This window comes from Capra hircus, chromosome 21, assembly GCF_001704415.2.
Source record: "Capra hircus breed San Clemente chromosome 21, ASM170441v1, whole genome shotgun sequence".
NCBI lineage: Eukaryota > Metazoa > Chordata > Mammalia > Artiodactyla > Bovidae > Capra > Capra hircus.
In genome coordinates this window covers 67,062,215-67,132,193 of record NC_030828.1, presented here as the reverse complement: position 1 = coordinate 67,132,193, position 69,979 = coordinate 67,062,215, and the positions used below count along the sequence as shown (strand labels likewise).

Sequence of the window (69,979 nt, the reverse complement as noted above, 5' to 3'; positions counted from 1 at the left end):
CACCGTATACGCTGGGCAGGGAGCCCCAGGGCTCCAGATATGCGTGTACCTGCCGCCTTTGGACCTGAGAACTGTCCTACATCCGGAGCTTGCGAGGGACCGTGATTTTTCCACGGACGAGCCAGTTAGCATCAGCCTTCTGCTTGCCGGCTCCGGAAGCTGTTACTGTCTAAAATGCCACCTCATCGCGCACACGACCCTCTCCTGGCCATCACTACGGGCCCCACCGCACCCTGACAGCCGCCGTGGCCAGCTCTTCATCTCAGCAATCGTGTCCATCCTGGCTCTGATGGTGAACCCGGGGCAGCCTCTCCTGCCAAGCGCGGTCTGCAGACGACAGCCGTCCCCAGGCTCTAACAGGTGCCAAAGCCCGTCCAGTTCACTGCCTGACACACAGCCTTCTCCAGGACACCGGGTCTGGTGGAAGCTCTCCAGCCTCACCTTGCAGCCCATCCCGCAGGGCCTTCAGCTCCCCTCCCTCAGTCCTCTGCCAAGGAGGCCCCGGCGTCTCCACCTCCTTACTGAAGGCCGCTGTCACAGGCTTCATGCCGCCGTCCCAGCGGTGAATATTGACTGTGTCCTTGCCAGGCACTGAACTGGAGTCCCGGTTCAGTGACTCCGTGTAAGTCACTCATTTCTATCCATCTGTATATGTCCCCTGCCCCACCCCTGACAGTCTCATTACCCTCAAGCTCCGTTCCCAGAGTCCTCTTCCTGCAGTTCGGGTGCCTCGGCCCCTTTGGTCAAGAAGCAATTTGCTCCCAGAGACGATGTTTCCCTGCTGGGCTGCTTTCAGAGCTGACCCTGTTTATCTGGGTTTCCCTGGTGGCTCAGACGGTAAAGAACCTGCCTCCAGTGCAGGAGACACAGGTTCAATCCGTGGGTCGGGAAGATCCCCTGGAGAAGGGCATGGTGACCCGCTCCAGTGTTCTTGTCTGGAGGATTCCGTGGGCAGAGGAGCCTGGCTACAGCCCATGGGGTCACACAGAGTGGAACACGTCTACGCGTGCGTGCATGTGTACACTAGGTTTGTCCAGTTGATCCGCTTGGAGGTAACGAGGCACGACAGGGAGCAGCCTGTGACCTCCTTTTCCTTAGAGTATTTGCTCTAGAAGTCTTGTCATTGTACACCCTTTCTCTGCCCCCTTGAAATGTCTGAAGCTTAGTCACGTTGAGGAAGACACTCAGGTTATCTTGGCCACCGGGTGCCAGGGCAGGGGGTGGGCGGCCATCCAGGCTCGGCTCCCGGGGACCAGGGAACCACCCGTGGGAGGATGAGCTGCCCCCAGGGGAGCCTGCAAACATTGCATTGGCCAGGATTCGTTCCTGAGCAATTTCACCTACTGGTTTTACCGTTCTTCACATCTTTGGTAGACCATTGTACTCAGGACTGTCCCCAGGGGATGGTCAGTGGTGAGGTGAAGTTCTCCCAGCAGGGCTGGAGGGGAGAGGGAGAGGTCTGCGGTAAGGATATGCTGATTCCTGGGTGGTGGTGAATGGCTGGCTGTTGGTCTGGGATAAGAAAGGGGCGAGACTGGAAGACTGGTGATGAGGAGGTCTAGGGAAGAAGCATATGAGTGTGAGGGCGCTGGGCGCAAAGCAGGTAGATCTTTGTGCCACCCGAGCCCACCCGAGACCCCTCCCCTCTTTAAAGGAAGTACTTGACCACGTGGTAGACCAGATGGCTTGTCCAGTAGACGACAGGGGCCTCCTTCCTCAGCCACACCAGGGTTTACACAGGGGGCCATGACCAGGGACAATGGGGGCCAGGCTGGAGGCTGGGTGGGGGCTTCCTCTCCCTGAGACTCAGCTCACTGATGACCCCTCCAAAGGCCACCCTGTCATCATAAGAGCTGTTGGCCCTCAGTGTGACACCGTCCCTACGGAAGACAAGCCCCTCATTTGGCCAGTTGATTACATGAGACCTCTTTGAAGCAGGAGACAGAGAAATGCTTCCTCAACAGGGCAATGCCTACTCTGGATATAGACTTTCTCTGTGCCCACAGTTGCTCTGCCAGGTTACCTGATGTCTGATTGGTCTTTTGTAGCATCACCTCTGAGCCAGAAGAGCTGTGACAGCGGGCTCTGACTGCAGGCTCCTCTGTTCTGACGCAGATCATGTCGCTGAAGCAGCCGGGCAGAGAGATCGGATTCCCTTCAGCTAAGACGCGGGCTGGGGACGTCACCCTGCGGGGCTGAGGCTCTGTCCCCCAGCGTGCGGGGTACGCCCTGAACCGATGGCCCATATATACTACATCCAAGTAGCTAGAGGCACTGTGGGGAGGCAGGAACAGCCGCTCTCATCACTCCCGGAAACCAAGGGGGGCACTTTTTCTTCTGGTCCCCGAACGTTTAGTCCCACTACATTGTGCTTCCCTGGTGGTGCAGAGGTTGAAGCGCCTGCCTGCAATGCGGGAGACCTGGGTTCAATCCCTGGGTTGGGAAGATCCCCTGGAGAAGGAGATGGCAACCCACTCCAGTATTCTAGCCTGGAGAGTCCCATGGACAGAGGAGCTTGGTGGGCTACAGTCCACGGGTCGCAAAGAGTCGGACACGACTGAGCGACTTCACCTTCACCTTCACCTTCCTTCACGTTGTTATCCAGGGGATGAAGTCTTGCCCCAGGAACAGTGTTCCTCTGACCTTAAACCTGTGAACCCCATCTGGTCACGCTGAGCTCTGTACTCTGATGGACCAGCAAAGAAAGGAGTTACTTTCCTGGTGGGGGTAGTTGGCCCTGGTTGTCCTGAGACGTGACGGTGCTGCTGTTCAGTGACGACAGAGAGGAGCATGTCTGAACCCAGGGCTTTCTCTGCGGCGTCTCTGGGTGCTTATATCCTAAGGGAAAATGGAGAATGGCTGACTGTAGCAACCACCTTTTGACAAGAGAAAGGCGACGCCGACTCCTCAAGTCTGACAGTCCTGGTCACCCTACCAAGCGAGCGACCTGAGCCAATAGAAATGAACGTTGAGGGAGAGGAAAATCCCGCGAGAGGAGGAGGAGGAAGACGACTCTCAGCTGCATCTCTAGTCCAGTTGCTCCAGTGACTCGGCCTCACCCCTGATTTTTGTGCAGTTAGGCCCTTCTGGAGATTGAAAGAAACTGAAGAAACTGACTTCAAATGTGCCGTGAGAGGGTCTGAGTGGTGCAAGAGGCGGACCGTACGTAGCTGACACCTCGGATGCCCTGTGTCCCACACCATCAGCCCCCTCTGTACAGAAATCCAAGTCTATGCCCCAATCAGTAACACTGAAGAAGCTGAAATTGAACGATTCAATGAAGACCTACAAGACCTTTTAGAACTAACACCAAAAAAGATGTCCTTTTCATTATAGAGGACTGGAATGCAAAAGTAGGAAGGCAAGAAACACCTGGAGTAACAGGCAAATTTAGCCTTGGAATGCAGAATGAAGCAGGGCAAAGACAAATAGAGTTTTGCCAAGAAAATGCACTGGTCATAGCAAACACCCTCTTCCAACAGCACAAGAGAAGACTCTACACATGGACATCACCAGATGGTCAACACCGAAATCAGACTGATTATATTCTTTGCAGCCAAAGATGGAGAAGCTCTATACAGTCAGCAAAAACAAGACCAGGAGCTGACTGTGGCTCAGATAATGAACTCCTTATTGCCAAATTCAGACTTAAATTGAACAAAGTAGGGAAAACCGCTAGACCATTCAGGTATGACCTCAATCAAATCCCTTATGATTATACAGTGGAAGTGAGAAATAGATTTAAGGGTCTAAATCTGTTAGATAGAGTGCATGATGAACTATGGAATGAGGTTCGTGACATTGTACAGGAGACAGGGATCAAGACCATCCCCATGGAAAAGAAATGCAAAAAAGCAAAATGGCTGTCTGAGGCGGCCTTACGAATAGCTGTGAAAAGAAGAGAGGTGAGAAGCAAAGGAGAAAAGGAAAGACATAAGCATCTGAATGCAGAGTTCCAGAGAATAGCAAGAAGAGATAAGAAAGCCTTCCTCAGCGATCAATGCAAAGAAATTGAGGAAAACAACAGAATGGGAAAGACTGGACATCTCTTCAAGAAAATTAGAGATACCAAGGGAACATTTCATGCAAAGCTGGGCTCGATAAAGGACAGAAATGATATGGACCTAACAGAAGCAGAAGATATTAAGAAGAGGTGGCAAGAATACATGGAAGAACTGTACAAAAAAGATCTTCACGACCCGGATAATCACAATGGTGTGATCACTCATCTAGAGCCAGACATCCTGGAATGTGAAGTCAAGTGGGCCTTAGAAAGCATCACTACGAACAAAGCTAGTGGAGGTGATGGAATTCCAGTTGAGCTATTTCAAATCCTGAAAGATGATGCTGTGAAAGTGCTGCACTCAATATGCCAGCAAATTTGGAAAACTCAGCAGTGGCCACAGGACTGGAAAAGGTCCGTTTTCATTCCAATCCCAAAGAAAGGCAATGCCAAAGAATGTTCAAACTATCACACAATTGCACTCATCTCACATGCTAGTAAAGTAATGCTCAAAATTCTCCCAGCCAGTCTTCAGCAATACGTAAACCATGAACTTCCTGATGTTCAAGCTGGTTTTAGAAAAGGGAGAGGAACTAGAGATCAAATTGCCAACATCCACTGGATCACGGAAAAAGCAAGAGAGTTCCAGAAAAATATCTATTTCTGCTTTATTGACTATGCCAAAGCCTTTGACTGTGTGGATCACAATAAACTGTGGAAAATTCTTCAAGAGATGGGAATACCAGACCACCTGACCTGCCCCTTGAGAAATCTGTATGCAGGTCAGGAAGCAACAGTTAGAACTGGACATGGAACAACAGACTGGTTCCAAATAGGAAAAGGAGTATGTCAAGGCTATATATTGTCACCCTGCTTATTTAACTTCTATGCAGAGTACATCATGAGAAACGCTGGACTGGAAGGAACACAAGCTGGAAACAAGATTGCTGGGAGAAATATCAATAACCTCAGATATGCAGATGACACCACCCTTATGGCAGAAAGTGAAGAGGAACTAAAAAGCCTCTTGATGAAAGTGAAAGAGAAGAGTGAAAAAGTTGGCTTAAAGCTCAACATTCAGAAAATGAAGATCATGGTGTCTGGTCCCATCACTTCATGGGAAATAGATGGGGAAACAGTGGAAACAGTGTCAGACTTTATATTTGGGGGCTCCAAAATCACTGCAGATGGTGACTGCAGCCATGAAATTAAAATACGCTTACTCCTTGGAAGAAAAGTTATGACCAACCTAGATAGCATATTCAAAAGCAGAGATATTACTTTGCCGACTAAGGTCCGTCTAGTCAAGGCTATGGTTTTTCCAGTAGTCATGTATGGATGTGAGAGCTGGACTGTGAAAAAGGCTGAGCACTGAAGAATTGATGCTTTTGAACTATGGTGTTGGAGAAGACTCTTGAGAGTCCCTTGGACTGCAAGGAGATCCAACCAGTCCATTCTGAAGATCAGCCCTGGGATTTCTTTGGAAGGAATGATGCTAAAGCTGAAACCCCAGTACTCTGGCCACCTCATGCGAAGAGTTGACTCATTGGAAAAGACTCTGCTGCTGGGAAGGATGGGGGCAGGAGAAGGGGACGACCGAGGATGAGATGGCTGGATGGCATCACTGACTCGATGGACGTGAGTTTGAGTGAACTCCGGGATTTGGTGATGGACAGGGAGGCCTGGCGTGCTGGGATTCATGGGGTTGAAAAGAATCAGACACGACTGAGCAACTGAACTGAACTGAATTGAATCAATCTGTTAAGTTCACTGATTACAAAATAAATGTCTGTACAAAACTCCTTAGATTAACACTTTTTGCCCAGGACCTTATAAGATAATTTTTATAGGGAAAGGTCTGATTCACAATATTGGCTAAAACCATGAAAAGCCTAGTAACAAGTTTGAACAGAATTGTTTAAGACCTATATGACAGCAACTCAGTAGAGAACGCTTTAAACTAAAAATCAAGGAGGAGGACCAGAATTCACAGGTAGAGTGAAAGGGGCTGCCTGCGGTGGTGAGGGTGGCAGCGGCGGAGACCTGACTTTTTAATTATGAGCTTAGAACTGTTCTTTGATTTTTTTGAACAATAGTTGCCTTGCTGTCCTGGTGAAAATATAAATTCAAACTTAAAAATTTCACAGGACACAACAAATTTGGTGAGGAGTTACAAGATAATTTTGAAACCTTGGAATACATTTTTAAAAATATTCAAATGTCCTTGAGAAATTTTGTGCTAAGTTACAGTCACACCAATGGTGGGTGCATGTCTTAATTCCCAACAATTTTTTCATGTAACCCTGGGAGTGAGTGTCATCTAAGGAGTGAGGCACCTAGGGCACCAATTTTATGTGCAGGCTTGGTATTTGCGTGATCCTGAGATGAGCACCTCTTTAAAGTTTGTGTCCTGGTGCTTCACTGTTTGATCCTGGTCCTACCCGTGATTGTGTCCCTGGGCAACTGCAAAGATTACTGCCACCATGAAGACTTGAAAGAAGCAGGAATGGGAATGCCTATTACGTTCCCACACACCTGACTAGCCAGCTTAGCCTGCGCAGATGTTGGATGGATCTGGGAGAAGGACTCTGAACTGTGAGAAAAGGAATCAGGTGGTGACTCCACTTGTATCTGCTGTCCCAGATGTAGCAGGTTTACTGGGGCAAATCACAACGGCCCTGGCACTAGGCATGTGACTATTAGACTCGTCATTGTCTTCTTCTCCGTACTAATTATCAGAAACAGTTTGCTTTTACCTGGCAGGACCAGCAGTATACCTTAACAATCTTGCCTCTAAACTATGTAAATTCTCCTGCTCTCTGCCACAGTATATTCCACAGAGATCTCTACTATCTTTCTTATTATTTGTAACGGGTGCTTTTTTAAAAGCTGAGGAAAACTTTTAATTTGCATATGAGTCACCTAGGAATTCTTCCTTTATGAATTCTAATCCAGAAAGTCTAAGGCAGGCATTCTGCATTTCTAAAAATGTTCAGGGGAATGCCATGTTGCCAATCTTTTGTCTACTCTGATAGTATCAAGGTCTTAACACACTGACTTTTCAAAATACAGTCACACAAAAACACAAAAATTTTCTGTTTTAATCTATGCTTAGCTTACTTTTTGCAGAAAGAAATTCTTTTTTACATTGTGGTAATATATGCATAACATAAAACTTCCTGTTTTAACCGATTTTAAGTATACAGTTTAGTAGCACTGAGTACATTTATGCTGTTATGCAACCATCACCACCAACTATCTTGAGAATTTTTTTGCTCTTGCAAAACTGAAACTCAGTTCCCATTAAATAATAACTCCCCATTCCCTCCTCATCCTAGCCCCTCACAACCACCATTGTATTTTTCATCTCTATGAATTGATCTTATTCAACTGATCATTACAACTGGTCGACCCATTGATGACATCATGCTGATTAGATCTGATAAACAGGAAATAGGAAGTACTTCAGATACATTAATAAGATACATGTGAACTATAGGATGGGTGATAACCCCTCCCCCACCAAAAAAATTTAGGGGCCTGTGATTTTAAATTTCTGGGAGTTATTTGGTATGGAGATTTTAAAAACATCCCCTCTAAGATGAAAGGGAAATTGCTGCATGTTTTACCAGCTACCATGAAAAAAGGGCTTCCCTTGTGGCTCAGCTAGTAAAGAATCTGCCTGCAATGTGGACCACTGGGTTTGATCCCTGGGCTGGCAAGATCCCCTGGAGAAGGGAAAGGCCACCCAGTCCAGTATTCTGGCCTAGAGAATTCCATGGACTGTATAGTCCATGCTGTTGCAAAGAGTTGGACACGACTGAATGACGTTCACTTTCATGAAAAAAAAAGAGGCAAATTCTTGGTAGGTCTTTTTAGACTTTGGAAGCAACACATCTTGGTGTGCTTGTGAGATGACCCATCTGCAGAGTTCCCTGTTGGTAGACAGTTTCAAGAAGAGACCAGAGCCCACACTCGGAGTTCAGCCTGGGGTGGCCTGTCCCTACCTCCCCTGGGTGCTCGCCACGATCAGTGGGTCCATCCCACCCGCATTTCATCCCAAAGGGCCTTCCCTCTGGCTCCAACCGCTGATGTCCAGGCCTCTCCAGCTGGACCCCAGACTCCGCCCACTGTCATCCGTCCTCCGGCCGCCCCAACCCCCAGCTCTCTGGAATGAGTTCACCAAGGTTCCCCTTTGCCTCCCAGGGACTCTGCCCTTCTGCAAATCCTGGGCCAGGATGGGGGTGTGGAGGAGAGCTGGGCCAGCTGTGATCACAGCTGGGCCCTTCGAGGTCAGTTCCAGGAATACAAGAGCCAGTTCCCGCTGGGCCCAACACACAGAGCTGAAATGTCGCCATCCCCCTCTTCTGTAAAGGACTGTGGGGGAAGTCAGACAGGTTCGTGATCACCACCTCCAGGTGAGGAGACTGAAGGGTGGAGTGAGGGGCCTTGGCCCACAGCAGACCCTCCCAAAGGTCACGCTCACAGTGAGTGGTGGGCAGGAGGCGCTGGAGGACAGAGTCTGCCAGACCCCAAGAGGCTGAGAAAGCCTTTCCCAAGAGAAATCACTCCACAGTCACTTTTGAAATCAGCTTTATATTAAGCTATGAAAACCAAGAGTTTGTTCTTAAAAAAACATACAAAAGCATACTATCAAAAAATAATAATAACCTCAAACCTGCAAACTTCTACAAATGTACAAAGGCCTTCGTGAACCATTTACACGGGCCAATTTCTGGCCACAGTACCTGGAAAGTGGGGAACAAGTCCAAGAGAGCCGGCTACAAACCCAGTCACAGAGGGGCGTTCCCGCAGGCACAGGCGGGGTGGGTCACGCCTGCGTCTCAACTGCCCCAGGCCGAGGAGGGTGAGTGAACCTTTGCTTTCCTGGGGAGGATAAGGCACTCCACAGGGCAGGCGATGGGTGAAGGCTGTGATGGGCAAAATAATGTCCACCCCATAAAGATGCTCACATCCTAATCCCCGGGCCTCTGACTATGTTAGTTTCCACAGCAGAGGAATTAAGGCTGTCAGGTGGAATTAATAATCAGCTGACCTTAACATCAGAAGAGGATCCTGGAGTGCCTGGGTAGGTCAAAGGTCATTGTCTGGTGGGTTAAAGGTCACCACCAGGGGCGAGTAGCAGGGCAGTGCTGAGACGCAAAAGGGATTTGACAGGCCGGTGCTGGTTTTGGAAATGGAAGGGGCCCACGAGCCAAGAAACTTGGGAGGCTGGCCTCTAAAAACGAAAAAGCAAGGAACTTCCCCGCCAGAGTTTCCAGAGGAACCGCCTGGCTCAGCCCACCAGACCCACGTCAGATTGCTGACCTCCACAACTGAAAACAAGTTCTCGTTTTAGGCTCCCAAGCTGTGGAAGTTTGTTAGATTGGCAACAGGGAACTGAACCAGAGGCCAAGGGGTCAGAGGTCAAGATGGTCCTGCCCTGACCTCAGCCTGACTTCCCGGGAGGACCCACAGATGCATCCCTGGGTCGGCCCCTTGTCGGGGGAGGCAGAGCCCGAGAAAACCCAGCAGGTCCTGGCCATCCCAGGCCCATCCTCAGGGGACACCGAGGGGAATGAGAGGGGTGGGGGCTTGGACACTGGCTTTGCCCCACTTGCCCTGTCCTCCCACAGGCCATTTTCGAGTCCCCCCCACCTTCCCAGACAGGAGCTCATCTTCCCCTTTCTCCTCCAGCTCTTCCTTCTGCTCTACTCAGGCTGAGGCCGGCTTGACGCAGCCCTGGACCAGAGCAGGCAGGAGGGGTGAGGCTCGGGCCCGCTCAGGAGCTGGGGAGGCCGGAGACCCAGCCTGAGCAGGGTGGTCCTCAGGCAGGTGTGGCAGGACCTCGCGGACAGGCGGTGATCCCGGAGCTGGGTCCCCGAGCCACACACCCTCCTGACCCCTCCTTCAGGGCATGCAAGCTCCACTCTCATCCACAGAGCTTCCCCCCACGGCTCCTGCCCCACAGGAGGGGGGTCAACACATCATGGCTTGTCCAGTTCCAGCGGCCCAGGGGCCCACACCTCGGCCAGGCCTGGGCAGAAGCAGCAGCAGAAGTCAGGACTCCCAGAGGGGCCGCCTGGGGCTGTGATGCTGGTGCTGGTCTGACGGCCCCCAAACGGAGTGGTATCCCATGCTCGCCAGGCGCTCCTAAGGAGGTCAGGCCACAGAAAAAGCTAACCAATCTTTATAAGCGAAAATAGAGCCTTGGAGGGCTCGTGTGCCCCCGTGTTGATGTCTAGAATGCTCCGGATGCTCTTGGCGTCACTGCTGGACAGATTCCCTTTGATGGCCAGGATGGCACTCAGGTGGCTCTTGCTGGTAAAGACAGGGTCCCGTCAGTCTGGCCCGCTCACCAACAACCCTGCTCACACCCCTTCCCAGTTCCCCAGACTCCTGGCTGGAGCCACAGGGCCCAGCAGCCAACCCCCCTGCCCACGAGTGTGCCCTGCTCTGCTTAACCCACTGCGCTTGGGCGGCACGGGCCACAGTGGTGCCAGACGGTGCCAAGCTCCTGCCCGGTCCGGCCTTTGCACTGGCTGTTCCTCCCAGAATGCTCGTCCCCAGGCCCTTGAGGTAACCAGCTCCTTCTCACCCCTTAGCACTTAGCTAACATGTCACCTCCCGTCAAGAAGCCACCTGACAGTGCAGGAGACATGGGTTCCACCCCTGATCTGGGAAGATCCCAAATACCACCAAGCAGCTAAGCCCATGGACCACAGCTACTGAGCCTGTGCTCAAGAGCCCTCAAGCCCTCAAGCCCGCGCTCCACAATGAGAGAAGTTACTACCATGAGAAGCCCGGGCACTGCAACTCGAGAGCAGTCCCCACTTGCCGCAACTAGAGAAAAGCTCACACAGCATTAAAGACCCAGCACAGCCAAAAGTAAACAGTAAAATTTAGAACAAGTCACCTCCCCAGAGAGGATTTTCCAGCTCTAAAGTCAGCACCTCCCGCCACTCACAACCTTGGTTAAACAATCTTTAAAACTTGCAAATAGTACTCCTTCGCTGGATGACCTCATCATTGCTAACCCTCATCTGACTGTCTGTCAGAAGGCCTGGTGTGCCTTGTACCTCCTTGCATCCTGGTGCCTAAACAGAGCCGGTAGCTAATAGGAGACCACTTGATAACTGCTGGCAGGCTGGGTGGATACAAGGATCTGTGAATGGACAGATGATAGGGGGGCAGGTGGATGACTAGATGGGTGGATGGATGGGTAGATGGAAGGACGGACAGATGGGTAGATGAGTGCGTGACCAGATGGCTGGATAGCTAGATGGGCGGCCAGATGGGTAAGCAGGGGCCTGTATGATGGGTAGATGGACGGGTGAGTCTGTAACTGGATGGGTGGCTGAACAGGTGGACCAGATCAGCCAGCAGCTGGACCAGGCTATGCTGGGACAGGCCGACCACACCAGAGGCCTCAACCCACAGAGACTGCTGCCCTGGCTCACCAGATCCTCAGGCAGTCAGGGATTGAGCCTCCACTCTAGAACAGAGGCCCCAGGACACAGGTCAAGCCTCGGAGGACCCCTAGGCTGACCGGCGGACCCCAGCTTCACTACGGACGTGCCACGGCCTCCAGCAGGTCCCTGGTCCCTCTGGTCTCGGATCCCCCTCTGAAGGAAAGGCTCATGCGGTGTGGAGCCGGATGCCTGGCTTTGTTATTTTGGCTCTACGACTGACCAGCCACGTTACCCTGGACACATTCCTCACACCCCCCAGGTCCCATCTGGACGACGGAGGTGAAGAATGTCAGCCCCAGCAGGCAGCAGCGAGGACCGAGTGAACAGCCGCTGTAAAGATCTGGGCACAGTTGCCAGTATCTATCTGCGCTCTGTCCACCCTCAGGGAGTCACTCTGCACCGCCCCCCCCCCAAGGCTCCAACCGCAGCGGGGAACCACGGGACCAGGCTGCCTTCCCCGGGTCCTAGAGGCCCCGGTTCTCACCTGAAGTCAGGGTACAAGGTGGCGTACGTGGCCACCTCGATCTTGATGGCACTGGGGTCTTGCAGGCGAATGATCTCGGCAAGCGTGGGGAGGGCGTGGTGCAGCCAGGTGGCCCGGGAGCCCTGCGGGCACAGGCTTGTTGAGAGAGGCTGGCCCTGCCCGGAAGCGCACCCGGGGGCCCAGAGAGGCTCAGGTCAGACCTCATCAGGTTTGGAGAGGCCCAGAGGGGCGGTCCTAGCCCGTGAAGAGCTTGGAGCAGGAGGGCAGCCCACCGCAATGGGAGGATGGAGGGTGGGTGGGGCTTACGCTCTGGGTGCAGAACTGCTGGATGTCCTGGGCGTTGGCCTGGACGAGCCCCGCCAGCTGCTGCTGCTGCTCTGCTGTCTTGAGGACCAGGCGCCGCTTACAGAGGCGGGTGATGTACTCCTTCACCAGGTGCAGGTGGACCGCCTCCAGCAGCTCCTGGGTGGGCGAGCGGGCAGGGCCATGGGAACCCACCACCTCCCTGAAGGCCAGGTCCAGGGAGGGGCGGATGCCAGAGCAAAAAAGCGCATCCGGGTGTGCCCACACACACGCCTGCCTGCGTGTCCTCCCACCGGCAGCCCAGCACCCCCTCACCTCTCGGAAGCAGTCCTGCAGCTCTGAGAACTCAGGCATCCTCTCGGCCACGGCGGAGACGATTTCCTCCAGGATCTGCTGGGGGGCAGCCCAGCGGGTCTGCGTGAACTTCTTGAACAGCGGCTACAAGAGAGGGTCAGGCTGTGTGGCCACACCCGGCAGAGGAAGGGCCTGCCCAGTAGACACGCACGCACAGACACACACGGGGCCGGGACAGGGGTCGGGTTATATTAAAGATTCCTCGGGCGCTCCAGCAGGAAGTAGAGGCCGGGTTTGCGTCCCCTTCTCCAAGGCTGACCAGCCAGGACTGCCATCTGCCTGCCCTGAGGCCTTCTCCACCATCTCCCTCCTTAAATAAATAAATTCCTGCATAAACACAGCCCTGTGCTTGGCTGGGCCTATGATGATGATGACCCTGCCGAGCGAGTCATCCAGGGTCACCGCCTGGCCACCCACAGCCACAGGGCACTGGGGTGAAGGGGGGCTCCCCCGGATGGCAGGCAGGAGTCCTGCCTCCCCTAGGACCCCCGCCTCCTCCTGGGGTACAGGCACTAAGGGTCTCTGGGGATGCCCTGGCCCCCGCAGATGTGGCGGGAGCCGCCAGAGGCTCTGAGTGTCCTGGCTGGGAGGCAGGGTAGGGCAGGAGGGCCTGGGGGCGTCAGGGGAAACTACAGGCAAGCTTGAGGACTAGGTGGAGTCCAAACAGGGAGGGGCTCTGAGGCTTCTTGTTCGCACCCCAGGGCAATCCCGAGGCTGAAGGAGGGGGTGACTTCAACATCACGGGGGCCACCAGCCTCCTTGTATCTGCCCAATGCTGAGACTTCCTCCAGCCAGGTCTTCATTTCTGCTGCCCAATGCCCCACCCCACCCTCCCAGGCCCTCCCTCAGCCCCCCAGCACTAGACTCAGCACGTGCTGCTGACCACCCCCTAGGCCCTCCCCCAGTGAACCCAGCACTAGACTCAGCATGTGCCGCGGAGCAGGAGGCTGGACTACCTTCAGGTCCCCAAACAGGCTCTGGAGCAGAGTATCAAAGCCATGGCTTTTTAGCTCATACAGGGGCCTCAGCAGGGAGCTCCGGAGGTCTGGCCTTGTCTGCCACCTCTGCTCCACAGACGTTCTGCAAGCACAGGAGGCAGGGAGGTCACACCAGCCCCGCCCAGCCTGCAGCCCTAAATCCAGAGAGCCCGGGAGCCCCAGGCGAATCTCCCTAAATCATGGCTCTAGAACCCTCCCTGGCTCCTCTGTCCCAGCAGAAGCAAGACCAAGGCACTCCATCCAGGCTCCCTAGGCGGGACCCAGCCTTCCCACCTAACACCCGCCTAACACCACATCCTGTTCTAACTGAGGACAAGTGGCTCAGCCTCTCCATAGTCAGGGTGCTCATGGTTCAATGGACACAGTCACTATATCTGCTTAACAAGGTTGCTGACAGCATAAATGAAACCCTTTGCGAGAGCGCCTGACCCGCCAGCACTAGACAAATGCTTGCTGTTGCCCTGTAAGCCCGGGCATTTCCTCTCCACCCTGCTCATTTTAATTCAGCATCGCTGCTTAGGCTGCTCCTCCGCCCTCCCCCATCCCACGCACCTGCCCCCGGCCCGTCCCTCTGCACCCCCACCCCCTCCCGGCCCCCCCACCCCGCCCCGCCCCCGCCCCCGCCCCCGACCAACGCAGGCAGGCAGCCGCAGTCACTCCCCCCACTGCCCAGGGCCCTTACCGGAAAGGGAGGCAGTTGTTGATGTTAGCGATGACATTGGCCCTGTAATTTCGCAGCTGTCTGCATCGCTCCAGAAAGTCATCAAAGGCGCGCTGGTAGCTGGTGGAAGGGAAAGGGCACACGTAGGAGCAGCACAAACACTGGGACAAGGGCAGCCTCGCAGCCGCCCGGCCAGCCTCCCGCTCCACACGCGGGCCCCCGCGGCACACGCATCCAGGAACGGGCTTCACACCCTCAGCCCGGCGCGGCCAGGGCCCCTGCAGAGCTCCTGGAGAGGGCGCTGCAGAGCCCCAGGCCCCTCTAGAGCTGCAGGCAGAAGGGGGGAGGCGGTTACCCAAGAGAACTCGGGGCACGGACCGGGGGCATCACCTGAAGGGGGGCCAGGGCCTCAGTCCCTTGCGGGGCATCTTTGCAGTTGGAGGCTGCTCTTCCGGGGCTTTGCTGAGCGGGGTCGGGGGCGGGTGAGGGTCAGATGACCTGAGGCTCTCAGCGCCCAGGTGGGTGGTACAAGGGGGACAAGGACTCCTGCTCATAATAACAGACACCCTAGTGGCCGGGAGGGGGCGCTGGTCTAGCTAACATCCCCACCTGGGGCCCAAGGGAGGGACTGGAACTCTGAGAGAGGGGGCGGCAGGGACCCCTCAGCCCCCAGCCCTGCTCTGGGCATGTATGCTCATCACCCACCTCCTGAGGAACCTGGCCAGCTCTTCCAACAGCAAGGGCTTTATCTGCGTGCCCAGGTCCAGGGTGATGCTCTCGGCCTTGTCCTGGCCCTGGGAAATGATCTGCAGGGGTTGGGGGGGGCGGTGAAACTGAGCAGAAGCCTGCCTGCTCTAGGGCTGGGGCAGGGGTGGGCGCTGGTAAGACATGGAGCAAGGGGGTGTGTGCTCAGTGGCAGGCGCGTCTGCCCACAGGGATGAGGCCAGTGCGGGCAGGGCAGCGGGCGCTACCTGGATGATGTCAATGGCCAGCTCACTGTGGCAGCGGCCGTCCAGCCTCTGTGGGGCCTCATCCTTGGTCCAGCGCTCCGACTCCAGCTCCAGAGCTCGGGCTGTCAGTTCCCTTATGCTGGCCTGGAGCGGAGGAAGGGCCCTCTCAGGGTAGGGCGAAGCCCACGGGGGCGTCCTTGCCAGGCTCCCTGCTCGCCCCCCTCAGCCCCGCCCGGCACTGGCCCTGGACTCACCACCTCGTTGGAGAGGAACGTGGCCTCTAGCTGCCGGATCTGGGTCTGGGGCAGGAGGGTCCCCAGTCTGACTCCCTGCAGCTCGGGCGACAGCTTGGGGCTGTTGAGGATGTCGCTGTGGGCAGAGGGGCTGGGGTGAGGAAAACCAGAGCTGTCCCCCTGTCCTGGCCAGAGCCCTGCACAGCTCAGTTGCCTTCCCTCCAGTGCCTCCCAGCCCTGCCTCTCCATCTCAGGTAGACCCAGGCCCCGAACCCCGGATCACCCTGCCTCCGTTCACTCTCTCCCCGCGTCCACTCTTACTCCAGGTTATGCTCCCGAAACCCATCAGCCTCGAGCCACCCGGCCAGAGGCACCCCACGGCCCAGCCCCCATCTCCTGCCTGGCACACCGAAGGACCCTCCTCCCGGGCTCCCTGCCTTGCCTCCAGCAGTCCCCCCTCCCCCTGCGGAGGCAGAACCACATTTCCGGTCTGATCGCCCTGCTCCGAGGGCTCCCCCTCCCCTTCTCACCCTCTGTCTCCTTCCCACCATCCCCCACCGTGCTCCCACTGCATCCCACCAGCCCTGCCCTGCCTTCCCCTCAGACAGGCTCTGCTGCCCCCAGAGGGCGGCCAGTCCCAGCAGGAAGGGCTGTCTGCCCTTCCCTGACCTCACCCTGGATGGAGGCATATCCACCCATCCTTGTGGCGCTTCCACTGGGTCCCAGAGCCCCCTGGAGACTGCCCAGCCCTGGCACTTCCTTAGGGCCTTTGTCTGCCCGGAGGCTCAAGAATAGCCCTTTCTGCCACCCGCACCCCCCACCCCCACCCCCAGCCTGGATGCGCTGCGTCCCTTTGCTCCCCAGACTTCTGGCCACACAAGCCTCCTCGGAGCCACCCTGGTCTCCCCCTCTCAGGACTCAGCGTCCCGCTGCACTGACCCCACGGGGCCCCAGGTTAAAGCCCCAGAGGTCACGGGGACAGGAAGGTGGAGAGGAAGAGGGGACAGGCCCAGCACTTCCTGGTGAGTCAGGACCAACAAGAAGGAACCCGCTCGGCTGGCGGGACTCTCTGGCATCCCCTGCCCCGGGCCAGCTTCCCTGCCCTCCTTGACTCCTTACTCACCACCCCAACCTGGTCCTCATCGGGCCCCTGCTGGAGGCTGACCCACCAGCACCAACCGAGACCACTAACGTCCCTGAGAGCCTCAGACATCGCTTACAGGGTCTACACCTCCAGGCTTCCTGCAGGCTTTATGCTACAAGCGGGGCCAGCCCCGAGCCGATCCACACTGCAGGTTGTCTCTCCCCACCCAGGTTGATCAAATGAGGGACATGCTTGTTGCAGGAAAATAAGGGAAAAAAACAGGTGTCGTGCTGTTTTTTTCCTCCAGTTCTTGACCTGTTCCTGATCTGCCATCTGTAACTAAGTTTCTTTACCAAAAGATTAAACCTCATTTGAGAATTACATGCTGCACCTATAGTCCCCTCAAAACATTCTGTATCTGGGGCTCAACTTCACAGCACCCTCTCTGCAAACCACCTCTCCGAGTTTTTCTCTCCTCTGCATTATAGAAAGAACGTCTCACTACAGTCCACAAAAAACAATGGACCCAACAGCTGGGCCAGCAGACTGCCAGACCCAAATTACCGGGCTACCCAACGCCAGCCTGATGACTATTTTTGAAACAGCTGAGGAGAAGCACGCAGGATCCTTATGCCTCTGTTCATCTCCAATCACACACTGCGAGCCCCCAGCTATAGGATCCCCTAGGTTCCTCATGGAGGCAGGGACACAGTTCTGGAGGCAGGAGCCTGCTGTGTTCTTGCCTCTGTCTCCGGATTTTCTTATGCAGCTTCGGTGGGCAGAGAAAGCCAAGACACTGGCAGCAACATGCTCAGGGATGCATGGGGTCTGGGTGTACCAGGGGATGCCCGGATCTGAATCCAGTTGGTACCGGGGATTCTCCACGGCACCAACAGGCACCGTCCAAACTGGGAGCTCCAGGCCTCGGTGGCCAGAACTCAGCTCTGCCACTGGGGGACACCCTGCACAGTGAGGATTCTCCCAACAGGCCCAGTGCCCCCTATCCTGCCTGGGAGTGCTCCCTCAGCCTGCTTTGAACCACACTGCTCCCAGAAGGCCTACCAGCGCAGCCTTGGGCCATGCAGGGCTGCTCCCTTTGCTGGGAACACCACCCCGCCTCTCCCTCTCCCGGCCTGTCCTCGCTTCCCTCTGCCTCACTCCCTTACTTCTGTTAGACTGTCAGCGGCGACAGAGCAGGGCCAATGCCTTCTGTGGCAGGTAGAATCCTGCACCTCCTCCTCCGAGCTGGCTTCCTGGGCTGACCCAGGCCAGGTCAGGGCCCCCGCTCCTGGCCACAGCCCTTCCTGACTCTTGATCACATGCAGCTTCACCCCCTAACCCAGACTGGAATCTCAGGAAAGAAAGATGAGGTCCTTGCCCCCATTCTCTGTGCCTCAGTTTCCCCAACTGTGGGATGCAGCTAAGGCCAGAGAGACTAAGGATTCCCGGGGCAAAGCAGGCCCACCGGAGGCCCTGCCCCTTTGATTCCAGGCCCGCCTGGGCCGTTTTCCCATTGGACTCCCTCACTTGGTGACACCCAGGCCCTGCCCGCCTGGGGAACGCCTGCCCGGCACCCCGCGCCCGTGCTCACTTGGGGTAGAGGTTCTGCACCCAGAGCAGCAGCATGGAGGTGTCTCTCGGGCACAGCTCGAACTGCGTCAGGGCCGCCAGCTGGGCCGCGAATTCCGCGTGGTAGCTCTCGGCGTAGGCGGCCACCACGCGGAAGTCGGCGGGGGAGAGCGGCTTGAGGCGCTCCACCACGGCCTCCAGGTCCTCCTTCATGGTGCGGCCCATGTGCAGGAAGGCGCGCTCGACCTCCGTGCGGCCCTCGGCGTCCGCGGCCGGCCGCCGGCTCAGGCGCTCCGCGGCCGCCTGCGCCACGCCGTCCCGCCACAGCTGCAGCCAGCCTCGGGGCCGCGTGGCCGCCAGCCCCGGGCACCCCGGGGGCCCCGCCGCCGCCGCCGCGCGGTCCCGGCGCTCCTGCTCGGCCAGCACGGCCAGCGCCTGGCGCAGCCGCTCGGGCGCCGCTTCCAGCGGCCGGCGCAGCAGCCCTAGCACCTGGTCGCGCAGCAGCGCGTACAGCGCCTCCACCTTGCTCTGGCGCCGCACCAGCTCCTCCTGGCTCGCGAGGCCCGCCGCCGCGGCCTCCTGCAGCTCCAGCTCCAGCGCCAGCAGCGGCCCCGCCGCCTCCAGCTGCCCGCGCTCCAGGTCGGCCTTGAGCTCCTCCACTGCGGCCAGAACACAGCGTTAGCGCGGCCCGGGGTTCTGAGACCCGCCTTCCGCCCCGGTCACCTCCCAGGGGCCGAGACCCCCAAAACATGCGGGGTGTCCCAGCCCGGGCAGGGGACACCAGGCTCAGATCCTGAGATCAGGGGGCAGCAGATGAAAGCAGGGAGGGGAGGCCCTTCGACGCCCACGTGCCCTGCCCCCTCTGTCCCGGCTGAGCGGGGCCTCCACTCCAATGAGCCTCCATCCTGCCCAGACCCTGCCTGCCTGGGGAGGAGGCTCCCGCGTACCTGTGGGCAGCTGGGCAGGCGGCCGGGGACTGGACTCAGACTCGCTCTCAGTCTCTGCTAAGCTGGGCTGACCTTTCTTCTTCCTCCCTTTGGTGAAGACGCTGAACATGGTGGCCAGGCCTTTCGACTTCTTCTTCTTCTTGCCGGCCTCTTCCTCATCCCTGTCCGCGGCCACCTCAACCTCCAGGGATGGCACTAGGTCCTCGGAGGAGGCCTCCGACATGGAGGCCTCAGACTCTGCCTCTGAGGTAGAGGGCAACTTCTGGGCACTTCTGGGGAAGTCAGGGGCCCCGTACACAGTCTGCTGGCCTGGGAGTCCTTGGAAGAAGGTCAGCATCTTCAGCATCACCCCGACTCAGGCCTGCAGGTTGACCAGCGGAGGTAATGAGAGGGTCAGTGGTTGCGGGGGACTGGCCCCTGGCTCCCCAGCCCAAGCGTGCGGCCAGGTTGATCTGTTTTCACCTGTATGACCGCCAGGGCTCTGGCTGTCTCCTGGCCTAGATGGGTACCAGCAACTCAACCTTCCCCCTGGACGCCACTTCCGCAGAACCCGCAGGCCCTCCCTGAAGCTCCAGACAGAAGGGGACTTCGTTTTGGCAAATCCTTCCTTGTCAGCCCATCCTCTGGGCAGGGAGGGAGACCACAGGCTCACTGGGACTCTGGGGGAGGGGGCAGAGCTCGGCTGCTGGCCCATTGTACAGAGCGAGAACCAAGGTCCAGAACAGTCACAGGGCGCTAGAGGCTGGGCAGAGGCAGGAATCCCGCCCCAGCCCCATCCTCCGATCTGCTCAGTTCTCCTCTTGACTCGTGTGGCTTGGGGTCCCAGAGGAACGTGGTGAGCAGAAACAGGGCTGCTCCCGCTGGGACCATGAGGCAGGCAGGGCCAGACACTGATTATGACCTTGGGGCTCAGGTCTACAGAAACCACAGTGCCCCCTCAAGCCCTTTCCCAGGTTGGAGGGACAAGCGGCCCAAGGAGGCGCAGGCCTGTCTGAGGTCACACAGCAGCCCAGACAGGAAACTCGAGCTTCACAGCTCCATCGCACCCTGCCTGCTCCCCAACTGGGGTGATGACACCACCACAGAAGCTTCCATTTCCTGGGCCCTTCCTGAGTGCCCATCCCATCACTTCCCCTCTTGCCTTCCAGGAGGGGTGCTATTTTCCTCATCTCAAGTAACTAGCTCAGAGAGGCTTAATACGCCCCCATGGTCAACAGCCTGGAACTCAGCTCACCAGGCACTGGGCACCGCCACCATCCCGAGAGGCAGCACCCGCCCCGGCGCCTTGATTGTCGGGGAAGCCAGGCCCGGACCGGTGGAGGGGAACGCGGCTGACCCTAAGGAAGGGAGTGGGGCAGGGCTGGGAAAGGGGAGCAGAGGGGAACGGGCCTCCTTGGTATGCGGTGACCCATAACAGGGCCTGCCCCACCACCCAAGAGTAAATACACCAAGTCGTGACTCATACAGCACGGCTTCAACTTGCCCCTGCAGCAGCCCTGCAAGTCAGACAGGGTGATCCACCCCTGCAGAAAGGGGAACTGAGGCAGCAGGAGGTGGGGTAGGGGGTGGGATTAGGCCCGTCAGACTTTCCACATCCCCTGCTGCCTTCCCACCAGCCCAGCCATCTTCGCCCATCCTCCCAGGAACGCTTCCCAAAGCCCCAAGCTTGACCAGAGCCACTCAGTGGCCAGGAAGCCGGGCTTTCTCTCCTCCCACAGCCTCACCAGATACCGGGGGCAGAGTCCTACACTGCTGGGTCTCAGCTGCCAGCCGGTGCCATTTGGACTGCGAGTTCCCCTCCAGAACCAAGCTGAGGGTCCTCTGGGGAGCCCCAAAGCCAGGGTCCCCAGGTGCAAGGCCACTGGGCACTTCTGCCCTGCCCATCCCTTCCCCCAGCATCCCTCCCAGTCCATGTCGCTTTCATGCCAGGCACCCACAGGAGCTGGTCCGGCTGGTTGGCAGGGGCCACTCAGCCTCACCCTGGGCCCAGGCCCCACCTCTCCCCGCACACACAGCCCCTCCCCCCACTGCCAGGGGAGGAGGAGGGCCCTCCTGGGTGGCTGCAGACCCACCTGCCTCACTTCTGCCTCACTGCCCCGCCTCCTCCATCCCTAGGCCAGCCAGGCTCCTGCCAGCCTCCAGACCTGGTTCCTGCAGGTCCCTGCAGGGCATCACCACCTCCTCCTTGCCTCTGGGGCACAAAATCTCCTCCCGCGCCAAGGTCCGCAGCAGCCCCTTTGGCCCCCGCCCAGGCCTTCACTCTGAGGCCGCTGCTGCAGCAGAAAGAGAGACCACTGTGGGCTTGGCTGTACCATCCACTAGGGTGTAGACCAGACACCACCCTGCCTTCATAGACCTCAGTCTTCCCATCTGTGCAATGGGGAGGAGAAGCCCTCCTCACAGTGCTGCTGAAAGGAGGCTGTGAGGGGAGCACACAGCCGCATATGCTGGCCCCTGGCCAGGCCTCAGTAAGGGTCTGAGTCTTGTATCCCAGGGTCTGTCAGGCTAACCCTGGTGGCCACACACAGCATAAGAGGGCAGGAGAGGCATTCCTTTCAGCCGAGGCCAGTGGCTGGGCACACTCAGACAGGAAGGGGTATGCTCCGAGTCACACCGTGTGGCCACAGCCTGGGGCACCTCCCTGGTCCACCCAGCTCCCCCAGTTTCTATGCGGGCACACACACTCTCACTCTCCTCCCCCGGGTCAGGGCTGAGGTCCAGGCCAGCCTCCCTGGTCCCTGCACGTGAGGACATTCAAGCTCGGCAGGTGAAGTGACTCGGCCTCTGTCATACAGCCAGGCGCCCCCACCCCGCCCTGGGCTACCCCTGCCCCTCCTACTGCAAAGGAAGGGACACTAGGGCCCCTTCCCACAGCCCCCTCCTCCCGGCTTTCCCAGGACAGAGCCCTCCACCGGGAGCGTCTAACTCGACCCTCTGCACCCTGACGCAGCAGCTGAGCCCTAAGGCTTCAGTTTCCCTAGAAGGGCGGGCTGAGGAAGACCTGGGGTTCTCCGCGCGGGGTTCCCTCCATCGCGCCAGCCACTCCCTACCGGGATTGGGCCGGAGACGCGGGTCGCGTCGGGGCGGGTGGGCAGCCGCGCGGAGAGTTTGGGGCGGACGCACCGGACGCACCGCGAGCGCAGGTCACTTACTGTGTCCGGGCCGAGCCTGTCGCCTCAGAGCCGGGCGCCGCCTGAAATAGACGCAGGCTCCACCCCCGTCGGCCCGCCCCGCCCCGCCCGCCGTCCCCGCGGAAAACCCCCGGGCGGAGGCCAAAGCCCAGAGAGTGTGATGGGGGGCTGCCCGCGTCCCCGCGCCCGGGGCCGCGCGCGCACCCCCTGAGCGAGGCGAAGCCTGCCAAGCTGGGGTGTCCGGGAAGGGCTCACTCTCTCCCACCAGCCTGGGCGGGCTGTCGGGGCTGGCTGTCGCCAAGCCTGAGTGGGGCTCCAGACCCGCACCCCCCAGCGGACAGTATGGGTTCGGTGCTGACCCACTGTCCCACAACAGCTGCTGATTGGCTGACTGGAAGGGGCTCTGCACTCAGAACCACTTTCAAGCGTCACAGAGCCAGCACCTCGGGCAGCTCAGAGGACCTCCTAGCAACCCAGCTCACCCCCAACTGTGGGGAGTCCGCTTCCTCCCACGGGGTACTGGGGACTGTCCCACCTGACTCTGAGGCTGACCGCTCGGAGGATCACCCCTTCCAGAAAGAGTGTTCACACCCTGAGGGTCACTGTGGCCACACACATCCTTGGGGAGGAGGCTCCCTAAGGGACCGGGTGCTGGTCAGCCTTTGACAGAGCACCCGTGCTGGTGCCTGGCATACACTCTCATTGCCCAGGCTTCCTTAAAAAGGGGAAATGGCTCACAAAAGTGAGTGACTTGCCCGAGGTCACACAGGCAGTAAATGGGGGTCCGAACCCACAGCCAGGCCTGCAGGACTCCCACTGAAGCGCTTTCCCTTTCTGGGACCCAAGCTGGGTCAGACCATGCTCCTAAAGGCACCAGCTGGGGGTCCCAACAGCTCAGGCTTGAGTCTCACTCAGCCTGGCTTGGTCCTCACTTGGTGTGGCCTTGAGCAGGTCACATTGCTTTCTGGGCCTCAGTTTCCCATCTGAGGCCTGTTTCTCTGGGTCAGTCAAGGGGCCGGAGGGGAGCTGGGGAAGAGGACCTCTTCCTTGTTTCACATCCTAGAAATTCCTGCCCTCTGAAAAGGACTTTGCAGCTCAGGAATTTCCCGTCTGGGCACTGGCTTCCTTTTTGCTCCTTAACAGAGCTTCTGCTCCTCCCTCCCTTTTGTGTGCCCCCCTCCCCCCTCCCCTCTGGTTCCCTGCTCCCCCTGGAAACTGGGCACAAAGCTCTGCAGCCTGGGAGGCACGGCCAAGTGGGCAAGGCAGGGGGGAGATGGGAGTGCCCCTTGGAGCTGAGAACTTCCTCTTCCTCCTTGGGAAAGGCGGCCGGGGCCCAGTTTGGGGCTTGGACATCGATTCTGTCTCTGGACAGTGTAGGAGGGGGTTGGGGGAGGTTGTTGTGGGAAGAGGTGGCTTCAGGAGGCTGGAGTAAGCCAGACTCTAGCCCCTTCTCGCCTGTGGCCTCAGGGGCGACATTTTTTAGATCTGAAACAACAGTCACAGGGGGTCATTCCAGCTGCTCCCAGTGCGTCGAGTGGAAGACTGAAGGACTGCCCCCAACCACAGCAAGTCCATCCAGCCGGAGAGGGTAATGAGGCCACGACCCAAGGGGTCCTGGCCCACTGCCTCCGTGGCTGTCTGCCGTGGCCTCATTGGGCAATCCCCAGTCCTCCCTGCCAGCCTCCTTTTCTAACCCCAGATTGGGAAATCGCTGGAGAATCCAAAGTGCTCTGGGTCACGGAGGAGGGGACAGCGTCAGGCTCACAGACCCACCACCCCCTCAGAGCTCCAGACCCTGATGGGCAGGGGCAGGAAGAACACGCCCGGGCAGGCTAGGCACCCCCTTACCCAGCTGCCATGATGCCCTCACTCCCTCCCTGGGGCCTCACCCGAGCTCCAGGCTGCAACTGGGGCATGGGAGACGCTGCCTCGCCCTCCTGTGGCAGTCACTTCCCCTTTCCCTGAGTTCTGGCATGAGGGTCAAGGGTCACGTCCGTGAAACCCCCAGCTCAAGGGCAACCCTCTAACAATAGGGCTGCGTGGAGAGCCAAGGGGTGTGACCGTCAGTGGGGCCCAGGGGGCAGGAGCTATTCTTACTCCCTCTTGACAGATGAGGAAACAGTCCTCAGGAGACCAGACACTTCCAGAAGGAGCCAAAGGCCAGCCAAGAATTCCACCCTCAGCAGGAAATGAGCATCAGATGCGAGTTGGGAGTGTCCCTGGTCAGCTGCTGTCCCGTTACCCTCCTCCACAGGGGGCTGGGGCTCAGGCTGCAGGCCGGTTCCACCTGGCAGGAGGCCAGCAGGCAGGGGTGGACTGGCAGCAGACCCCCCCAAGTCCAGCCCAGACATCAAGTGCCCCCACACCTGGCCCAGAGCTATGGTCAGCTCTTTGCATGCAACCCAGGACTTGGGAGGCCCCGGACACCACATGCCTTCCATCTGCTTGGAAATGACAGGTGACTTTTCTTACTGTTGTAGAATCCACGTAACCTAATGCCCCGTTTGGACCATTGTAAGTCCACAGTGCAGAGGCAGTAGGTTATACGCTGTTACGCAGCCGTCACCACCATCCAGCTCCAGGACTCTTTTCACTTTGCAACACTGAAACGCCACACTCATTAAACACGACCTCCCCTTTCTCAGCCTCCCTCCAGCCTGGCATCCGTCAGTCTACTTCCCATCTCTCTAAACTTGACCACTCAAAGTAGCTCATACAAGTGGAATCCAACGGACAGTGTTTGTTCTTTTGTGACCGGCTTACATAACTTCGCATAAGATCCTCAAGGGTCATCCGTGTTGCGGCATGTGTCAGAATGTGCTTCCTTTTAAAGCTTGAATAGCGTTTCACTGTTTATCTTTTCATCTGTCCCCAGACACCTGGGTTGCTGCCACCTCTTGGCTGTTGTGAATAATGCTGCTGTGAGCCTGGGAACTCAACCAGCCCTGCCAGACCCTGCTTTGGGTTCTTTTGATTAGACAGCTGACTTGTGTCCCCCTCCACAGGCATCAGGCTCTTTCCTAAGTGCTTTGTATGCGTTAACTGGTTGCATCAGACAATCTGATGAAATGGGTGCTCCTTAATTATCTCCTTTTCATAGGCGAAGAAATCAAGGCACAGATAGGTCCAGTCACGTGACGTTCATTGGTGGAGCTGCGAGCCCGCACTAAACATGTTGTGATTCGGTCGTTCATGCGTCTTCCACGGTTTGCAACCCCACGGACTGCAGCACACCAGGCTTCCCTGTCCTTCACTATCCTGGAATTTGCTCCAACTCATGTCCATTGAGTCAATAATGCCATCCAACCATCTCATACTGTCACCCTTTTCTGCCCTCCATTTTTCCCAGCATCAGGGTCTTTTCCAATGAGTGTGCTGCTGCTTATCCCCCTAATGTCGATCAGAGCTTCCCAGGTGGCTCAGGGGTAAAGAACCCACCTGCTAATGCAGGAGACTCAGGAGACATGGATTCGCTCCCAAGTCAGGATAATCCTCTGGAGGAGGAAATGACAACCCACTCCAGGATTCTTGCCTGGACAATCCCGTGGACAGAGAAGCCTGGCGGGCTCCAGTGCATTGGGTTACAAAGAGTCAGATAGGGCTGAGTTGGCGCACACACACAGATCAACTGAAATACAGCTTGATGCATTTAAGTCAGACGCAAGGAAGGACTGTCTGCCAGGCAAGGAAGCTTAGATGCAGAAATGGAAGTTTTGTTTTTTTTTACTGCCCTCTACTCCTTTTTCATCTTTGAAAAAAAGAAGTATTTCCCAATGTTTCATGACCTCCTGTGGTCGGTTAATTGAGTCTCCGCCCTCAGCCTGCCCGGCAGCAGGAGGGGCTGACAGGGGCCAGAGAATATAACGCGAGTGGTGTGTGCTGATCGTCCTCCCTCGATTCCCCCTCCCGGAGCTCCCAGGGCGAGGGGGAGGGGACGGCAGAAGGGCGCGCATCCTGCCACAGGGCTCGGCAGGTGCCACAAAGCCCGGTGCGTGCGGGATGGGACTGGAACACACCGGGCCTGTGGGTCGCTGGGTCTGGCCGCCCCTGGACCACCCGGCGGGAGGGCAGGGCCGGGGGCGGGGCTCCTCCACGGCCCCGCCCACTTCCCTTGGGCGATGACTTTGCGCTTCCCAGGCCCCAGCTCCAGCTCGAAGGCTGCTTCTCTCCGGGACCCTTGCTGGGGCCTTTAGTTTCTCGGGGCTGTCCCCGCTCGCTCCCGAAGTGCACTGGGCAGAGCCATGGGATCCTCTGTTGACAGGTGAGGAAACCGAGCCTTGGAGGCAACAAGTGGACGCAAAAAGCGGAGGCCTTGAGGCTGGGATCTCTGCTGCCACCCAGCCTCCCCCAAAGGGGAAGTCACTTGCTCAGGGTCATTGGCAGCTGCACCTGACCTTGGCCCGAGACTCCTGACCACCCGAGGACCACGGGATGGTCAGGTCAGCTGACCAGGAGCCACCCTCCCAGCACCGCCCCTCCCAGGAGAGCCCCCACCGGGGCAGGTGCAGGCAGACAGGCAGTGTCCTCCCAGGCCCCCACGAAGCTGCCTGCTTGTTAACAGCCCACCCTTCCTCCAGGGAGGAAGCCAGGCCCTGCACTCCTTTCTGTGTTTGCCTGATGGGGAAAATGAGGCCTGAGGAGAAAGAGCTGGAGGTGCTAGAGGTGGGTGGGGCCACATGGGACAAAGCAGGGCCCGCTGGGCATAAGGACCCCAATCCCAGTGGCCTGCTAAGGATGGCACCGCCTCCAGGGCACCAGGGAATCTCCACACTGGCCCCAGTGGCCTGGGCTCTTTCCTAAAAGGCCCTGGCTTTCCACAGCAGTTTTTGGCGGTGATGCAAATTGACCTACTTCAGACCCGGGGCTGCCCGGCTCTTCTCCTCCAAGGCACAGTTTCCCGGAAAACAGCCTTGCTCCACAAACAGTCCCACCAGGGACAGAGCGGGTCATGTGGCAGGAGTTGTGGGAATCCCAGTGCTGCGCAGGGCGGCCAAGGCCGAGGGCGGAGGGAACCTGCCCCAAACCACCACCGGGCCTTCCCCTTCCTCTAGTCCAATGCTGGAACACCTCTCATGGGGGAGCTCTGCCCTTTCCTCTTTGGAGAGGAGGGCACGATGGTGGGGGCTCAGGCACGGAGACCACTTGGGCCCTGGGGCATCCCACCACCTCCATCTATGGTTCCTGATTTTGACTGAACTGAGCAGCTTGTGCGGGCTCAGTTCCCCTGAGGAGGGATGGAACCCGAGCGCTTGGCGGTGAAAGCGCAGAGTCCTAACCACTGGACCGCAGGGAAGTCCCCCATCTGGGGCTTTAGACACATTGCTTCACCCCTTTGGCCTCAATCCTTTCTAGAAACAGAGCAGACACTCACTTAGGGGGCTGCCAGACAGGGCTTCAAGGAGCGGGTGCATCTAAATAGCAATAACTGCCATCCTGAGGGAGTGCAGACAGGCAGGCTGGGCCTCGTCCTGCACATTTGCACTTTCTCCCGCAATGCTCCCCACGTTATACCAGGAGCTGGGGCCCAGAGAGGTGGAGTAAGCTGCCCAACGTCACACAGCTAGCAAGGTGCAGAGCTGGGCTCCCAGCCCAGAGGTGTCTGAATCCAGAGCCTAATCCTTTTTTAAAAAAATTTAAATACAGTTGATTTACAATTGATCTGCAATCAACTAATCTATATTAATTTTGATCGCCCTGCCCAGTACAAGGGCACAGGCCAGCCACCCAGCGCTCCACACTGGGAGAAGGCTGGGGAAGCACCATCTAGTCCAGGGCTGCCTAGTCCTAGCTCCTCCCCCGGGCCAATGGATGGTGGGCAGACATTGACCTCGGTGGGAGGGGGACCCTCTGACCTGCTGGAGGTCCCTAAAGGACTCTGAGGTAGTAAAGGAGGAGGTGAGAGAGGGGACAGTGTGGCCCTGGGGACCCTGCAGCCCCCTCCCCCCCTGGGGCTGCGATGGGGGCTCTGTGAGGACTGCATCCCAGCCGCTGAGGGGGCCGCCCACCTGTCCAGGGGCCCCATGAAGTCCAGGAAGGAAGGGGCCAGGGTCAGCAGACCATGGCGGAGGACAGAGAGGCTGCCCAGGCACGGAGGTGGCAGGCCGGCTGCCTCTCCCGGCGCCCCAGCTGCAGGGTCTCTGGCCGATCCCACCTACCCCTGACCTCCGCTCCTGCTGGGCACAGCCTCCCAGCATCTCCTGTGTCACAGAGGAGGGGACCCAGCCTCAGAGAGGACCGGGCTGGCTCACCTGCTGCAGGTGACAGCAGCTGAGACCTGAACACCCTTGAGCAGGGCTGGCCCAAGGCTGGGCAGAAGGCCACAGAGGGAACACGCCCAGGCGGAGTGAGGGGAACACCAGGTCCCTCCTGTCGCCCAGGCTGCCTTGGGTCAGCAGATTGGGTTTCCTGTCCTTGAAGCAGAGCGTCCTGCCTTGGGCAGGCTAGCCCCCGCACCCTCTCACCCCCAGCCTCATCAAGGAGCCACAAGCTTGGGGCCAGAGACGACCCTCCTTCCACAAAGGAGCCCCAGGAAATGCGGGCAATGGTGAAGCCAAGCTGAACCCAAGGGGGAAGAGCAGGGGGCTGCGCAGGGGGAAGGGGGTGGCCAGGCTAGGTGGGGCCTGGGACCCACGCTCTGGGGGCACGCAGGATGTCCTGCTGCACAGAGGAACAGACACTGGGCAAGCCCCCCACCACCACCATCCCTGGGCGCTGTCAGGGGCTGGCACATTGCAGGAACACACACATACATGAACACACACACACATGCACACACGCTTCCTTATCAGCCAGACAACCTGGTCCTCAAGTCCAGAAGCAGCTCGGAGAGCCAGCCCTCTCCCTCCCAGTGCTTGGCCCGGACAATAGAATGGCCAGGGCAAACTTGGCTCTTCGTGAGGCCTCCTTTGACGTGGTGGGGGGCAGGGTTCTGAGCACGGACCCCTAGCCCGGGACAGGATGGCCAATGTCAGGGCCCTGGACCCGAGCCAGTCGGGGTGCCCTGGACTCAGGCCTCCCTGCAGTCCCCGGCCTCCCTGGCTGCACCCCTCATAGGAGCTGCCGTCTAGCCTCCTATTTACCCCAACTCAGCCTTGGGAAGCGGACCCCAGCCCCTCACGCTCTGCTGGGCTCACAGGAGCACAGCTGGGGCACACAGAGCCACCTGGGCATGGAGGGTCCTGCCAGGAAAACCCTGCCTTTCTGGCTCTGGGCCTGGGTCTCCGCCTACAGCCTTCCCGCTGCCGCTCACAGGCTGCTTAGCCTCTGCTGGCCCCGCCTCCCCTGGGGGTGTTCCCCCCTCACGGGCCCCACCCACCTCAGGACTCACTGACAGAGCCCCCTAGCCCTGCACCCGGGGTCTTTTCTGCTTCTTCGTGCCAGGCCCATGGGCACGTGGGCTCACGGGGCCCACACCTGGCGTTATGGCAGGCCCTTGCTTCACTCCTCCTGGCCTGGGAGGCACAGGCAGCACCCCCATTTCGCAGCTGGAAAAAACAGGTGCATAGAGCTGACGAAACCTGCCTACAGCCTCTGACTGGAGAGCAAGTGGCAGAACTACGCCTGGCTCAGAAACCAGCCCGGGACCCTCTGCCTGCAGCCCAGGGGCTCAGGCGGAGCCAGGCCCGTCGGTCAGGGCCGGGGCCGGGGCTGCAGGAGGGGTCTCCTTGAGGGGCCGGCGAAGCAAAGCTGTCGGGGGTGGCAGGGGCCCCGCGTGGAGAAGCTGGCCAGGACCAAGCCAGGGCAAGGCTTCCTGTAGCACGGCCCCTACGCAACCTTTGCCGGCCACCGGGCTGACTCGTGGGGTCAGGCTGGCTTGTCAGTCTCCTGCCGCTCCCGAGGGAAAGAGGTGCCCCTTGGATATCTGCCCACCCACCACCAGCTATAGGACCTCAGGCCACCCGTGCTGGGGCCTGGGGTGAAGCAGCGCAGATCCCCATCCTGTGCTGGCCTCAGTTTCCCCAATGACACTAGGGCTGCCTGCCAGCGTCAGCACTCACACGCCCTGCCCCCACCCCACTCCTGTTCCCAGGGCCTGGAACACCAACCTCTCCTCTTCCTCCTCCTGGCCCTGCCCCTGGCCAGGCTGTGCCTGGCACTTGCTCCTGAGCCCCCAGGAAACCAGCAGGGGGGAGGGTAGGGGAGAGGCAGCTGGTGGGGCCTCCCTCAGCGCCTCCCTGTCAATCTCCCATCTCAGCACCCCGCTTTCTTGGAGAGCCCCAGGTTGCCAATGCAAACGGGGTTTCCTAGCAGCCTTGCTTGCAGGCTGGAGCCAAATTTCAGTGCCACGGGTTCGAGAGAGAAAGATGAAGAGGGAGGTTTGCAGGGGTCAGGCCTGAGTAAGCTCCTTGCAGCCTCATGTCTAGAGCCAGGACCGGCAGGGTCCACCCCTCCACACACTCACTCCAGGCTGACACTTGCCCTGCGGCATCACACAACTTTCACTGCTGGGAAGTCCCTCGCACATCTAACCCAAATACCTCAAGCTGTAGAACAAGCTTTGGCCTTTCCTTATCTGCCAGGGTGCAGGCTTGCTTAGAACAGGACAGAGCAGTGCCCACCCCTGCGGGGCAATGCTCACTCGCACATGAGGCCAGGGGCCTCGGGAAACCAGGGTTGAAGTTTGTTTTGCTCTGTAACCACAGTGGTGGGCTTTCCCAGTTCAGACTTGCCTCAGTCTCCCTGTTGGTACAGTGGGCAGGAAAAGGCAGTCAGCACAGAACCTCTGGCCGGCCCCTGGGTGCATGGGGAGACAGACCTGTCTGCAGTCAACTTGGCCCCGCGTCTCCTTAGACAGATACCATTTTATTTCATGTTTAGTTTAAAAATAAATACTCTGTTCTTCATTTTCACATTGGGGTGGTGCAGGACAGTTAGACAGGGAGGCCTTCCCAGGTGGGCAGTACCAAAGGGAACTTCTGCACCAAACCCTCCTCCAAATGCCTGGAATGCCTCTCAGGCTTGCTGGCATGCCTGGCATGACCTCCCCTGGCCATCAGGAGGAGGAGGATGGATGGTCCCCCACGGGCGGGCTTCAGGCCTGGGGCTGCGCTGGGGCTGCCTCCCGGGTCCCCGGCTTAGGGCTCGGTCCCTAGGGGCAGGTGGCTGCCCCTCCGTCCCCCAGGGCCGCCCCCTTTCAGGCCAGCAGCGCTAGATGCAGGTGACCAGCACGTCCACGCAGGTGCCCAACTTGATCTCCTCGAGGAGCACGCGACCCCCGGCGGCCCCAGATCTGCCAGCCTTGGCCCTCAGGACGGCCTGGGCGTGGAGCAGGAAGTGCTGGTTTCGAAGGCAGCCCAGGCGGCGCAGTGGCAGGATGGCCAGCACGTGGTCCCACCTGCAGAGACACGCGGGCCCCCGCTGCAGACTCGACAGCTCCAGTGACACCCCGGACCCGAGGGCGAAGGGGACCCCGGGGCTCGGACTGGAAGCGCTAGGGCACCCAGCATTCCTGGGGGTGCCTGGGTCTTGAAGGGTGCAAAGCTCTGCGGAGACGGGAAGCGGCAAGCCTGATGGGAACAGCCTCTGAGCCCCAGGCAGAGGTTCCGGAAAACTAGTTGAACTAGGGAGGCAGCAGGGCGCTGCCATGCCGTGATGCCAGGAGCGGGGCAGGCAGGGGAGTCAGAGCCTCTTCCCCTGAGAACCCTGCTGGGGAGCCCCGGCCCAGCGGCAAGCAGAGAGGCACGTGGGGTGGGAAGCTTAGCCCAGTGTGCCGCCCCTCCCGCCCCGGGCACCCCAAAGAGCTGGAAGCACTGTCTCCCGCAGCCAGGGAGGGCCGGCCAGCCTGCGCAGGAAAACCCCGAGGGGCCAGAAGGGGAACCTTCCGCCTATGCGCAGTTACTCTGAATCAAGAACAAACAGATGCAGCGGGCTGGGATCAGAGGATTCTCCGGTGGGGCGGGGTGGGGCAGGGGACCAGGAAGGGGCTAGGCCTGGGCTTTCTGTAGCCTCCCCATCCTGGAATCTCCAAGGCCATGGAGAGATTCAGCTGGGATTTCCACATGCGTGATGACTCAGCACCACCCCCCAACACACACCCTAGGATCAAAGCCTTCTTCCTGCTGGCAGGTCTCTGGGCTTCCAGAAAGGGCTTTCCCCCGGAGCTGGGGGCTGGTGCCTCCCCCTAAGACTCACTGGAGGAAGGCTCTGGCTCCCTTCAGACTCCAGGGACCACAAGACTGAATGAGGACGGTGAGATTAGAACACCGGGGAAGGGCAGGGAGGATCCCACCAGGGCCCCCACAGCCTGAGGGTCCAGGGCCCGCAGGTCACGCTGCTGGCACCTGTGCACGGAGGCCGGTGCTAGTCCGAGCCCCGCCCCGAGGCCCCCTCCCTGTCTCCCGTCCCAGAACCAGCTCCGGGGTAGGAACCTGATGTCCCCGTAGCTTCTGATGAGCGTCTCCAGGTGCCGCCTGATGTCATCTTTGTAAGTCTCGCCCAGTATGTCAGCCACGCATGGGATAGCTTGGCCCAGCCATGTGGCCTGGGAGCCCTGCGGAGACGCGGGCGCGGTGGGCCACCCCCGCCCCCGCCTGCAGCCCCTCGGTGAGTGCCCGGTTTAGCCCTCCTGCAGCCACCACCGCGGCCCCACCAGGACCGCCTCCCACCCCGCGGAAGGGGACACGCCCGGCTCAGGGTTCCTCTTCCCTCCCCACCACAGGGCGCAGAGGAGGCTTTCCTTGTCTGCTCAGGTGGGTGAGCCCAGGCCCCGCGGGGAAGGCCTGCCTGGCATCAGACGGGGAGTCAGGGACCAGCGGCCCAGATGAGGGGTGTCTGTGTGGGCAGGATATGCCTGAGCTCGCTCTACTGGGGCTGGGGTGGAGGAGAGGTCCCACACAGTCCCCGCCCCTCAGACAGGGCTTCAACCCTCATCCCTCCCCTACATCCCCCACAAAGTACATGCAAATCAACGCAAAATATGCAACGTGTCCTCCCCATCTGGCCCGCCCCGGCACCCCGGAGAGTGCCTCGAATCCTTTGCCAAAGCCCGCCCACAGGGGGGTCTCTTACAGTGGGGAGCTGAAATCAGACTGAGGGGTGCGCTGTTGGAGGGTCCGCGGGCTGGAGAACCCCCAAGAAGGCCAGCGCCCCGGGGCAGTCGGGCGATGCTCCTACCAAGCCCTGGAAGGTGCTGCCCATGGCCTGCGCCTCAAGGCCCATCTTCTGGGAGCCGCTCCGTCGGTCCACACCCCGGAGCCGCTCACGGGGTCGCAGCGCCTGCGCCAGGTACTGGCGGACAACGTAGCGGTGCACCTGCTGCAGAGTCTCCTGGAGGTGGGGGCACGGTCACCCGGAGGAGCCCTGGGCACGCCCCCACCAGCGCCCGCCCCCGCCCCCGGATACCTGGGCCAGGGGTGGGGCCATGTGCTCGAGGAGGCCCGAGAAGGCCACCACTTTGTCCATGAGGGGCTGCAGCAGGTCCTGGGTCAGCCAGGCCTTGGTGCACAGGACCCTGAAGAGCGGCTAGGGGCAGAGCGGTGGGCAGTTGGCCGAGGGCTGACCCCCAGCACCCATTAGACCCTCCCCTGGGCACCCAGGGCATGGCCCTGGACAGGGGCGATTCAGGACAAACGGCGAGCTGGCATCAGGAAGAAAGTCTGGGTTGCTGACTCCCTTCTCTACGGTATCATGGGGACAGCCCCTCTCCTGGCTCTAGACCTTTCCCTGATGAGAAATCTCTGAGACTGCCTCCTCCAGGCCGGCAGGCCCCGTGGGCATGGTTGGAGTTTGAGCCTCTAGCCAGGCCTTGCCTTGGGAGTCTTGGTGGCGCTTTGAGGGGCTGGATGAGGCGCCATTCCCTGGATGCACCCGCTCTGTGGAGAGGGTCCTCTGAGAGTCTCAGAGTTCGTCTCTGAGAGGAGAGTGAAAGCGTTAGTCACTTAGTCGTGTCCGACTCTTTGTGACCACATGGACTGTACCTCCGTCCATGGGATTCCCCAGGCAAGTGTACTAGACTGGGTTGCCATTCCCTTCTCCAGGGCATCCTCCTCACCCAGGGATGGAACCTGGGTGTCCTGCAATTATAGGCGGATTCTTCACCATCTGAGCCACCCAGGGCGTGAAGGAAGAAGGGAATTGTTCCCAACTGTTCTTGCTCAGCTGGGAACCTGTCTGGGTTCCCTGCCTGCCCCCGAAACACCACCCCAACACGCCCCTATGGTAAATGAGTGCTGTGACTTGGGCCCCCGGGCTCCGGGACACAGGGCGCACCTGCTGGGCAAGGAAAGTGGGGAGAGAAGGGCCCCCCCCTCACCTGCACAGCGCCCTGCAAGCCCTGGAGCAGCCGCTTCTGAAAGGCTCGGGCAGCAGCCCCCAGGGCCTTCTCCAGCTCTCCAAAGCTTTCTGGGAACTTGGCCAGAAGGTGAGTCCTGGGGAGGGGGAGGGGCCAGGATTGGGGAAAGTGGGCAAGGGCTCACAGCCTGGCATACAGCCGTGAAGGCTGGGTGCCACCCCAGCTCCGATCACTCAGACTATAGTGTGAAGGGCAGCCCCCTGGGACGGCACAGTGGAGAAGCCCTGGGAGCGGTCACGTGGGGGGCGGCAGTGCGCCCGGGAGCTGAGCATGGAGGGGTGGGCCAGGGGAGTGTCGAGGTCCCACCGCATGGCAGGGCCCCTGTGGCAGGGCTGAGCCAGACCTCATCCCTCCTGGCGACAGAAGAGTGCAGCACAGCCCCTCCTGGCACAGAGGCCCTCCTCAGACGCTCGGGATAGTCGCTCAGTCGAGTCCGACTCTGTGACGCCATGGGCGGTAGCCCGCCAGGCTCCTCTGTCCATGGGATTCTCCAGGCCAGAATACTGGAGTGGGTTTCCATTCCCTTCTCCAGAGGATCTCCCAACCCGGGGATTGAACCTAGGTCTTCTACATTGCAGGTGGATTCTTTATCCTCTGAGCTCCCAGGGAAGCCCTTTGAGCCTCATAACTGCCTCTCCAAATATCACAATGTCCCCATTTCATCATTGAGGAGACAGGGCTAGGCTCTCCCAGTTTGCAGCCCAGGGACACAGAAAGTGAAGTCTGTCAGTCAAGTCCAACTCTTTGTGACCCCCCATGGACTGCAGCTCCCCAGGCTCCTCCATCCATGGGATTTTCCTGGCCAGAGTACTGGAGTGGGTTGCCATTTCCTTCTGCAGAAAGGCAGGGACACAGAAAGGCAGGCTAAATTTCTATCAGGGCTTGACCAGAGATGGCCTACACCTGAGTCCCCTGTGCCAGGACCAGCCTGGCACAGCCTAGGGACAGAAGAGTGTTAGTGAGCCAGCGCCTTATCACGGTCGTGCTTTGGGTTCCCAGATCCAACAAGTACTGCCTGCGTGACTGTGGACCATTGGCGATGCCTTTCTGAGCCCCCACACTGCATTCCCATCTGTCTGTGGGGACATCACGCCATCAGCAGTAGCTGATGCTTCTTCAGTTGGGGGACACTATGGCTTGGCCTGGGGCTGAAGGCTCTGGCAGCCCACAGGGGAGGGCCACTGTCCCCTGGAGGCAGAGGAACCCAGTCCCTGGCACCAGCAAGGCCCTGGGGGTTGGGGAAGGGGCGGGGGGGGGGGGGAGTGTCAGGGCAGGCTTCCAAGAAGAGAGAGGGTCCTTCAAAGTAAGGGGGCTGAGCGGGATGAAGGGAGGAGAGAATGGAGCCCTGGGTGGCAGGGATGAGCTGGGCAAGGGTGGTTGGAACCTCGGCCTCTGCTCAGCCCTGAAGCTCCCTGCGTCCCTGCCAGGGCCTTAGCTCTGCGGGGCCAAGAGAGGACCCCACGGGGGGTGGGGGGGGGGACGGGGCGGGGCCGAGCACGGAGACAGAGTCCCCTCCGGAGGCCTCCGGGCAAGGCCACCAAGGGGCCACAGGGGCACTGTCTGCGTCGTGGTTCCCAGGGCTCGCGCGCCCCCTGCCGGTCGCGCCTGGCACCGCGGGACAAACCCACCTGAGCTCCTCGCAGGCATTGATGCTGGCGCACACGTGAGTCTCGCTCACCGCCCCTGATTCCAGAAAAGCCTTTTCGAACCTGGGGGGCGGGGTACGCAGGGGCCGTGGAGACTCTCCCCGGCTGCTAAAACCCCGAGCCCGCCCTCCAGGCTTCTCCCTCCCAGTTGTCTGGAATCTCGGATTCCGAGGTAACGGGATGGGTGGGTCCTCCCCAGGGACAACCAGCGTCCAACCCTGGCCACCCCGCCCACCACATCCCGGCCCAGGATTCGCCCGCACCTGTGCAGGAAGAGCCCCAGCGCCCGCGCGCAGATCCCCAACGTGGTGGCCTCCAGTTCTTCGGAGATGGCGCCGGCCGCCTTCACGTGCTCCGCCACGAGCTGCCAGTGAGCGCGTCTGAGTACTGGATGCCTATGGCCCCAGCGCCAAATCGTGGGGCAGGGACGTCTCCACCCTCCCCGCTCTGCCTCCCAGTCTCGGCTCCGACTTCCAGGGGCCCCGATTTCCAGAGGGTCAGCCCTCCCAGCTCTGCACATCCACAGGGTCCCTCCCCCTACCCAGCTCAGCTGGGAGCTGTGGCCTCGCTCTCCCAGCCTGGTCATGAGACCGAGGACTTCTGCCTGCGCCCCACGTGGGGCCTCAGGCTCCCGTTCGATGTGGAGAGGCTGTTTTGACTGTGTCTTATAAGAGAGTCTCCACCGCCAGAGGCCCAAACCCACGGCCTTCCCTCCGGCGCACCATGCAGACGTCGAAGGACAACGACGTGTAGAGGCCCTGAAGCTCTTCGGGGGCCTCTGCAGTCGCCCAGCGACTCTGCTCCAGCTGCAGGATGCCATCGAAGCAGCTCGCGATCTTGGTCTGTGCGGGCCAGGGAAGGGGCCGCGGTGAGACCCTCCCAGGAGGGAGACCCCCTACCTCCAAGTCCTAGGGCACGCCCTTGGAGACAAGGGCACCCCTGACGGGACACAGGCCCACGCCGAGGCCGCAGGGCGCAGAGATGCTCGGACCATGTGCACTGCGCCTCCCTATCCGGCTGGCATTGACCACCCTCTACCCGGACCCCGCCCCCTTCGGCCCGGCCCCGCCCCGTCTCACCTCCAGGAAGCTGGTGTAGTCTTCTTCCAGTCGGGCCCAGACGTCCGGTGCCAGGAGTGGGGGCAGCGGCTCCGAGGGCAGAGCCTGGTCCTGGGAGCCCAGGAAATCAGGACTGGAAGGCAGGGCGGGGCCTGAAGGTCTGGGCGGGACTCTGATGCGGCCGCGGCTGCCCCCACTGCCCTCTGCCTTGGCTCAAAGCCTAATGCCATCGCTGTGAGGCCCGGAATCTGGGCTTCCATTCACACGCCCGGCACCCCAGCCCGCCCTCCGGGATTCCGTGCCAAACGCCCATCCACTCGGTTTCCCACCTCAGGATTTCCTGGCTAAGCATCTGGCGGAGCGTGCCCCGAAAGCATAAAGAAGGCAGTCCGGATGGACCTCGACCAGCTTGCTTCGGGAGTGACCTCCACCCTCTCGCTCGGGGTTCACCCAAATTGAGCTCTAAACGCCCCCAGGACCTTGCAGTTCAGGGTCCAGCTAGGATCCAGCCCACACCGGGGCGGGCGCCTGTCTGCAGCCACGCAGAATATTAAGGGGCCCAGCACTTTGGCGCCCCTCCAACTGCCCGCCTGCCTGGGGAGCTGGGGAGCGCTCAGGGGCACCGGGGACCCACCCCATCACGTTCTGCAGAGCCCTGCAGAGCCGAGGTGTCCATCCAAAGCAAGAATAGGGGTGAAAGCCAGCCCTCAAGAGCGCGGTGAGCCGTGGTTGTGTCCAGCCTGGAGGGGGCGCCCTTGGCCAGTTCGCTAAAGGCCCCGCGTGGACTAGGGGGTACTCCCTGGGCTCGCCGCCTCGGGAGCAACCCCACACATAACGCTTTCCAGCTTCTGAACCGAGAGGGAGAGCACCAGGGTCTGGGAGGGGGAGGAGAGAATGTCAAAGGGCTACCGTATCTGGGATCCTGGGTGCCTAACAGCCAGCACTCTCCCGGGGAGGAAAAGGAGGAGAAAGGTGCCCTGTGCCCTTCAGAGCAGGTTCCCGAAGGCCTCGCGGGCGGGCAGTGCCAGCCCCTCCTCGCCCTCGCCCCACCCCCCGGCCGCCGGCCCGGGCCTCACCTGCTGTAGACGTTGGCGGCCCAGTCCAGCAGGACGTAGAGCTGCTCGCAGCCGCGGGCGTCGTGCGCGAGCTCCTGGAGGCGCCCGGCCACCGCGCCGTGGAAGGCACGCAGGTAGGCCGCCCACGCCGGGAAGCCGGCGGCCGCGTAAGCGGGGTGCACCTCCCGCTGCACCTTCTGCAGGTCGCGGCGAACCAAAGCGGCCGCCAAGTCGGGGGCAGCGTCGGGCGCCCCCTGGGCCACCCCACGTCCGCCTGCCGCACGCGCTCCTCTGCGCTCCGCCGCACGGCGTCCTCCCAGTACTGGCGCTTCTGCTCAAAGCGGAGTTCAACGGCCCCGAGGAGGAAGTCCACCCCTTTCCCTGGATGTCCCAGCACTGGACGGGGGTGGGGTCGGGCTGCAAGGGGCAGGCCCAGGCAACCGGGGGCTTATGGAGGCCTTGCAGCCCACAGGGAAGGCTGTGGGAGGGGCCTTGGTTCTATATTTAACCAGGGGCTGGAGGCTCCTAAATCCTATTCTCACCCATCGATCTTCTCCCCGCTGCCCCTCGTAGAGGACTGGGAGGGGGTCTCCAGGGCGCTGGGGCTTGGGCGCAGGGCCCTCACCACCCCCAGGCTCCCTCAGGTTCTGCTCACTCCCCACCCCCTTTCAGCCCCTCCTGCTGTTGGGGAAAAAGAAGAGAAACTTCTTGGCCTGCTGGGACCTCCCATCCTCCCCACTGTGTAAAGACAAGTTCAAGGTGGTGGGGGGCCAGCAAGTTCTCAGTTCAGCCCAGGGAACTAGGGCCCAAAGGTAGGCAGGACCTGCTGAAGTCACTGACCAACCAGAGGCTGAGCCACCCCCCTTTCCCGAGCCACCCCCCTTTCCCCGGCCACCCCCACGAGGGGGACAAAGGCCAGGTTGGAGCCAGCACCTGACCCTTGGGTGATATTGGGCCAGAGCGGCCTCTCTGCAGGCCTCAGTGTGCCTGGGGTGATTGACACCAGGATGGGCAGGGCCCAGCCCCTAACTCACCCCCTTCCCGCACCTGCCAGCAAGAGGTCCCTCCAGGGGACAGACATGCAGGGGGTTGCCAAGGCCTATCTTCCTCTCCCAGAGACAGCTCAGCAGCTTGAAGGAGGCTGTCCCGAGGGAGGGGCCGGCCCAGGTGCTCAATGCAAGCCTTATCAGCCCTGCCCTGGCCACAGGTCGTGGTTCCCCCAGATGCCAGGACTCAGGGACCATGCCCTCAGGTCAGCCCCGACACAGCAGGGAGCATTGTGCCAGCGGCCGTCTGACCCCGCCGCCCCCCACCTCCCACAGTGCCCCACAGTGCCCAGCAGAGGCAGGAGTGGTGAAGGAGCCATTCCAGGGGGGCCGAGCCTGCCCCGCTCTGGGCTCTGCCTCCAGGGAGTGTGGGGGCAGGACAAGCCAGCCTACCTTGGTTGGCAAGAGCTCACATTTTATAAGCACCTACTGTATGCTCGGTCCAATGCCTGGCACTGTCAGATCCCCATGACAACAAAGTGACAGCGTGTCATTCTCCCCACTTTATAGATAAGGAAACAGGCTCAGAGAGGGGCAGGGTCTTGCCTTAAGCCACACAGCTCAGGGGCGGGGAGTCAGGACCAGCCCAGGTCTGGCTAGGAACCTGGGAGCAGAGGCTGAACCCTGTCTCCCAGTAGCAGCAGCCCAGCGTTGCTGCCCAGAGAACCCTTTCTTCTGGCAGAGGGTCTGAAGATGGGCAGGCTGCCAGATGCCAGGAGTGGCATCAGACTTGAAGTTCTCCAGGAAGCCTAGGGGAAAATTCTGGGGGAAAAGGGGCAGCTGGCAGCTGGGTCTCACGGGAGGTAACAGAGGCAGACGCTTGAAACCCAGCCACCCTGCCTGACCACCTCGTCCCAAAGCCCATCGAGGCCCCCCTGGTGTTCCCTCTGCCCCCTGCTCCCTGAATCCTGCTTCAGCAGCTTCCCAAGTCATTCTTGACCTTCAGGAGGTACCAATCAGGTCACTCTCCTGCTTTAAACCCTTCCGTGGCTCCCCACAGCCTGGCATTAGAAGCCGCCCTCGCCCCCATCATGGTCTGAACTTCCTCCAGCTTCACGCCCGGGCCTCCTGGGCCTGCACCCAGCCAGCCTCCCAGCTTCTGCTCAGGCAGCTCCTCCTCCCAGCCTCTCCCTCTGCTCCCCAGCGCTGACCTGGATTTCAGAAGCTGGGGTGCAGTCGCCTCCACCTCCCAGCAGTCCGTGGGCTGTTCTGTGCCGCGTGCCTGCTCATCAGGCCTGGACTGGCTCACTGGAGATGGGGCCTCCTCACTGGCCTGGGGACCTCTGTCCATCCACCCCTCCTTACTGCCCAGAGGCAGCCTGCGGGGGCAGTGAGCCTTCAGTGTGAAGATCACCGCTGCCTATGCGGGCCCTCTTGGGTATCAGGCTGGTATCTTCTGTCCTGGGCCCCTGTCCTGGGCCTACCTCCCCAGCCATGGGGCCTCTTCCTGGCTCTCTCTCTCTGTTATGTTGCCCTGAGTGTTCAGAGGCCCTGGCCCCTGCACCTTGGCCTCAGCTGAGCTACAGGAGCCAGGAGATGCAGGCCTGGGCTGCGCCCTGAGACCCATGTTCTCCAGGTCAGGGTATTGCGCCCACTGCAGGGCCAGTAACAGGGGTGGGAACACCACCCAGAAGCCATGCTTACCGGAAGCTCCCACCTGACGCCACCCTATCTGTGACCAAGTCAGGTCTGGGCTGCCCTCACCACTGGGTATCTCCACCCTAGCTTCTACCCGCTTTCCCCAGGCCTGCCCTCCTATAGCAGCTCTTCCCAGGTATCCCATCACAGTCCCGATCTTTCCAACTCCCCAGGGCCTGGGCCATCACCCCATCCTTCAAAGCTCCAAAGTAGCCACCTGGGGCAGAGGACTGCGTCTCCCTCGTACCTCCCACCCGTCATCCCCCCATCACCTGGTCACAGGTCCTACCTGTACTCCTTCCTAGACCCCCTGGATTCCATCTCCTTAGAGGGGTCGGGGGTCTTGCCAAAATATAAACCTCCCTTAAAGCCCTTCTCTGCAGGTAAGATTCTTCTGAAAGAAGGAAGAAGACAAGCATGTGTGCTCTCAGCATTCAACATTTGCCTAGAAGATCTAATTAAGTCAATAAGGCAAGAAAAATGAGTAAGAGGTATAAATATTGGGAAGGACCTAATAAAAATGTCATTATTTGGAGGTGATGGATTACCTGCTTAGAAATAGCTTTCTTAAACTCCAGAAAAGCCTATTTTTAAAAAGTTCTTAACCGGACATGGAACAATGGACTGATTCAAAATTGGGAAAGGAGTACGTCAAGGCTGTATATTGTCACCCTGCTTATTTACTGTCTAAGCAGAGTCCATCGTGTGAAATGCTGGGCTGGATGAAGCACAACTGGAATCAAGACTGTCGGGAGAAATATCGATAAACTGAGCTACGCGGATGACACCACCCTTATGGCAGAAAGTGAAGAGGAACTAAAGAGTGTCTTGATGAAGGTGAAAGAAAGTGAAAAAACTGGCTTAAAATTCAGCCTTCAAAAAACGAGGGTCATGCCATCCCGTTCCATCACTCCATGGCAAACAGACAGGGAGAATGGATACCGCGACAGACTATTTTCTTGGGCTCCAAAATCACTGCAGATGGTGACTGTAGCCATGAAATTAAAAATTGCTTGGTCCTTGGAAGGAAAGCTATGACAAACCTAGACAGCATATTAAAACTCAGAGACATTATTTGCTGACAAATGTCTGTAGACTCAAACCTATGACTTTCCCAGTAGTCATGTATGGATGTGAGAGTTGGACCACAAAAAACGCTGAGTGGCGAAGAATCGATGCTTTTGAACTGTGGTGTTGGAGAAGACTCTTGAGTCCCTTGGACTGTAAGGAGATCAAAACTGTGAATCCTAAAGGAAATCAATCCTGAATAACTATTGGAAAGATTGATGCTGAAAGTGAAGCTCCAATACTTTGGCCACCTGATGCAAAGAGTCAATTCATTAGAAAAGACCATGGTGCTGGGAAAGATTGAAGGCAGGAGGAGAAGAAGATGACAGAGGATGAGATAGTTGGGTAGCATCACAGACTCAATGGACATTAATCTGAGCAAACCCTGGGAGATGGTGAAGGACGGGGAGGCCTGGCGTGCTGCATCCATGGGGTCGCAGAGTCAGACACGACTGAGCGACTGAACAACAACAACAAAGAGGTGCTTAAAGCCTCCCTTCTTGAGGCTTCCTGGTGGCTCAGTGGGAGAGAATCCACCTGCCAATGCAAGAGAGGTGGGTTCGATCCCTGACCCGGCAAGATCCCATCTGCTGCGGGGCAGCTAAGCCCTTGCACCCCAACTATCGAGCCTGTGCTCCAGAGCCCTGAACTGCAGCTACTAAAGCCCGCGTGCCTAGACCCTGTGTTCCACAGCTAAAGAAACCACTGAAATGAGAGAGGCCTGCCCTCCACAACAGAGCACAGCCCCCACTGGCCAGAGCTAGAGAAAATCCCCGCAGCAATGAAGACCCAGCATAGCCAAAAATGAATAAATAAGTACCAATTTATAAAAGGCTTCCCTTAATTCAGCAACAAAATATAACCCTTGTCCCCACCCCGCGCTGCCGTCACCCTCAGGAAAGGCACACCCTCCTCCTTAGCGCGGCATTCAAGGAAGCACCTGGCCCCAATGTCGGGAGCCGCGTTAGGCATTACTGACAGAATGGAGGCACAGCCCCAAACCCCTCTCCTCATTTCGCAGGCACGGACCCGGGATGAAGGAGTTAGACCTTGTGATTCTGACTTGTTCTTTCCTTTCTTCGGTTGAGTTGACTGGAAAGAATGTTAAGGTGATTATTGTGCTTGACACAAGCATGAGAAAGCACAAAGCCTTCTACACTTGTGCCCAGAAACTAATCTATAAAATAACCATTGACACTTGTTCAAGGATCTTTACAAAGAATGTCCCAGGATGAGCACATGGGCCACAGCTTGAGGCCATGGGAAAGATTATTATCTGAGATCTATTTGTGAGGGGAATGTTTATGGCCAAAGAAGTTTGCTGAGTTTAGGGTTTAGGATTAATTAGCAATAGCTAGAAGCCTTTTTAGGAGATGATGATCTTAAGATGCTAGGGGCAAACAGGATTTAGAAAGATAAGAAATAAACCAAGAAATGTAGCATGTTCAGTTCAGTTCAGTCGCTCAGTCGTGTCTGACTCTTTGCAACCCCATGAATCCCAGCATGCCAGGCCTTCCTGTCCATCACCAACTCCCAGAGTTCACTCAGACTCACGTCCATCGAGTCCGTGATGCCATCCAGCCATCTCACCTTCTGTCGCCCCCTTCTCCTCCTGCCCCCAATCCCTCCCAGCATCAGAGTCTTTTCCAAGGAGTCAACTCTTCACATGAGATGGCCAAAGTACTGGAGCTTCAGCTTTAGCATCATTCCTTCCAAAGAAATCCCAGGGCTGATCTCCTTCAGAATGGACTGGTTGGATCTCCTTGCAGTCCAAGGGACTCTCAAGAGTCTTCTCCAACACCACAGTTCAAAAGCATCAATTCTTTTGCTCTCAGCCTTCGTACAGTCCAACTCTCACATCCATACATGACCACTGGAAAAACCATAGCCTTGACTAGACGGACCTTTGTTGGCAAAGTAATGTCTCTGCTTTTGAATATGCTATCTAGGTTGGTCATAACTTTCCTTCCAAGGAGTAAGCGTCTTTTAATTTCATGGCTGCAATCACCATTTGCAGTTATTTTGGAGCCCAAAAAAATAAAGTCTGACACTGTTTCCACTATTTCCCCATCTATTTCCCATGAAGTGCTGGGACCAGACGCCATGATCTTCGTTTTCTGAATGTTTAGCTTTAAGCCAACTTTTTCACCCTTTTCTTTCACTTTCATCAAGAGGCTTTTTAGCTCCTCTTCATTTTCTGCCATAAGGGTGGTGTCATCTGCATATCTGAGGTTATTGATATTTCTCCCGGCAATCTTGATTCCAGCTTGTGTTTCTTCCAGTCCAGCGTTTCTCATGATGTACTCTGCATAGAAGTTAAATAAGCAGTGTGACAATATACAGCCTTGACATACTCCTTTTCCTATTTGGAACCAGTCTGTTTTTCCATGTCCAGTTCTAACTGTTGCTTCCTGACCTGCATACAGATTTCTCAAGAGGCAGGTCAGGTGGTCTCGTATTCCCATCTCTCTCCGAATTTTCCACAGTTTATTGTGATCCACACAGTCAAAGGCTTTGGCATAGTCAATAAAGCAGAAATAGATGTTTTTCTGGAACTCTCTTGCTTTTTCCATGATCCAGCGGATGTTGGCAATTTAATCTCTGGTTCCTCTGCCTTTTCTAAAACCAGCATGAACATCAGGAAGTTCACGGTTCACCTATTGCTGAAGCCTGGCTTGGAGAATTTTGAGCATTACTTTACTAGCATGTGAGATGAGTGCAATTGTGCAGTACTTTGAGCATTCTTTGGCATTGCCTTTCTTTGGGATTGGAATGAAAAGTGACCTTTTTCAGTCCTGTGGCCACTGCTGAGTTTTCCAAATTTGCTGGCATATTGAGTGCAGCACTTTCACAGCATCATCTTTCAGGATTTGAAATAGCTCAACTGGAATTCCATCACCTCCACTAGCTTTGTTCATAGTGATGCTTTCTAAGGCTGACCTGACTTCACCTTCCAGGTTGTCTGGCTCTAGGTGAGTGATCTTACCATCGTGATTATTTGGGTCGTGAAGATCTTTTTTGTACAGTTCTTCTGTGTTTTCTTGCCACCTCTTCTTAATATCTTCTGCTTCTGTTAGGTCCATACCATTTCTGTCCTTTATCGAGCCCATATTTGCATGGAACGTTCCCTTGGTATCTCTAATTTTCTTGAAGAGATCTCTAGTCTCTCCTTTTCTTTTGTTTTCCTCTATTTCTTTCAATTGATCGCTGAAGAAGACTTTCTTATCTCTTCTTGCTATACTTTGGAATTCTGCATTAAGATGCTTATCTTTCCTTTCCTCCTTTGATTTTTGCCTCTCTTCTTTTCACAGCTATTTGTAAGGCCTCCCCAGACAGCCATTTTGCCGTTTTGCATTTCTTTTCCATGGGGATGGTCTTGATCCCTGTCTCCTGTACAATGTCACGAATCTCATTCCATAGTTCATCAGGCACTCTTATCTATCAGATCTAGACCCTTAAATCTATTTCTCACTTCCACTTTATAATCATAAGGGATTTGATTGAGGTCATACCTGAATGGTCTAGCAGTTTTCCCTACTTTCTTCATTTTAAGTCTGAATTTGGCAATAAGGAGTTCATGATCTGAGCCACAGTCAGCTCCTGGTTTTGTTTTTGTTGACTGTATAGAGGTTCTCCATCTTTGGCTGCAAAGAATATAATCAATCTGATTTTGGTGTTGAACATCTGGTGATGTGCATTGTAGAGTCTTCTTTTGTGTTGTTGGAAGAGGGTCTTTACTATGACCAGTGCATTTTCTTGGCAAAACTCTATTAGTCTTTGCCCTGCTTCATTCCGCATTCCAAGGCCAAATTTGCCTGTTACTCCAGGTGTTTCTTGACTTCCTACTTTTGCATTCCAGTCCCCTATGATGAAAAGGACATCTTTTTTGGGTGTTAGTTCTAAAAGGTCTTGTAGGTCTTCATAGAACTGTTCAACTTCAGCTTCTTCAGCGTTGCTGGTCGGGGCATAGACTTGGATTACCGTGATATTGAATGGTTTGCCTTGGAGATGAACAGAGATCATTCTGTCGTTTTTGAGATTGCATCCAAGTATTGCATTTCGGACTCTTTTGTTGACCATGATGGCCACTCCATTTCTTCTGAGGGATTCCTGCCTGCAGTAGTAGATATAATGGTCATCTGAGTTAAATTCACCCATTCCAGTCCATTTTATTTTGCTGATTCCTAGAATGTTGACATTCAGTCTTGCCATCTCTTGTTTGACCACTTCCAATTTGCCTTGATTCATGGCCCTGACATTCCAGGCCCTGACATTCCAGGTTCCTATGCAATATTGCTCTTTATAGCATCAGACCTTGCTTCTATCACCAGTCACATCCACAGCTGGGTATTGTTTTTGCTTTGGCTCCATCCCTTGATTCTTTCTGGAGTTATTTCTCCACCGATCTCCAGTAGCATATTGGGCACCTACTGACCTGGGGAGTTCCTCTTTTGGTATCCTATCATTTTGCCTTTTCATAGTGTTCATGGGGTTCTCAAGGCAAGAATAATGAAGTGGTTTGCCATTCCCTTCTCCAGTGGACCACATTCTGTCAGACCTCTCCACCATGACCCGCCCGTCTTGGGTTGCCCGGCGGCCATGGCTTAGTTTCATTGAGTTAGACAAGGCTGTGGTCCTAGCGTGATTAGATTGACTAGTTTTCTGTGAGTATGGTTTCAGTGCGTCTGCCCTCTGATGCCCTCTTGCAACACATACCATCTTACTTGGGTTTCTCTTGCCTTGGGCGTGGTGTATCTCTTCACGGCTGCTCCAGCAAAGCACAGCCGCTGCTCCTTACTTTGGATGAGGGGTATCTCCAATGCCGCCCTTCCTGACCTTCAACGTGGGATGGCTCCTCTAGGCCTTCCTGCACTGGTGCAGCCACTGCTCCTTGGACATTGGGTTGCTCCTTGCGGCTGCCGTCCCTGGCATCGGGCGCAGGGTGGTTCCTCTTGGCTGCTGCCCTTCGGGCATGGGATCTTCCCGGCTTCTACCCCTGACCTTGTATGTGGGGTAGCTCCTCTCGGCGGTGCTTATGTGCGCCGGTCGCAGCCGCCTGCGCTTAGTGTCATTAAAGGAAAAGAAATAGAAACAGTAGAAGTAACAGCATCAGTTCAGTTCAGTTCAGTCTCTCAGTCGTGTCAGACTCTTTGCAACCCCATGTATCGCAGCACGCCAGGCCTCCCCGTCCATCACCAACTGCCGGAGTTCACTCAGATTCACGTCCATCGAGTCAGCACTTAGGTCACCAAAGTGGGCCGACAACCTACATCCAGACTTAACAGCGCTGGGAACTCCCTCCTTAACAGTAATCTATAGTCCCAACTGGGAGAGGGTCCTGGGTGGGGTGCCCACCCCACGGGTGAAACTTCCAGTCGCCATGGTGGGGGCTCCTGCTTATATTCTCAGGCCACAAATGGATATCATCATCAGTTTGCAGGGCAAAAATGCAGCTCTGGTTTTTTCTTTAACTTTTACAATGCTCTTTGTTTTACCTAGTGAGTCATAGGCCTTCTTAGACCCCGGGGGCTGGCCAGGCCCTCAGGAACTTAAGAGATTCTGAGACCCACTTCCTTTCTCACTAAAGTGCAGCTTGGCTTGCTGGTAACAAGTGGTGTGCTTGCAGACGGACATGCAGTCCAGGCAGGGTCCAGGCAAGGTCTGAAGTGGGTAGAGGCCTGCTTCCCTACATGGTTTTTTTTGTTGTTTTTGTTTTCATTTTTTACTATTTATTTGTTTATTCTTACTTTTAAATTTGTTTTGCTTTACCGAGTCTTAGTCACAGCATGTGGGGTGTAGTTCCCGGACCAGGGATCAAACCCAGGCAACCTGCATTGGGAGCGCAGAGTCTTAGCCACAGGACCATGAAGGAAGTTCCTCTCCTGCTGAGGTCCAGCCCCTGCAGGATCCAGGGTACCCTCAGGATGAACGGCATCGGCGAATGAATGAATGAATGAATGAGAGAGGAAAGAATAGAAGCTGATATTCCTTGTTTTACACAGAAAGGCAATAAAGCCCCAGACAAGGGACTTGCTCTGTTCACGGAGGCCACAGGCACCCTCTCACCAGAGTGAAGACGCAGAGCGCCTTCTAGCCAGAAAGAAGACGCAGAGTGCCTTCTCGATCGGGTCTTAGAAGCCCAGGCAGGAAAGTGAATGCAGAGAGCCTCTATGGTCCAAGGGATGAGCCTGAAGAAGAGAGGGAGGGAGAGAGAGAGAAAGAATGACATGGGGTGACCAAGCTTCAGTGAGCAAGGCCCATAACTTTATTTTCAAAAGGAACTTTTATACCTTGACTTGTACATAGAGGGAAATGAAAGATGCAAAGTCATGCAGAGTCAGCCCAAACATTACATCTGTTTTGTCTTTATCGAAACCGGGATTTTTTTTCTGCATACCTTTCCCATAAACAATGTTGTGTACATTATCTTCTGGCCTTGGAGGCCTGTGAACATTTTATGGCCCTCTTTTGATAAAGGCTGCCCAACCAGAAAACTTATTTTTCCTTGAAGTGTTTTTTCTTTATATTTCTAATCTATGTCAGCCTCAGAAAGTATTTAACAGAGTTACATTCTCACGGAGTAAAGGTGCAGTGAGTTACAACAAAGAAAGAACCAATTAGCTCAAAGGTCTGATGTGGTTAATTCCAAGGTTACTGCTTGTTTTTCTTAAATTCCAACTACATTAACTGTTGCACTCCCAAGTGCACAGTGGATAAGAGATATGGGATCTTAGCAGCAATTGGCTCAACACTGAAATCCTACACCAGCACTATTCTAAAAGCTTTTAACTCTTTGAAAGTCTCTATATTTTTAGAATGTTTAGGCTTCCCATGCCTCTCATGGTTGGGAGGCTGTGAACAATCACATGCGTAGCTGCAAGAGTCTGGATAAACCTGTCAGGCAAGCTATAAAGCCATCAGCGGGGTTTGATTTGAAACACTCCTTTCATGTCTAGGAGACTTGTTAGCTAGAGCCCTAAGTTGATTTTCTCCAGAATAAAGGTGGTCGGGGATAGCCCCCTGTTAATGTCAGAAGAGTTGATGAAAGGCACACAATAGACAGATTCTGGTTTGGGGGTAGATGCTTGAGCAGATCCAGGGGGGCCCTCGGGTCCTGATCTACCTTGCCTATCAGGTCTCCTCCGCGTGACCTTGTCATGGGTGGGATGTCCTGTGCTGGCTCCCGGCATCCTCCCTCTTCTGAAGCCTAAACAAGACTTACCTCCATTTTAATTTCCCTAACAGTTTGTCATTACATAGATTTTGCCCTTCCTCTGCACAGAGTTCTTGGGAGAGAAGTTAAAAAGCAAACGTGCTAACAATTTGCTAACACAGCCTTAAAATAAAATTCATTCAGACAAATGTAAAATACTTTATTTGTGCTCAGTTTACTGATGCAGGTGTCTCCTGAGACTAAAAATTACAAAACTGGCAGACAGAGCTTAGTTCTTGGGTCTGGGTACACAATTAATACCCAAGCAATGCAGGAGCCTTCTCCAGGCATTCCTACAGAGATCATCACTATATTTGGAGCGATACAGAAAGGGCCACAGCTGCAGTTCAGGGCTGCAAACAAGCTTTCAAATATGTGGAACTTCAGTGAAAACATGAACTAGAACTCTCAGAGCATGTTCTGCATATTATCTCATCTATGCAGCCGTGTCCTACGGTGCCTCCTCCACCAGGAAGCAAAGTGTCAAAGCATGAGTATGCCAGACAGGGAGGAAATTTGCAGAGAAGTAGAGTCAGGCACGACTGAAGCAACTTGGCAGCAGCAGCAGCAGCAACCACAAGTGTGAGGCTCAATTAATCTCTGTGTTTACTTTCTTAGTGTGTTAGTCGCTCAGTGTTGTCCAACTCTCTGCAACACCATGGACAGTAGCCCGCGAGGCTTCTCTGTCCATGGGATTCTCCAGGCAAGAATACTGGAGTAGGTTGTCATTCTCTTCTCCAGGGGATATTCCCAACCCAGGGATCGAACCCGGGTCTCCAGTATTGCAGGTAGATTATTTACCAACTGAGCCACTAGGTTAAAGGCATTAATCTGGTAATTCTGAGCTCAAAAATTTACTCATTACAAATACAGAATGTGATTAAGAAAATCATTTATATTTTTAAACACTATCCCTTGCGTTTGGGCCATTATGAAAATCTTAGAAAGCTAACAGGCTGATTGATAGGAACCAGATTTCACACTGGTGGGAACAAATGAGCACCCCTGTTCTCTGCCCATGATCTTGGAGGCCAAGGCATTGGCACAGGCCAGCCCTCTACCCAGCCAGTACCAAGGCCCCCATCTGGGGACATTCGAGGTGGCACAGGACCTCACTGTAGCTTCCAGTGCAGGCTAGTCTCCACTGGATCTGAGTGCACACCTGGTCCACCTGGGCCTCGCTCTCTGCTGTGACCTCCAGGCCTCAGCAGTGGCCCTAGCAGGCCAGCGAGTGCCCTGCAGTCAGCCCCTCAACTCCCCTGCTGAGGCCTCCACTATCGCCCACTGTGCTTGCCAAGCTCCACTGGCCCTCCAAGGCATGAAGGGCTCATGGAATTCTATACTCTGTTAAACTACCATTCAAAAATGAGAATAAAATGAAAATATTTTCAGAGAAACAAAAATGGAAAGTGTCAGTAACAGACTGTGACTGAAGCATGCACTTCAGGAAAAAGAAACTGGACCCAGAATGAAGATTTAAGGAGAATGATGACCAAAACAGATGAGGCAAGACTCAGAGAAGTCAGTGAAGCAGTGAGTCTGGATGACTCATTATTTCAGCCTAATAGACAACAGCATATGCAGATGACACCACCCCAATTGCAGAAAGTGAAAAGGAACTAAAGAACCTCTTGATGAGGGTGAAAGAGGAGAGTGAAAAAGCTGGCTTAAAACTCAACATTCAAAAACCTAAGATCGCGGCATCCAGTCCCATCACCTCATAGCAAATAGATAATGGAAACAGTGGCAGACTTTGTTTTCTTGGGCTCCAAAATCACTGCAGACTGTAGCTACAGCCATGAAATGAAGACGCTTGCTCCTTGTAAGGAAAGCTATGACAAACCTAGACAGCACATTAAAAAGCTGAGACATCACTTTGCTGACAAAGTTTCGTCTAGTAAAAGCTATGGTTTTTCCAGTAGTCATGTATGGATGTGAGAGTTGGACCATAAAGAAAGGTGAGTGCCCAAGAATCGCTGCTTCTGAACTGTGGTGCTGGGAAAGACTCTTGAGAGTCCCTGTGAGAGCAAGGAGATCAAACCAGTCAGTCAATCCTAAGGGCAATCAACCCTGAATGTTCTTTGGAAGGACTGATGCTGAAGCTGAAGCTCCAAATACTTTGGCCACCTGATGCAGGCTCCAATACTTTGGCCACCTTTTCCAGCTGACTCTTTGGAAAAGACCCTGATGCTAGGAAACATTGAGAAGAGGATAAGGGGGCAACAGAAGATGAGAAGGTTGGATGGCATCAATGACTCAGTGGACATGAGTCTGAGCAAACTCTGGGAGACAATGAAGGACAGGGAAGCTGGCATGTTGTAGTCCATGGGGTGGCAGAGAGCTGGACACGACTTAGTGACTGAACAACAACAAAGAGAAATGGATTTTAAAATGATTGCCTTCATGAAACAAAAACAAGATGTTATAAAAAAGGAATACTAGGGACAAAAACACTTAGAAATGAAAGATATGATGATGGCAGAAATAAAACTGCAATGTAAGGCCTAGAAGATAAAGTCGAAGATCTCTCCCAGGAAAATAAGGATAAAAGGTCAATAACTAGAAAAAAGTAGGAGAAAGGAAATTAACAGAAAACTCCAGAAGATCCAACATGTGAATAACAGGTGACCAAAAAGGCTAGAATAAAGAAATCAGAGCTCATAAAGAAATAATACAGGAAAGCTTTGGAGAGCTGAAGGACCCAAGTGCACCCCCCCAGAAAGACCCCCAAGGAACACTAAGGATGAACAAATCTCACCAAGGCGTGGGGATCACATGGGTCTCAGGCTCCCCCTTGTAACAAGAGCCAGCAGACATCTGAGTCTAGCCTTCAAAGTTCTGCGGGAAAATGACTTTTAACCTAGAATTCAATACCCAGGTAAACTGCCATTCAAACACAAAGGAAGAAAAGGCATCTTCAGACAGTTTAGTTCTCAAAAATATTTCTCTCTGGTGGACTGTTTCCAGGGAAGCCACCAGAGCATAAGACATTCAGTTCAGTTCAGTTCAGTTCAGTTGCTCAGTCTTGTCCGACTCTTTGCGACCCCATGAATTGCAGCACGCCAGGCTTCCCTGTCCATCACCAACTCCCGGAGTTCACACAAACCCACGTCCATCCTCTGTCGTCCTCTTTTCCTCCTAAGACATGGGGTCCCAGAATTCCCATTCAACAGAGAAGAGGCACAGAAAAAAGTCCCATAAGGAATGAAGAGAAACCCCAGAATGGCAGTGAAGCAGCAGGCCTAGAGAAGACACAGCCTCAAGTGGAACAGGAAAATGCAAGGCTCTACAAGGGCTGAATCATTGTAGATGGTGACGGAGTCAGGAAATTAAAGACACTTGCTCCTTAGAAGAAAAGCTATGACAAACCTAGACAGCATTTTAAAAAGCAGAGACCTTTTGCTGACAAAGATCTGTCTAGTCAAAGCTATGGTTTTTCCAGTAGCCGTGTATGCGTGTAAGAGTTGGACCATAAAGAAGGCTGAGCACCGAAGAATTGATGCTTTGGATCTGTGGGGTTGGAGAAGACTCTTGAGGGTCTGTTGGACTGCAGGGAGATCCTAAAGCAAATCAGTCCTGAATGTTCATTGGAAGGACTGATGCTGAAGCTGAAGCCCAATACTATGGCTACCTGATGTGATGAGCTGACTCATTGGAAAAGACCCTGATGTTGGGAAAGATTGAAGGCAGGAGGAGAAGGGGACCACAGAGGATGAGATGGTTGGATGGCATCATGGAGTCAATGGACAGGAGTTTGAGCAAACTCTGGGAGATGGTGAAGGACAGGGAAGCCTGGTGTGCTGCAGACCATGGGGTAACAAAGAGTTGGACACAGCTTAGCGACTGAACAAAAACAAAGATATAGGGGAAAGACGTGAGCTTCCGTGCTGTCTCCCAGACCCCCTGGCCAGCTTTGGGAGTGGTCTCAGAGGTCCGGTGCCTCGGGATTGCATGGATCGCTGGTGACATGGAGCTGTATAGCCCATGGCTTTGCTCTCTTAGGTTAGCTGGTCCTCCCCAGAGTTGGAGAAACATTTTCTATAGCATAGTTTTAAACTTATTTCACTCTACTTGAGAATGTAATAGTTCTTTAGTCATTTTATGAATTCCACATCTAAGTGGTTTCCAATATTTTGCCTTCTTTAGCAGTTTAAAATAACTGTTGTGTTTTTATCTGGAGTCCATGAGCATTCCAGGGACTAATTCTTCAAAGAAGATGTGATATGTGTGATATATGTATATATCATATCTTCTTTGGAATCTAAAAAAAAAGTGATACAAATGAACTTATTTGCAAAACATAAGTAGACCCACACACATAGAAAACAGACTTATGGTTACCAAAGGGGAAAGGTGCACGGGAGGGATAAATTAGGAGCTTAGGGTTAGCAGACACACACTACTGTATATATAAAACAGATCAACAACAAGGTCCTACCATATAGCTCAGGGATCTATAGTCAACATTTTTCAATAACCTGTAATGGAAATGAATCTAAATATATATTAAATCTATACATCTGAATATCTATATATGTGAATCACTGCTGTACACCTGAAACTAACACAACTTTGTAGATGAACTATACTTCAATGAAAACCAGCTTCGTTAATTAAATAAAAGAGCTCACCAGGTAGACCAAGGCTGACTGAAGGCTTGTTTTCCGGTGATTTGATCAATAACAGTTCTGAGTTGACTTTTAGCATCTGGACCAGATGTCCCCACAAAGCAAGGTGGGGGTGATGGGAGCTTTTAAAAGAGGAGACGCCCCAGCTGTTGGTGGTGGCTGGCGGTTTTCTCCCTGTTGTCATCCCCAAGCACTTAGCAATTCCTTCTGCTGGGGTCTCGCATGCTGGAGGCTATTCCAGAGGAAACAGGGTCTTCAGCTGAACGACCTGTGCTTCAGTCCTTAACAGCATCCAACGACGGGACAGTTTGCAAGGAAAGCCATACCCTACAGATGTTAGGTTAGATTTTATTAGTAAGTGGAAGCATGATGCATATATAAGATGTATCGAAATCGTAAATGTCCAGCTGGAAACAGTTTTATGAAGTCAGCTCCTCCTGTAATCAGGACCCCAGAAGCCCACATCAGGACTGCTCACACCTCTGCTGGATCCTCACCTTGAGCTTCTAAGACAAGGCATGTGGCTTCAACTTGAATTGCAAGCTGACTAGAAGGCTGGCCCTGGGTGCGAGTTACAGAGGAGACTTTCTAAGCATTCAGGGCTCGGGCCAGGACAAATGTCTTCCGTGCCACCCTTAGATGGAGTTCTGCGCCTCAGCCCACCCTCCCACCGAGAGTCCAGTCCTTCCTGGTCTTGGAGTCTCAGTGCTAACCTCGCCCAGGTCCCGGCCTGCTCTCCCATCTCTCATGGCTGCTGCGATGGAAAACCTTTGGTGCCCTGGACGAGCGAACAGCCCCAGGGCCTGTGGCATCAGTGCTACCCAGCATGCTGGTTGTCAGAGTCTTTTTTATTTTTGGCCAATGGACTTTTCTCTTTACTGGGATCCTGATTAAGGATTAAAGGACTTTTGTTACATTTCATCCAAAATTTCTAAATGTTTTCCTCAGGAGACTTCTTAGGGACCCCATCCCCCTGGCCTCTGGGGTGGCCTGTGGCACGGGTCTTGCAGTGGCACCTGTATGCTGTGTCTGGATGAAGGCCATTTGGCAGAGGAGCCTGGGGGTGGGGGGCCTGTGCATGGCCACTGAAGCCCCCCAGCCCCAAACCTGCCCTTTCTCTCTGCAAATGCCAGCAGCCCACAGTCGACGCTCCACTGCTTGTGAGTCTGCAGAATTTCACGAATGCACTTAAAGCCTTGTCCGCTGATTGCACTAGCACAGCCCCAGCTGGATGAGATCTGGAGACCCTCCCCCACAATTCCCCAGCAAGCCAGGAGCCCAGGTTTCAGGCCTCGGGAACTCATGAGTCAACAAGGTCTTTGGATGAAGCTGTAGTTGGAGAAGCTCACAGCAGCACAGGAGGCAGGCCCAAGGGAGCAGCCTGTGAGGAGGCCTGTTTCGTGACCTGGCATCAGGGACTTATCCTCCTAGGCCACGTGAGTCGTCAGAATCCCCAGGGCAGGGCCAGGGTGCAAACTGGCCTCAGCCTCACCCACAGGCTGTTCCTACTCAGTGGCTGGCTGGACCTAGTTCTGGGCTCTGGAGGAGCCCCTGGGCTTCTGGAGCACGGCCCAGCACTGGGCCCCCACAGCAACGAGCAGCCCCAGGGTGTTTCCAGGGGCTGAGGGTGAACACAAAACCACTGAGTCATTTCTTCAGGTCCCCCATACTCCTGGCACCCAGGGGGAAGGCAGAGAGCCTGACTTTAGGCAGAAGTTGCCTTTGCAAATCTCCAGGCAGTGGTCACACACCTGTGCCATTGCCAAGCGGTGGAATTCAGTTGGTGGTGAACTGCAGAGTTCCACCTCTTAGTGTCTGGTATGTTGGGTTTTTTTTAGCTCTTAAAACTTGAGAAACTGGTTGGAAAGAAAACTTTTCACTGTCTCATCTTCCTTTTGAAGCAGAAGTTATCAGTAATTTCTGCCAGTTACGAGTTGAACAGAGTCAATTCAAATTTTAAAGGACATGTCCCCAATAGCTTTAAAAATTGCACCAAAGACAAAGAAAATTAGGGAAAAACCTGACCAAGGAGGTGAAAGACTTATATACTGAGAACTCTAAACTATCAATAAAGGAAACAGAAGATGATTCAAAGAATGGAAAGATAGCCCATGCTCTTGGATTGGAAGAATTCATATAGTTAAAATGGCCATGCTACCCAAAACAATCTATAGATTTATTATGATTCTTATCAAATTACCCATGACAGTTTTTACAGAACTAGAAGAAATAATCCTAGAATCTATATGGAATCATAAAAGACCCAGAATTGCCAAAGCAATCCTGACAAAAAAGAACAAAGTAGGAGGCATAACTCTTCTAGACTTCAGAGGATAGTACAAAGCTACAGTAATCAAAATGGCATGGTATTGGCACAAAAGCAGACATAAGGATAAATGGAAGAGAATATAGGGCCCAGAAATAAATCCAGACACTTCTGATCAATTGATCTTCAATTAAGGAGGCAAAAATATACAATGCAGAAAGACTGTCCCTTTAGCAGGTGGTTCTGGGAAAGTTGGACAGTTGCATATAAACCAATGAAGTTAGAATACTCCCTCATACTATACAAGAAGTAAAATGGCTTAAAGACTTAAACATGAGGCAAAACACCATAAAAGTCCTAGAAAACAACATAGGCAAAACTTTCTCTGACATAAATTGTAAAATGTTTTCTTAGGTCAGTCTTAAAACCAATAGAAATGCAAAAATAAACAAATGGAACCTAAGAAATTTGCAAGCTTTTGCACAGCAGAGGAAACCATACACAAAACAAAAAGACAGTCTACACTGGGAGAAAATATTTGAAAATGATGCAACCAACAAGGGCTTAATTTCCAAAATACAGAAACAGCTCATACAACTCAACAATGACAAAACCCAAAGAATCCAATTGAAAAATGGGCAGAACAAAAGAAACATTTCCCCACAGAAGACATACAGATGTTCAACATTGCTAGCTATTAGAGAAAAGCAAATCAAAACTACAATGAAGTAGCTTCTCACTCCAGTTAAATTGGCCACCATTAAAAAGTCTACAAATGACAGATGGTAGAGAGAAAAGGGTGGAGAAAGGGGAACCCTTGTACAAAAACTCAGCAGTGGCCACAGGACTGGGAAAGGTCAGTTTTAAGACAGTAGGCGCTGAGAGAGGGCATCAGAGGGCAGACAGACTGAAGCTGGGTGGCCAAAGTATTGGAGCTTCAGGTTCAGCATCAGTCCTTCCAGGGAATATTCAGGGCTGATTCCCTTTAGGATTGACTGGGTTGATCTGCTCACTGTCCAAGGGACTCTCAAGAGTCTTCTCCTACACACACGCACTTGTGTGTGTATCTGGATCACTTTGCTGCATAGCAGAAATTAACACAACGTTGTAAGTGACCTTGAATTAAAAAAAAATATGATAGGCTCCCAGACTCTATTTAAAAACAGTCTGTCTTCTCTGGTGATGGGGTAGTTAAGAATTCACCTGCCAATGTGGGCCACACAGGTTCCATCCCTGTTCTGGGAAGATCCCCCACGCCTCGGAGCAATTAAGCCCGTGCACCACGACTCCAGAACCCACTCTCTAGAATCCACAAGCCTCACAACTGATCCCACAGCCACTGCAGCCCGAGTGCCCAGAGCCCCTGCTCTGCAACAAGAGAACCACTGCGATGAGAAGCCTGAGCACCGCAGCTGGAGAGGAGCCGCCGCAACTCGAGAAAGCCCGGCCGGCAACGGAGATCCAGAGCCGCCAAAGAAAAAATCAGTAAAGCCAGCAAAGAAATCTTTCAGAGAAAAGCAGGCAAGAGGACGTCTGGTCTTATTTAAGATGGAAGAGCAAGGACCAGGTTTATCCTCTGACCTAATCAACTGAAAACCTCAGCAAAGCTAGCGGACACCTTTTAAGACACTGGGCATCAGGCCGTGAAGACAACAGACAACAAGGGAGGTGCGCCCTCTGCTGTGCACGCGAGCACCAGCTAGGGGTATTTCCAGGACAAGAAGCAAGGCCAAGACCCAGTGTCTCCTGAGCGGAGTCCAGGACTAGATGCAAGCCCAGGACCCGGCGTCTCCAGAGCGGAGTCCAGGAACCACGCGCCAGAGCCCACAGGGCGGAGTGCTGAAGAGGAAAGAGACACAGAGAGTTCTGGAGGCCTGCAGAGGCTGCCCTGCTGTGTCGGCTGAGCCCCAGTGAGCACGAGCCGGGTCAGGATGGGGTGGGGGGCCGGTGATCTACCCGAGGCTGGGAGAGAACCACCATGAGGACAGGAAACAGCAGCAGCTGGCGCTCACACAAGGTGGGGGGTAGTCGTTTGTACCATCAGCCAGGGTAGGCATGTCTCAGCTCAGGAGCAGGGAAATTACCCCGGACCAAATGCTTCTTGGACCCCACCTGTGAAAAGTGAAAATGTTAGTCACTCAGTCAGGTCTGACTCTTTGCGGCCCCTGGCCTGTAGCCTGCGAGGCTCCTCTGTCCATGGGATTTCCCAGGCAAGAATACTGGAGTGGGGTGCCGTTCCCTTCTCCAGGGGATCTTCCTGACTCAATGATCGAATCGGTGGCTCCTGCGTTGCAGGTGGATTCTTTACCATCAGAGCCACCAGGGAAGCCCTGGACCCCACCTAACAGAGCTTAAATGCAAATCCCAAAAGGATCAGACTGTTTCCAAGTAACTCAGCTGCAACCAGAACAAATACCAAGAATTGTTGCAGGATGCAGAAATATCCAGCACCAAACGGTAAACTTCACATGGTCTGATTTCTCATCAGAAAGTATCAGGCATGCAAGAAATAGGAAAATAGAACCATAAGGAGGAGAAAAAGCAGCCATCAAGATGGACCCATAAATAATACAGTTGAAAGAATTAGTCGGTAAGGATGTTGTCACACAAAACTCAGTTGTCAAAGATATACGCCCCCAACCCCCAGTGTTCACTGCAGCACTATTGACAACACTCAGGACACGGGCGCGGGAGGGGAAGGGGGCGCCAGAGGCTGAGATGGCTGGATGGCAGCACTGACGCCATGGACATGAGTCTGAGCAAGCTCTGGGAGGCACTGAAGCACAGGGAAGCCTGGCGTGCTGCGGTCCACGGGGTCCCAAGAACTGAACACGACTTAGTGACCGAACACCAAGAAAATTAAACAATGAAACAATTTAAACACTGAAAAACCCCAGAAAGCTGACAACAATAAGAGCCTACTGTAAAGCACAGGCAACTCTATTCAGTGCTCAGTGGTGACCTAGAAGGGCAGGGAATCCAAAACACAGGGAATATCTGTGTATCTGTGGCCGAGGTCACTTTGCTGTACAGGAGACATTGACACAGCCGTGTCAAGCAACTGTATACTCTTTTGAAAAAAAAAACAATGGTCTACACTCCTGTATAAAAGGTAGAAATTGTGGAATTGGTTTAAAACAACAAGACCCAACACTATGCTACCTACAAGAAACCCAGTTTAAATGTAAAGACACAGCAGCTTAAAAATAAGAGGAGGGAGAGAGATACGCCACATCAAATCAAAAGAAAACCAGTATGACTCTTACAACATCGGGCAAGATAGATTTCAGAGAAAAGAATATTATCAGAGACAGAGGACAAAGGAGTCTATTAGAGAATGACAATTCTGGGCATACATGCACCTGTTAGTGAGCTGCAAAATATCCCATAATGAAGCCAAAACTGATGGAGCTACTGAGAGAGGGAGATGAATTCACACTTACAGCAGGACGTCCCAGCACCCCTCTTTCAATGCAGGGACACAGAAATCGGGAAGGAAATAGAAGACACGACTAACACTATCAACAAGTTTGACATTCATAGAACATTCCTACCAACAACAGCAGAATACACCTGATTGGCAAAGGCACACAGAACATTTGCCAGGAGAGATCATATTCTGGGCCATAAAACAAGTGTCAAAAAATTTTAAAGTCATACAAATATTTAAGTCATACAAAGTATGTTTTCTAACCTGAGTGGAATTAAATTAATAAGCAATAACAGGAAGATTTCTAGAAACAACAATCCTCAAATATTTGGTAATGAAAGTCATGCTTCTGGGACTTTCCTGGAGGTCCAGGGAATTCTGAGTAACTAGTAAACATACGCTATGATGTTACCCTAGGTGCCACGGTGATCAGAATTCTGCTTGTAAACAGGATACAGTGTTCCCAGCATAAAGAAGGCATAAGGACTGACCCATCTTGAGGCAATGGGCAGCCTGGGTGAAGGACACACACACCTCCAGCACTGGGTGCTGCTGGCACCTCAAACGAAGCTTTTAAAATGACACCTATTCCCTTTGATATCTGGGAAGGTGTCCTGGGAAGGTGTGCCTTGAGCAGGGAAAGGGGCACGTTCAAACCTCCCTCGACGGCTCCAGCCTGTCAACTACAAAGTGGCATTTGCCAAGGTGGGTCAGTTGGCAGAGAATCCACCTGCAATGCATCAGAGCTGGGTTCGATCCCTGGTCAGAAATATGCCCCCGGGAAGTAAAAAACCGACTCCAGTATTCTTGCCTGGAGAATCCCATGGACAGAGGATCCTGGCAGGCTAAAGTCTGTGGGGTCACAAAGAGTTGGATGCAACTTGGCAACTAAACTGCCACCGTCGGCCTCTCCAAGGATTAAGTCATGCCCTGCTGAACCTGCTGACCTTCAACACCCCCTGAAGGAGTTCAGGGTGCAGAGTGGAAATGTGCGCCCTCTGCTGGGGTGGGGGGAACTGCCAGGACAGGGCTTCACATAGGTATTTTCCGGAGCCGATTTTACGAGCCCAGTTCTTGTATCTCCCCCTATCTGGAAAAGCACTAAAGTCCCCCATGGTGAGCCCTGTTCCGCGTGACGCGCAAGGCTTCACGAGACCAGTGGAGACTTTCCGGGAAAATACGTGCGCCCTGGCGTGTATCCCCTTCACCAGAATCACATGGATCCTGACCGTCCCCCTTTCTCTTTGGAGCAGTCCCTTGGAGCTCTCTGAGGTGCTGGCTCCCAGGCTGCAGCCCTCATTTTGCCCCAGATAAAACTTCACTTGCAACTTTCAAGCTGTGTGTTTCTTAGTGACAAGCCCTAAGGGCTGCTACTGCTCTGGTCACGATGGGCCCAGGGCAAGTGAATGTCCTGCACGGGGGAAATGGCCCGTCAGCCTCTCAGCAGCGGGTGCAGGCCCGTGCTGCAGAGCCCCCTGGAGCTGGCATTGTGGTGGCATTTCCTCCAGAACTGAGCAGCAGGACAAACTCTGGTCGCCCCGTCCTCAAAGTCAGGACCTGCCCCCTCCCCCAGCCCTTAGGAGGACTGCTCACCGTATACGCTGGGCAGAGAGCCCCAGGGCTTCAGATACACGTCTACCTGCGCCTTTGGACCTGAGAACTGTCCTACATCCAGAGCTTGCGAGGGACCGTGATTTTTCCACGGACGAGCCAGTTAGCATCAGTCTTCTGCTTGCCGGCTCCGGAAGCTGTTACTGTCTAAAATGCCACCTCATCGCGCACACGACCCTCTCCTGGCCATCACTACGGGCCCCACCGCACCCTGACTGCCGCCGTGGCCGGCTCTTCATCTCAGCAATCGTGTCCATCCTGGCTCCGACGGTGAACCCGGGGCAGCCTCTCCTGCCCGGCGCGGTCTGCAGACGACAGCCGTCCCCAGGCTCTAACAGGTGCCGAAGCCCGTCCAGTTCACTGCCTGACACACAGCCTTCTCCAGGACACCGGGTCTGGTGGAAGCTCTCCAGCCTCACCTTGCAGCCCATCCCGCAGGGCCTTCAGCTCCCCTCCCTCAGTCCTCTGCCAAGGAGGCCCCGGCGTCTCCACCTCCTTACTGAAGGCCGCTGTCACAGGCTTCATGCCGCCGTCCCAGCAGTGAATGTTGACTGTGTCCTTGCCAGGCACTGAACTGGAGTCCCGGTTCAGTGACTCCGTGTGAGTCATTCATTTCTGTCCATCTGTAAATGTCCCCTGCCCCACCCCTGACAGTCTCATTACCCTCAAGCTCTGTTCCCAGAGTCCTCTTCCTGCAGTTCGGGTGCCTCGGCCCTTTTGGTCAGGAAGCAATTTGCTCCCAGAGACGACGTTTCCCTGCTGGGCTGCTTTCAGAGCTGACCCTGTTTATCTGGGTTTCCCTGGTGGCTCAGACTGTAAAGAACCTGCCTCCCGTGCAGGAGACGCAGGTTCGATCCCTGGGTCGGGAAGATCCCCTGGAGAAGGGCATGGTGACCTGCTCCAGTGTTCTTGCTTGGAGGATTCAGTGGGCAGACGAGCCTGGCTACAGCCCATGGGGTCACACAGAGTGGAACACGTCTACGCGTGCGTGCATGTGTACACTAGGTTTGTCCAGTTGATCCGCTTGGAGGTAACGAGGCACGACAGGGAGCGGCCTGTGACCTCCTTTTCCTTAGAGTATTTGCTCTAGAAGTCTTGTCATTGTACACCCTTTCTCTGCCCCCTTGAAATGTCTGAAGCTTAGTCACGTTGAGGAAGACGCTCAGGTTATCTCGGCCACCGGGTGCCAGGGCAGGGGGTGGGCGGCCATCCAGGCTCGGCTCCCGGGGACCAGGGAGCCACCTGTGCAGGGATGAGGCACCACCAGTGGGGCCCGCAAACGTCACATTGGCCAAGACTCTGTTCCCCCACAATTTCACCTACTGGTTTTACCGTTCTTCACATCTTTGGTAGACCATTGTACTCAGGACTGTCCCCAGGGGATGGTCAGTGGTGAGGTGAAGTTCTCCCAGCAGGGCTGGAGGGGTGAGGGAGAGGTCTGCGGTAAGGATATGCTGATTCCTGGGCAGTGGTGAATGGCTGGCTGTTGGTCTGGGATAAGAAAGGGGCGAGACTGGAAGACTAGTGATGAGGAGGTCTGGGGAAGAGGCATATGAGTGTGAGGGGGCTGGGCGCAAAGCAGGTAGATCTTTGTGCCACCCGAGCCCACCCAAGACCCCTCCCCTCTTTTAAGGAAGTACTTGATCACGTGGTAGACAAGGTGGCTTGTCCAGTAGACGACAAGGGCCTGCTTCCTCAGCCACACCAGGGTTTACACAGGGGGCCATGACCAGGGACAATGGGGGCCAGGCTGGAGGCTGGGTGGGGGCTTCCTCTCCCTGAGACTCAGCTCACTGATGACCCCTCCAAAGGCCGCCCTGTCATCATAAAAGCTGTTGGCCCTCAGTGTGACACCATCCCTACAGAAGACAAGCCACTCTCTTGCCCAGTTGATTACATGAGACCTCTTTGAAGCAGGAGACGGAGAAATGCTTCCTCAACAGGGCAATGCCTACTCTGGATATAGACTTTCTCTGTGCCCACAGTTGCTCTGCCAGGTTACCTGATGTCTGGTTGGTCTTTCGTAGCATCACCTCTGAGCCAGAAGAGCTGTGACAGCGGGCTGTGACTGCAGGCTCCTCTGTTCTGACGCAGATCATGTCGCTGAAGCAGCCGGGCAGAGAGATCGGATTCCCTTCAGCTAAGACGCGGGCTGGGGACGTCACCCTGCGGGGCTGAGGCTCTGTCCCCCAGCGTGCGGGGTACGCCCTGAACCGATGGCCCATATATACTACATCCAAGTAGCTAGAGGCACTGTGGGGAGGCAGGAACAGCCGCTCTCATCACTCCCGGAAACCAAGGGGGGCACTTTTTCTTCTGGTCCCCGGACGTTTAGGTCCCACTACATTGTTATCCAGGGGATGAAGTCTTGCCCCAGGAACAGTGTTCCTCTGACCTTAAACCTGTGAACCCCATCTGGTCACGCTGAGCTCTGTACTCTGATGGACCAGCAAAGAAAGGAGTTACTTTCCTGGTGGGGGTAGTTGGCCCTGGTTGTCCTGAGACGTGACGGTGCTGCTGTTCAGTGACGACAGAGAGGAGCATGTCTGAACCCAGGGCTTTCTCTGCGGCGTCTCTGGGTGCTTATATCCTAAGGGAAAATGGAGAATGGCTGACTGTAGCAACCACCTTTTGACAAGAGAAAGGCGACGCCGACTCCTCAAGTCTGACAGTCCTGGTCACCCTACCAAGCGAGCGACCTGAGCCAATAGAAATGAACGTTGAGGGAGAGGAAAATCCCGCGAGAGGAGGAGGAGGAAGACGACTCTCAGCTGCATCTCTAGTCCAGTTGCTCCAGTGACTCGGCCTCACCCCTGATTTTTGTGCAGTTAGGCCCTTCTGGAGATTGAAAGAAACTGGAAAATCGGACTTCAAATGTGCCGTGAGAGGGTCTGAGTGGTGCAAGAGGTGGACCGTACGTAGCTGACACCTCGGATGCCCTGTGTCCCACACCATCAGCCCCCTCCCCCTCTGTCTTCAGCTGGAAGTGTAACAGGCAGTTCCATGCAACCTCGGGTTGATAGCATCCCAAGTCAAGTGGGCACCATGCAGCTTATCCACTTCTTAAACCAATGCTGGGAGTGCTAAGTTGCCTCAGCCGTATCCGACTCTCTGCAGCCCCCCGGACTGTAGCCCTCCAGGCTCCTTTGTCCATGGGATTCTCCAGGTAAGACTACGGAGTGGGTTGCCATGCCCTTCTCCAGGGCATCTTCCCGACCCAGGGATAGAACCCGTGTCTCCTGTGGCTCCTGCCTTGCAGGCGGATTCTTTACTACTGAGCTAGAGGGGAAGTCTTTTTTAAAAGTACTTTATTTTATTTTTGGCCATGCCCTGCGGCATGTGTGGTCTTAGTTCCCCAACCAGGGATCAAACCTGTGCCCCCTGCACTGGAAGTGCAGAGTCCCAACCACCTGGGGCACCAGGAAGTCCTGTAGGAGGTGCTATTGAGTTTTTTTCTTTCTTTTTTTATTTTAATGACCTCAAAGTCTTTCATGCTCCTCTTTTCAAAAAGTGGCATCTCTCTGTTCCTTGTTTTCAGGTTTGGACATGTGACTTGCTTTGGCCAAGGTAATGTTAGCCAACATATCACCAATAAAGGCTTGAAAACTCCTTGTTTGTTGTGATTTATCTTTTCAATAATTTTGTAACCTATGGTGTATAGGTTGCTGAAGCTGAAACTCCAATACTTTGGCCCCTGATGTGAAGAACGAACTCAAGGGGAAAGACCCTGATGCTGGGAAAGACTGAAGGCAGGAGGAGAAGGGGACGAGAGGATGAGATGGTTGGATGGCATCACTGGCTTGATGGACGTGAGTTTGAGTAACCTCCGGGAGTTGGTGATGAACAGGGAAGCCTGGCGTGCTGCTGTCCATGGGGTCACAAAGAGTTGGACACGACTGAGCGACTGAACTGACGGTTTATAGGCCAATATGGTCGGAAGAGTCAAGTAAAAGCACCACCACCAAACACGTAAAAGATGCGTGGATGGTGGTCTCTCCAAAACATTCATTTGATTCACCTGTCTGGCATGTACAGGACGCGTAGCCTAGATGAATCACGGCCGATGCTGATGGGCTAATGTGAACTTAGGTGTAGTTCCAATTGTAGCTGATGTGCTGGGCATGGTTAGTTTTTAGCTGAAGCAGACTGACCAACCCTCTGGAATGTGATATATATACAGCTGTTGATTCAGTGAGTGGTTCAGTCTCAATACTTATGAAGACAGAGAAGCAAAAGCAACTCAACTCTATGCACCAAGGAGATCAATACCCCTCCTCATCTCGCCTCAGCTCCGAGTTATTAATAACTCTGCTGCCCTCTGTCCGTGGTCAGGAGAGCTCTAATCCTCTTGATATTGTGCATGATGGCATGCTAGTTTCTGGAGGAGGAAATGGCCACCCATTCCAGTATTCTTGCCTGGAAAATCCCATGGACAGAGGAGCCTGGCAGGCTACAGTCCATGGGGTCACAAAGAGTCAGACACAACTCAGCAACTGAGCGTGCACGCATATGCTAATTCACTAGTACGTTGATGACACCGTGCTAATGGGATCTGTTAAACAGGAAGACGCAGCTACTTTGGATATTCTAGTGGGTCTCCTATGTGCCAGATAAGGGAAAGTAAAGATTACTCCGTGGACTGGCACACGAGCCAAGCTGGTCAGGTCCAGGGGTCTGAGCATGCCAAAACGCCCTCTAAGGGGAGAGAAGGGGTGGAAAGAGTGCTGCCTCTTGTGTCTCCACCACCGCAGAAGAGGTGCAGCTGGGTCAGGGGCTCTTGGTATATTGGAGGCTACAGATAGTGGTGTCACAAAACTACATCATTAAACGTTGTTGTGTCTGTCCCAGGCTGTTAACAGGGGTGCTCTTGGCTAGGAGTATGAGGCACTGGCTGCGCGCTGTTACAGTGAACACCACAGGCCTTCTGCCACCAGGACCAGTGCTCTGACTGGGCTGGCCTTGTGTTTCTTGTTATGATTGCAGGACACACGTCAGCAAAAACCCCTCAGGGAACTTTGAGGAACGAGCTTTATTACTCACAGGTCCTGGAGGGTGCACAGCACACCGAGGACCACACAGGTTGTGGGAGAGAAAGAGAGAGACAGAGAACGTGGGGGCTTGCCCTTGTCGTGGTCCAAGGATGGAGTCTGGGGCTGCATGGGTCACTCGTCACTGAAGCACAGGAGCAGGAGTTAGGGTTTCATTTTCCTCCACGTTGTCAGTTTTCTAGGTTTCCCACAGTGTTCCGAAAGGGGAACTTCTTGAGTGTGGGAGGCCTAGTTCCTTAACTTGCTGTTTTGATAGTAGCTGTTTCATACAGCTGGTAATATGTTTATTTAAAATGGATGTCTTCTGAAACAGATGCCTCAGCACTTACATTGCAATCAAAAGCTTAATGTTATGTACTTATATTACACATGTCTTCCCAAAAATATAAGCCATTAATTCTTTTAAGTGCATTATTCTCCTAAATTTCATGGAAAACAAGATTTGGAGTTCCAAACCAAAGTTATAGTAATACTAGCTTTGCACTAGAAACTGTTTGTTTTTGTTATTGTTTTTGTTTTTTAGTGTATCCATCACTTAATTCGGTAGGAAACAAGCAAAGGTACAGGTACCAACCACTCTTACAATAACGCTAGCTTTTATAATTGCTCATGTATTTACCTTTACTGGGATCTAAACTTCTCCATGTGGCTTCAGGTTACCGTCTAATGCCCTTTCACTTCACCTTGGATGACTCCTTTGAGCATCTTGTGCAGGTCAGGTCTAGTGGTCATGGAGTCTCTCAATTTTGTTTATTAGGGAGTATGATCATTCCTGGTCTTCCCAGGTGGTGCTAGTGGTAAGAATCTGCCTGCCAATGCAGGAGACATAAAAGAAGCAGCTTTGATCGCTGGGTCAGGAAGAGCTCTTGGAGGAGGCCATGACAACCCACTCCAGCATTCTTGCCTGAAAAATCCCGTGGACAGGGGAGTCTGCTGAGCTACAGTGCATGAAGTCACAAAGAGTCAGACACAGCTAAAGCCACTTAGCACACACCCACATGTTCATTTCTCTCTCACTTTTGAAGGACAGTTTTGCTGGATATACGACTCTTGGTTGACAGGTTTTTACATTTTAGCATTTGCATATATCGGCCCACTGTCTTCTGGCTTACAAAATTTTATATATATATCTGGCTGTGCCAGGCCTTAGCTGCAGCATGTAGGGTCTTTAGTGGTGGCATGTGGGACCTAGTTCCCTGACTACAGATGGAACCCGAGCCCCCTGCATTGGGAACGCAGCCTTAGTCACATGGCCACCAGGGAAGTCCCATGGCCTCCAGATCTTCTGGTGAGAAATCTGGTGATGGTCTTATTGAAAATCCCTTGTATGTGATGATGTGATGATTGACTTCTCTCTTGCTGTTTTCAGGAGAGTGAAAAAGCTGGCTTGAAACTCAACATTAAAGAAAAAAAAAGATCATGGCATCTGGTCCCATCACTTCATGGCTAATAGAAGGGGAAACAGTGGAAGCAGTAACAGATTTTCTTTTCTTGGGCTCCAAAATCCCTGCAGAGAGTGACTGCAGCCATGAAATGAAAAGACACTTGCTCCTTGGAAGGAAAGCTATGCAAACCTAGACAGTGTATTAAAAACCAGAGACATCACTGTGCAGACAAAGGTCCGTATAGTTAAGTTATGGTTTTTTCAATAGTCATGTACAGATGTGAGAAGTGGACCATAAAGAAGGCTGGGTGCCAAAGAATTGATGTTTTTACATTGTGATGCTAGAGAAGACTCTTGAGAGTGCCTTGGACAGCAAGGTCAAACCAGTCACTCCTAAGGAAATCAACCCTGAATATTCATTGGAAGGACTGATGCTGAGGCTGAAGCTCCCATACTTCAACCACTCAATGTGAAGAGCCAACTCACTGGCAAAGACCCTGCTGCTGGGAAAGATTGAAGGCAGGAAGAGCAAGGAATGACAGGATGAGATGGTTGGATGGCATCACTGACTCATTGGACATGAATCTGAGCAAACTCTGGGAGATAGTGAAGGACAGGGAAGCCTGGCCTGCTGTAGTCCATGGGGTTGCAAAGAGCTGGACCTGACTTAGCAGCTGAACAACAACAAATTGTACTTTTCAGCTCCAGAATTTTGGGGAGGAGGGAGTTCTTTTTAGGTTTTCTCTTTACTGATATTTTCATTTTGTTCCCGCATTGTTTCCTTGACTTTCTTCGCATCTTCCTGTCTTTGAGCTTCTTTAAGATAATTGTTTTAAAGTCTTGGTCGAGTTTATCTGCCATCAGGTCTTTTACAGAAATAGTTTCTGTTGGTTACTTTTCTCCTGTGAATGGGCCGTATGTTCCTGTTTCTTTCTATGTCTTGCGATTTTTTGGTTGTACAGTGGGCATTTCCAATCATAATGTAGTTACTCTGGAAATCAGATTTTCCTCCTTCCCCAGGGTTTTCTGGGTTTTGTTATTGTTTTTACTTTTATTGTTGCAGGCTGTCTCTGTGCAGAGGATTAGCCTGAGGTGTGAATATAATATCTTTGTGAGTCTTTCCTGGGTATGTGCTGTCACTTCCGAAGTTCCCCCAACTATGCAGTTCAGGCTCCTAAAAATGGAAAAAGCGAAAAATGAAGGTGGGAAGGGCAATGGCTCTTTGAGTCCTCCGCGAGCCGCTTCAGCTAGCGGGGGCGGGTCCTAGCGGGGGCGGGTCCTGGCGGGGGCGGGTCCTGGCGGGGGCGGGTCCTGGGGGGGCGGGTCCTAGGGGGGGCGGGTCCTGCAGCTGGAGAGGGACGCGTGCAGCCACAATGGCTGCCACCGCTTTGTGCACCTCTGTGATCAGACACAGCACCAGTGATGAGAGTGCAGGTGCCCAGTATTTGGAAGGCAGAGTCCTTTTTGCCCACCTAAGCTCCCACATGCTATGTGCAGGCTGCTCCAAGAACATATAAATAGCTAGCTGCCAAACGGCTGGGAGAGGAGGATGGGTAGCCGCTACTGTGCTAAGAGCTGAAATTGCCCAAAACTAATCACCAACCAAAATTTATCATCCAAATATTCCAGAACTTGCAAAGAACTTGCAAACCTTCAACAGACTCCAGAGTTCCAAAATAATTGCATCAGAAACTCCATCCATGTGATTGTTGTCTAGGGGGGGAGACAGAGTTCTTGTTCTTCTTCTATCATCTTCCCGGAATCTTCTCCAAGGTGTATTTTGTACAGAGATTATGCAATGCACATATACATGTATGATGTCCCCAAATGACAGGATTGTTCACTCAGAAAATCAAAGAAACTGAAAGCCCTTTAGAACAAATGACACAATCTGATAAACTCACTGATTAGAAAACAAATGTCTGTACAAAATTCCTTAGATTAACACTTTTTGCCCAGGACCTTATAAGATAATTTTTTATAGGAAAAGGTCTGATTCACAATATTGGCTAAAACCATGAAAAGCCTAGTAACAAGTTTGAAAAGAATTGTTTAAGACCTATATGACAGCAACTCAGTAGAGAATGCTTAAAACTAAAAATCAAGGAGGAGGACCAGAATTCACAGGTAGAGTGAAAGAGGCTGCCTGTGGTGGGGGGGTGGGGGGGGGAAGGCACGTAGCAGGGGACAGAGAATTGACTTGAGCTTAGAACTGTTATTTGACTTTTGAACGATAGTTGCCTTGCTGACCTGGTAAAAATATAAATTGAAACTTAAAAATTTCACAGGACAGAACAAATTTGGTGAGGAAGTTACAAGATAATTTTGAAACCATGGAATTACATTTTTAAAAATAAATATTCAAATGTCCTTGAGAAATTTTGTGCTAAGTTACAGTCACACCAATCGT

The 69,979-nt window shown here is 54.7% G+C and overlaps 2 protein-coding genes across 3 annotated transcripts; both read right to left on the bottom strand.

Annotated features, from left to right (window-relative positions):
* TNFAIP2 (TNF alpha induced protein 2) lies at nt 8,580–22,262 on the bottom strand. Of its 2 annotated transcripts, none has more exons than XM_018066051.1 (12): nt 22,211–22,262; nt 19,059–19,419; nt 18,134–18,770; nt 15,480–15,594; nt 15,247–15,369; nt 14,981–15,081; nt 14,297–14,395; nt 13,573–13,696; nt 12,578–12,700; nt 12,266–12,421; nt 11,960–12,081; nt 8,580–10,324 (listed from the first exon to the last, which is right to left on the bottom strand). In XM_018066051.1, exons 2-12 carry the CDS (start codon nt 19,402–19,404, stop codon nt 10,183–10,185), a joined length of 2,088 nt encoding a protein of 695 aa, XP_017921540.1. In that variant the 5' UTR covers nt 19,405–19,419; nt 22,211–22,262; the 3' UTR covers nt 8,580–10,182. The 2 variants fall into 2 exon arrangements, with proteins under 2 accessions (XP_017921540.1, XP_017921541.1); XM_018066052.1 differs by lacking the exon at nt 22,211–22,262 and adding an exon at nt 22,109–22,195 and having other exon boundaries at nt 9,528–10,324.
* LOC108638483 (exocyst complex component 3-like protein 4) lies at nt 31,002–61,662 on the bottom strand. Its single transcript, XM_018065935.1, is given in 12 exon segments — nt 31,002–31,523; nt 32,557–32,678; nt 33,302–33,454; nt 33,530–33,649; nt 34,440–34,554; nt 36,107–36,187; nt 36,388–36,488; nt 36,847–36,966; nt 37,204–37,315; nt 38,259–38,496; nt 38,499–38,684; nt 61,557–61,662. Coding segments are annotated over 12 exon segments (1,641 nt in total). The 3' UTR covers nt 31,002–31,336.

Coding starts and splice junctions, on each gene's coding strand:
- TNFAIP2 (XM_018066051.1), bottom strand. CDS start 19,404: ATGCTGAAGATGCTGACCTTCTTCCAAGGACTCCCAGGCCAGCAGACT. Junction 14,396..14,980: donor CTGGCCAGGTTCCTCAGGAG/GTGGGTGATGAG, acceptor CCCTTCCACCAG/CTACCAGCGCGCCTTTGATG. Junction 12,422..12,577: donor TGCAGGACTGCTTCCGAGAG/GTGAGGGGGTGC, acceptor TCGCCCACCCAG/GAGCTGCTGGAGGCGGTCCA.